Source organism: Malania oleifera, chromosome 2 (genome assembly GCF_029873635.1).
Source record: "Malania oleifera isolate guangnan ecotype guangnan chromosome 2, ASM2987363v1, whole genome shotgun sequence".
Classification (NCBI taxonomy): Eukaryota; Viridiplantae; Streptophyta; class Magnoliopsida; order Santalales; family Ximeniaceae; genus Malania; species Malania oleifera.
Window position 1 is genome coordinate 90,968,288 of NC_080418.1, and position 72,089 is coordinate 91,040,376.

The 72,089-nt window shown below is 33.3% G+C and overlaps 1 protein-coding gene across 3 annotated transcripts; it reads right to left on the minus strand.

Moving 5' to 3' along the window:
* Nucleotides 1–35,665: 35,665 nt before the first annotated feature.
* On the minus strand, nt 35,666–60,450 carry LOC131148969 (protein NPG1). Of its 3 annotated transcripts, none has more exons than XR_009135104.1 (6): nt 60,040–60,450; nt 55,353–55,605; nt 53,772–54,982; nt 52,914–53,061; nt 36,764–37,168; nt 35,666–35,958 (listed from the first exon to the last, which is right to left on the minus strand). XR_009135104.1 is itself a non-coding variant. In XM_058098961.1 (5 exons), the coding sequence occupies exons 1-5, from the start codon at nt 60,232–60,234 to the stop codon at nt 36,849–36,851; spliced, it is 2,127 nt and encodes a 708-aa protein (XP_057954944.1). In that variant the 5' UTR covers nt 60,235–60,450; the 3' UTR covers nt 35,706–36,848. The 3 variants fall into 3 exon arrangements, 1 of the variants encoding a protein (XP_057954944.1); XR_009135103.1 differs by having other exon boundaries at nt 35,666–35,971; XM_058098961.1 differs by having other exon boundaries at nt 35,706–37,168.
* Between the last annotated feature and the right edge of the window lie 11,639 nt (nt 60,451–72,089).

The window sequence follows — 72,089 nt, forward strand, 5'->3', positions numbered from 1 at the left end:
CTCATAAGATGGTATGCAATCACAAATAAATTTACATGATTCAAATAATATTTTACACAATATAAGCATCATGAATCATGGCATGAAATCTATAATAAAGTAGAAGGAGGATAAATATATACCTTTTCAATTTACTCTTTCTTAAACGTTTGAGCTTAGAGTGGTGACATTTTCTCTCTTATTTTTTCAAAATTTCTTATGATTCCCAAAATCCTTAGCACTTAGAAAAATATAAACTTGTAAAAACATTAGTGACTAAGGCACAATAAAAGTATGCATGGCACACACAATGATATGTGTTAAGAAACAGGTCATGCACATTCAAGTCATTTTCAGATTTGGGAAATTTTGCATTTTAAAAAAATGTTAATGGGATATGACTTCCCATACAAAGCAAATTCCAAAACCTCCAATCAATCGATTTTACAACAACATTTTCAATAACAAATAGTAAAATCTATACAATGAAAACAACGGAGGATTTGCAAAGTGATGACCCTCAAAATTGGGATACACTGAAAAGTTGAGTTGTTGCGATCTTTAGCATAAGCGGTTAAGCCTTTTGCAACGAGGCTCTAATACCAATTGTTGGAATTGGTGTGATCCCAAGAAGGGGGGTGAATTGGGGTATTAAAATTTTTTTAGCTAAATTAAACATTTACGCCGATTCACCATATATCATATCCCATTTTAATTATGGTCGTGTATGTAAAAACTGAATAAGCAATATGTGCAGACATACACATGTATCTCATTTAAAATAATGTGTGCATGCAATTTGTTATAACCAAAGCATAAACATGTTGAATTTAAAGTGCATAAATTAAATGAGATAAGGAGACAGCGACACACAATATTTGTTATTGATATTTGGCCAAACCAACCTACGTGCCTTGGGCATACCCTCCAAGGATTCCACTAACCCTGCTCACTTAAACAGGCATAGCAAAAGTCATTTACAACCTTTCCTTATGCGTCAAGGCAAACCCCAACTCAATTACCAAGTTGAGTCCAACTGGTCTTCTTTATAGGGCAGAGACACCCCAACTCAATTCACAGGCTGAGACACAACCAACACTCCTTGCAAGGCGGAGATACCTCAGCAACACTTTATGGGCGGTGCCAAAATCCAAATCAATTTTCAGGTTGAGCCCAACTGGCTTACAAGTACAAAATTTTTCGTACAAAATGAATGCTTCTTAAAATAAGCAGACATTGACTCTATGAGTCAAATCCTATTTTGATAACGACAAATCACTTGGTATTTGGCCTGTGCATTGAGATTGTGAGCAGGAACATTATTTAGCATGCACGAAAGGTGAGGAAGTCATGGAAGCCACAAGGATTAAAGCATATACAACTTGGCACAATCCATGGAACTAAAAAAGTAGAAGAATGAAGATGCAAGCATAAAGTTCAAGATCGTCATGGGAATGGGTATTTAGAATTGATTGTATTTGCATATTTTATATGATATAGCTATAAGCTCAAAATATACCCTAGACTGACCTTAGGACATATGCATCTCATGGAAATATTCGAGGGTTAAACATGGACTTAGAGACCTCATTTCAAAATTCAGAAAATGTTTTATAAGACATCAAAGCAAGGGAGCAAAAAGGATTTTGAAAACTAAAATGAAAATTCTGAAGTTGGTCGGCCCAAACGACTGAGGTGTACCCTCAAAAGTCTAAAGATGCACGCTCAGACATCTGAAGTATTTCTTCAGAAGAATTAGTTCAGTCTACTGAATATTTATTTGTTGAAACACAAAACAGACAAAACACTCTCAGAAGACTGAACCTTCAGTTCAGTTGTTTTTCCCTGTGTTCAGATTATAATTTTCAGTGCTTTAAGGAACATAAGAAGACTGAACCCGATAGCTCAGTCGACTGACCCTGCGGAGATTTTAAATTTTTCAAATTTAAATGTTATAAAAATGAGGGATATTCCAAGTATCTAGGGCAACAAGGAAACTCACTCTAAGAAAACTTTATAAACAAAAGCCCTAAACACTATAGCCTCACTTTTTCATTGATCTTGAGAGCGTTAAACGAAAATACACTTCTTGCCTACACTCCAACTTATACACATCAAGTTTTGGGCATTCTCATTCTAGATATTCAAGATTCAAAAGCATTCAATCATATCTTATTGCAGCGTATCATTCATCTTGAGGTTTGAGGTTTGGTAAAATTATTTTATATATTTAAAACTTTTTTTTTTCCCATACTCATTGGATTTTATATATATTTCTTGAAATAAAAAATAATAATCTGAATATTTTTATTCACTGATTGAATATACATACTTGAGAAAAAATGGTTTAAACTAAAATCTTTGAGATATTTTTTAATATATTTTCGTTCAAATATTTACTACTACAATAACTATTTGATTGCAAACTTTGAGAGTGTTTCAATATATATTTGTGAGAAATATTGTTTTGAAAAATATTACTTAAATCTTTGCAATATTTCAAGTCATATTTTTATTCAAAGATTTAGTCTTACAAATTACTTGATAGCTAGAACCTAGATCTGAGTGTTATTAAAGATTATTTTTACAAGGATCGTATTTTGATATTCTTACATCAAGTGGATTGTTTTAAAACCCTAAAATCTCCAAAGCATTTATTTATAAGAAATTATTTTTTCGGAAATATTAACTTGAAGGTAATTTTTTTAAGCATATCATTCATATAACGATTACATCGTTACAAACATACTGAACTTCAAGTTTTATCATATGAATATGTGTTAGGATTTTCTATTGTACTCACTAGCTTGGTTAGAAGCAATATTGAGTTTTGCAGAATTATAATTCTATATTGTAATTACGGTTTGGGCTGTGAACCGGGTTTGAGAAGAAAGTTGTATCTCTTGTAAGCAGTGGAGTAGGAGGAAGTTGTACCTTTTGTAAGCAACGAATTAAAAGGGAAGCTCCATCCCAGTTAAAGGAGTAAGGATTTAGTGGAATCCTTGAGTGGGTTGCTCAAGGTAAGGACGTAGGTCAGGTTGGTTGAACCTCATAAAATCGTGTTTGCTTCTCTCTTACCCTTAACTCCTTTTTAATTTTTGCATTGTATTTAAATTACTTGTGCATTGTGTATGTGTTGAACACTTGTTACATCCATGAGTAATTGGGTAAAAGTGTATGCTTGACAAAGACACATATTAGATTGATTAATTGTGAAACATTAATCCCGTTGTTAGGTAACTTGAAAGTTTGTAATTGAAGGTTTTTTGAAATTAGATCTTAAAGGTCATAATCTTTTTAAAATACCCAATTCACCCCTCCCCCCTCCCAATTTGGGATAACACCGTAATTCACATTTGGTATCAGAGAGAGCTTACATAGACTTAACCATTACTTTTGTAAAAAGATCACATGACACACATTGGTGTAACCAAATTCGGTGAGGGACACTTGTCCACTAGACCATCTATTTTTTGCAGTGTAAATTACACCTACTGGAAAAGGAAAATGAGTATATATATTTTAAATGTTGATTAGAAAGTGTGAAAAAATGTATCTAAAGGAAATCATGTTCCTATGAAAGTAGTTGACAAGGTAAATGTTCCTAAGACTGAAGATAAGTATACAGAGGAAGACTGGAAATCTATGCAAATAAATGCTACTGCAATGAACTTGCTATTTTGTGCACTAGATGTTAATGAGTTTAATAGGGTGATGGCATGTAACACTGCTAAAGAGATTTGGAAAAAATTAGAAGTCACATATGAAGGTACTAAGGAAGTAAAAGATAGTAGGATAGACATGCTTACTAGTGAATATGAGGCATTTAAAATGACTGCTGATGAATCTATTCAATCCATGTACACTAGATTCACACATATCACGAATTATTTAAATGCTCTTGGTAAAACTTACCCTACTTATGAGTTGATCAAGAAAATACTTAGGGAACTACCGCCAATTTGGGAAGCTAAGGCTACTGCAATAGCATAAGGAAGGAATCTGAAGGAGATGTCGGTTAATGAACTGATCGGATTACTCATTACTTATGAACTAGCAATAAATGAAAGGAAGAAATAGCAAAATAAAACAAAGAAAGTTATAACACTTAAGGCATCATCTAACAGCTCCAATGAAGGAAGTGATTCAGAATCGGATGATAACATGACTCTTCTCCACTAAGAAATTTGGAAATTTCATGAGAAAGAACAAGAAATACACCAGAAATTTCAAGGGCTCAGAAACAAAAAAGGGAGAGTCAAGCAAAAGGAAGCAAAAAAATGATCTTCCTACATGCTATAATTGTAGACAAGTTGGGCATATCAAGTCATATTGTCCGCAGCTGAAGAGAGAGTCTAAGAAGAAGAAGGCATTAAAAGTTGGTTGGGATACTCACAGTACCAGTAGTTTAGAATCTAAATCCAATGATGACGAGATTGCAAATCTGTGTCTGATGGCTAACGAAGACCACAAGGTATAATCTTTTTGTTCAGCTTCATCTTATTATTCCAATGATTCAGGAAATGAAAATAGCATGCTCTTTTATGATGAACTGCAGTAGGAATATTTGTATACACTTAAAATGCTTGAGAAAATGAATAAGAAAATTTCTAATTTGAAGTTAAAATTGAAGGAACTTTTAAAGTTCGTAAAAAGTCAAAATGAATCTCATGCATCCTTAATGAGAGACAAGGATTTGAAAATTGAGGAGTTAGAAAAGAATTTGAAAGATAAATCTAAGATTATTTGTAAATTTATAGAATGACAAACTAATTTTGAAAAACTCCTTGGAGCTCAAAGAAACTCCCTAGAAAAGGAAGGAATTGGTTTTAATGGAAAGGATAACCTAAAATAGAGACATCTTTATATGGGATATTTTGTAAGAGAGTCAAAATCTTATGTTCCAACAGAAGATTCTTATAGATATATTACATGTTTTAAATGTAAGAGGTCAGGTCACATAAAATTTGACTGTCATTTTAAGAACAAAGATGTTAAAATTAAAAAGGTCTGGAAAGTCAAAGGAGAATCTAGCACTAACCCCTATGGACCCAAGAAAATCTGGGTACCAAAAGTAGTTATTTGATTATGCTTTGCAAATGTGTTTGAGATTGTCCACTTCAAAGGACAAATGGTATATGGATAGCGGATGCTCGCGACATATGAAAGGAGATAAAGCTAAATTCGCATCTATCATATCCAAAGATGGAGGATTTGTTACTTTTGGGGATAACTCAAAAGGTAAAATCATTGGAGTTAATAAGGTTGGTAAGGAACCTTCCCTTGTCATTGATAACGTGTTATTAGTTGATGGATTAAAACATAATCTATTGAGTATAAGTCTACTGTGATCAAGGTTATAAAGTCTCATTTGAACATGAAAAATGCACTGTAGAGAACAAATCTAAAAACAAAATATTGTTTACTACTGATCGTCATGAAAATGTCTATACCATTAGTTTTAACAATCTTGCTTCTCAACACGTAACTTATTTTTCTGCTATGAATGAGATTAGTTGGATTTGGCATAGAAAACTAGGACACGCAAACATGGACTTAATATCTAAACTAGTTAAGGGAGACATAGTTAAGGGACTGCCTAAGGCAAAATTCATGAAAGATAAAATCTATGATGCATGTCAACTAGGAAAAAAAGCAAGATCTAGTTTTAAGAAGAAGAAAGTAATCTCTACTATTAGGTCACTTCAAATGCTACACTTAGATTTATTTGGTTCAAACCCAATTCAGAGTTTAGGAAGGAAATCATACACATTCGTTATAGTTGATGATTATTCCAAATATACATGGGTGTCATTTTTAGGTCACAAAGATGAAGCGTGTGAAAAATTCATTAAACTATGCAAGAAAATTCAAAATGCAAAAGGATATACAATCAAAAATATCCGAAGTGATAGAGGTAGAGAATTTAAAAATCAAGATATGGAAGAATATTGTGATTCATTAGGAATATCTCATAACTTTTCAGCTTCTAGAACACCTCAACAGAACGGTGTAGTTGAAAGAAAGAATAGGTCTATACAAGAAATGGCCAAAATTATGCTTAATGAACATAAGTTACCTAAGTACTTCTGGGTTGAGGCAATGAATACTCCCTACTATGTTCTAAATAGAGTTTTGATTAGACCATCTCTAAATAAGACTCCTTACAAATTGTGGAATGACCATAGATCAAACATCTCGCATTTTCATGTCTTTGACTGTAAATGCTTTGTGCTTAGAGACAATGAACATTTAGGAAAGTTTGATGTGAAATCAGATGAGGGTATTTTTCTAGGACATGCCTTAGACAGTAAAGCCTACTGGGTATATAATAAACAATTATTAACTATTGTAGAATCTATCCATGTAGTATTTGATGAATCAAATCTTTTCTCTAAAAAGACTAATGAGGATGAAATTGAGATAAATAAGGACTTTGAAAAATTGTCTATTGAAAATGATTCAAATAAGAGATGAAATTAAGGAACCATTTGCTGAAAATAATCAAATTGAGAATAAGGTTAATGATCTACCTAAAGAATGAAAGTACATAAAGAATCACCCCATTGATCAAATAATAGGTGAACCATCACGTGGAGTAGCCACACGATCCTCACTTAGAAATATGATTAGTCATTGTGCATTTCTATATCAAGAAGAACCTAAGAATGTGAGTGAAGCAATTGAGGATGAATCTTGGGTGATGTCCATGGAAGAAAAATTGAACCAATTTGAGAGAAATAAAGTATGGACATTAGTTCCTATACCTGAGGATAAGACAGTTATTGGAACAAAATGGATATATAAGAACAAGAAAGATGAACATGGGATAGTTGTTAGAAATAAGGCAAGACTAGTAGCTCAGGGATATAATTAGGAAGAAGGAATAGACTTTAAGGAAACCTTTTCACCTGTAGCTAGAATGGAAGCCATTCATATATTGTTAGCTTATGTTGTTTTTCAAGATTTCAAACTATATCAAATGGATGTCAAAATCACATTTTTAAATGGCTACATAAGTGAAGAGGTATATATAGAACAACCCCCAGGTATTGAAAACCACAAGTATCCAAAACATGTTTATAGACTAACTAAAGTCTTGTATTGTTTAAAGCAAACTCCTAGAGCTTGGTATGAAAGGCTAAGCAGTTTTCTACTAGATAATGAATTTATCAGAGGAAAGATAGACACAATACTATTCATAAAATTTAAGAATGATAACATGCTCCTAGTTCACGTATACGCAGATTATATCATTTTTGGAGCAACAAATGAAGAATTGTGAAATGAGTTTGCAAGTACTATGCAAAATGAATTTGAGATGAGCATGATGGGTGAACTCAATTTATTCCTAGGACTTCAAATCAAACAAGCAAAACATGGAATTCTTATAATCAATCGAAGTACATTAGAGACTTACTCAAAAGGTTTAATATGGAAGATGGAAAAATATTAGGGACACCTATAAGCTCTTCTTTGAAATTAGACAAAAATGAACAAGGTATACCAGTAGATGTTAAGCTTTATCGTAAGACGATTGGTAGCTTACTATATCTGACTGCCAGCAAACCTGATATAATGTTTAGTGTATGTTTGTGAGCAAGATTTCAGGCTGCACCTAAAGAGTCACATTTATTAGCTATCAAACAAATACTTAGATACCTTATAGGAACCGTTGAACTTGGATTATGGGAATGGGTATTTAGAATTGATTGTATTTGCATATTTTATATGATATAGCTAGAAGCTCAAAATATACCCTAAACTGATCTTAGGACACATACATCTCATGAAAATATTCTAGGGTTAAACATGGACTTAGAGACCTCATTTCAAAGCCCAGAAAATGTTTTATAAGACATCAAAGAGCAAAAAGGATTTTGAAAACCAAAATGAAAATTCTGAAGTTGGTCTACCTAGATGACTGAGGTGTACTCTCAGAAGTCTGAAGATACATGCTCAGACGACTGAAGTTTTACTTCGGATGTCTGAAGTATTTATTTTGAAGACCGAAGAATTAGTTCAGTCTACTGAATATTTATTTGTTGAAACACAGAATAGGAAGAACACCCTCAGAATACTGAACCTTCAGTTCAGTCGTCTGAGCTAGGACTTCAGAAGACCGAACCTACAGTTCAGTCGTCTGACCCTGTGTCTAGACTATAATTTTCAGTGCTTTAAGGAACATCAGAAGACTGAACCCGATAGCTCAGTTGACTGACCCTGCAGAGATTTTAAATTTTCCAAATTTAAATGTTATAAAAATGAGGGATATTCCAAGTATCTAGGGCAACAAGGAAACTCACTCTCACTTTTTGATTGATCTTGAGAGCGTTAAACAAAAATAAACTTCTTTCCTGCACTCCAACTTATACACATCAAGTTTTGGGTATTCTCATTCTAGATATTCAAGATTCAAGAGCATTCAATCATATCTTATTGCAACGTATCATTCATTTTGAGGTTTGAGGTTTGGTAAAATTATTTTACGCATTTAAATCTTATTTTTGTTTTCCCATACTCATTATATTTTATGTATATTTCTTAGGAACAAAAATAATAATCTGAATATTTTTATTCACTGATTGAATATACGTAGTTGAGAAAATTTTGTTTAAACTAAAATATTTGAGATATTTTTTAATATATTTTTGTTCAAATATTTACTACTACAATAACTATTTGATTGCAAACTTTAAGAGTGTTTCAATATATATTTGTGAGAAATATTGTTTTGAGAAATATTGCTTAAATCTTTGCAATATTTCAAGTCATGTTTTTATTTAAAGATTTAATCTTACAAATTACTTGATAGTTAGAACCTAGATCTGAGTGTTATTAAAGATTATTTTTACAAGGATCATATCTTGATGTTCTTGCATAAAGTGGATTGTTTTAAAACCCTAAAATCTCTAAAGCGTTTGTTTATAAGAAATTATTTTTTCGGAGATATTAACTTGAAGGTAATTTTTTGAAGCATGTCATTCATATAACGATTACATCGTTACATACATGCTGAACTTCAAGTTTTATCATATGAATATGTGTTAGGATTTTCTATTGTACTCACTAGCTTGATTAGAAGCAATATTGAGTTTTGCATAATTGTAATTCTAAATTGTAATCACAGTTCGGACTGTGAACCGGGTTTGAGGAGAAAGTTGTATCTCTTGTAAGCAGTGGATTGTAAGGGAAGCTCCATCCTGGTTAAAGGAGCAAAGATTTAGTGGAATCCTTGAGTGGGTTGCTCAAGGTAAGGATGTAGGACAGGTTGGTTGAATCTCGTAAAATCATGTTTGCTTTTCTCTTATTCTTAACTCCTTTTTAATTTTCGCATTGTATTTAAATTACTTGTACGTTGTGTATGTGTTGAACACTTGTTACATTTGTGAGTAATTGGGTAAAAGTGTATGCTTGACAAAGACAAGTATTAGATTGATTAATTGTGAAAAATTAGCCTCGTTGTTAGGTAACTTGAAAGTTTGTAATTGAAGATTTTTTGAAATTAGATATTAAAGGTCATAATCTTTTAAAAATACCCAATCACCCTCCTCTTGGGATAACACCGTAATTCACAGCAAAGATGTGCAAGTTGAAGATCTAAATGCACTCTCATATGATTTAAACATGAAGCTCAATAGAGTTATGATTTTTCTCTCAAAAATATTTTTCAATAAAACGTTAGAGTATGGAAAATGATTTTCTTTTTAAAATGACCTTTAAAAATAATCAACAAGCCTTCCGAGCAAAAATGTATATGATTAAATACATGCTCAAGGTTTTTCTCATGAACCTTTTCAAACCAATATATATCAATTAAATATATGCTCAAAATTTTTAAATAACCCAAGACGTTCTTCTCCAAAAATATTTTAAAATAAAAATAACAGAACTTGAGTTTTCTTTCTAAATGATTGACCTTAAAAAATAAGAAGATTTAAGAGCAAAATAAATATGAAATTTAAATATATGCTCAAGTCTTACTTGGATAAACAAAATATTTCCCCAAAAATAATTTTTACAAAGAACAGTATAGGAGAAATATTGTCTTTGAAAACCATACAAAGGCTATCAAGCAATATATATATAAACTTGAATATATATGCTCAAGCCTTTTAAAACAAAACCCAAAAATATTTTTCCCCAAAAAGATTTTCAAGAAGTGAGTGTAGGAGAATTTAATCTTTGAAAAACATTATAATAAAAGGCCTTCAAGCAATGTATTTATGAATGAAATAAAAGCTCAAGCCATTATCAATTAAAACCCCAAAAAATATTTTCTCCAAAAATGATTTTCAAATAAAAATGAGAAGGAGAAAAATCACCTTTGAAAAACTTCAAGAATAGAAAGGCTCTCAAAAAAATATATGAGTGGATATGAGCTCAAGCCTTTTTAAGAAACCCCAAAAAAAAATTTCCAAAAAAAGATCTTCAAGGAGTAGGAGAAAAGAGAATTTAAGCTCAAATGGGGTATGAAAAAATGGAGAGAATCACAAAGATATTTAACTAAGCTTTCAAGATGATTCTCTAACATTTTTCAAGTGTTTGGGGCTTGTATTATAAGTCAAACCCATTTCTAGCCATTTTATGGCCATTGGGGAAGAAAATATATTTTATTTTGAAAAACTAGCCATTTCCACCCATTGAGTGCTCTGACACCGTCCAAAACCGTCGAAGGTTTTTCTGGGCTCTCCAAAACCGTTGACTGTTTTTTCCCGAAAGTCTTCAACATGAAAAGAATTTTATGCTACGAACTCCTTCTGATATTTTGGTCATAACTTTTTCTATAGAATTTCAAATTGGATGTTTTTTATATCAATAGAAATTTAAGAAAAAATCTCACAACTTTCATGTTGAACACATTTTAATATGAGAACGGATTGGTTGAGAAAATCACTCATTTCTACTGTACGGTCGATTGAGGCCTTTGAAAAAATATAGTTTTGCCTTCATCTAAGTTCAAAAACCCTTAAAAAAACCTTTGGTAAGTTTAGTGTTTTAAATAAAAGATTTTTCATATTTCTTGGAGGTTCCTAAGGTCAATCTATGGTCATTTTGAGTTTCAATTTAATTCATATAATATTCATGCACATACAACCCTAAATTACTATTACAACTTACAAAATAATAAATAAAGTCTTCAAGTCTTCTACTCCTCTAATTGTCTATGGAATATGCCTTGGAATATGATCGTTGGTGTGCATTCAATGCTTCTATATTGCATCTCTCATTTGTGCCTTCTGCATTATAAATCTGTTCAAAGACTAAACGCACACATGAGATGTTGTGATTTGTCATAATCAAAACAGAGATCGGATTCAAAAAGTCAACACCTGCTATTACCTCCCACAGTAACTAACTCGCTCCTCGTCATTAGCACACTATGGGGTCTATGCTGCAAGTGTGCGAACCATTTGAGTCATCTCTCCCTTATCTTATCTTTTATATGAGCTACACCTAACTTATTGCAAATATGTTTATTCCTTAATTTATCTTTCAATGTTATACCACTCATAAATTTAAGCATTTTCATCTCAACAGCTTTTACATTTTGGATATTCCATTTCTTCGTCGCCCAACATTTTGATCCATATAGCATAACTGGTCTTACAGCCATCTCATAAAACTTACTTTTTAATATTAAGGGTATTTTACGATCACAAAACACACTTGAAGTACTTTTCCATTTTATCCAACTTGTTTTAACTTTATGCATCACATCATCTTCAATTTCTCTTTCAACTTATATAATAGATCCAAGGGATTGAAATCTACAAGTGTTATTTATGTGATGACCCAAAAATATATATATATGATTAAAACATATTAATAATAATAATAATAATAATAATAAAATAACAAAAATACTCATTAAGTTAATATTAATACAAAAGTGTTCTTTTGTAGGATCCTTGATTCCATGTTTGATACCTAAGAAAGACTTTGTCTTAGCAAGTGCTCAGAGACCATTGCGGTTCAGTCGCTCCCTAGAGGTCAGCCTGATCAAAATGGAATTTCATCGGATAAACAAGATAGATACTATTTGTACACGTAAATAAGTACATATACATAAAATAGTGTTTTGACAAACATAATTTATAGAAATACATAATAATAATAATAATAATAATAATAATAATAATAATAATAATAATAATAATAATAATATAGGTATCCTATGTGGGGCCCACATGAGTCCCAAAGTCATGTGGGGTACACATGAGTCCCGAAGCCATGTAGGGCTCATAAAATCGTATGAAGACTATTGGAGTTACGTAAGACCCACTTGGTTCTTGAAGTTGTGTGGGACCCATATGAGTTTTCAAAATTTGAATTTAATTCTTTTTAAAAAAAATACTACAACATAGCTTAATAATAATAATAATAATTATTATTATTATTATTATTATAATGATTTTAAAAATTTTTTAAAAATAAAATAATCAATTAATTAAATGAGAGTGGTGGCAAGCACTCTCACATGGCTTTCATCCCTATCTCATATCTAACCCATGCCTAATCCATCCCATGCCCATTCCTTAATTTTAAAAATTTATAATTTCACCCCTCTTCCCACACTTTTATAAATTCAATTTTCTTCCCCAAAATTTTCCTATAAATAGGAAGCTCTCAGCATTCATTTTTCACCAAAAAAAAAATTCAAAGGAAGAGAAGAATTAGTGAGTGAAGGAATTAGTGGTGGAGAGAGAATTTTTATTATAATTAAAATTCTCACTCACTCACTCTTTCCGATCTCATTTTTTTTTAAAAGATATTCGTTGTGATCGTAGCACAAGATTAAGTAAAAGGTAAGTAAATTTGATTATGTTATATTTTTATTTAAAATTCATACCCGAATTTATTTGAAAGTAAATTTTGATTATGTTAGTTAATTTCTATGTATGGCTCATAAAACCGTGTGAGGACTATTGAAGTTACGTAAGACCCACTTGGTTCTTGAAGTTGTGTAGGACCCATATAAGTTTTCAAAATTCGAATTTAATTCTTTTTAAAAAAAAATACTACAACATAGCTTAAAAATAATAATAATAATAATAATAATAATAATAATAATAATTATTATTATTATATAATGATTTTTAAAAATTAAAAAAAATAAAATAATCAATTAATAAATTAATTAATTAATTAAATGAGAGTGGGGGCAAGCACTCCCACATGGCCTTCATCCCTATCTCATATCTAACCCATGCCTAACTCATATCATGCTCATTCCTTAATTTTAAAAATTTATAATTTCACCGCTCTCCTCACACTTTTATAAATTCAATTTTTTTTTCCAAAATTTTCCTATAAATAGGAAGCTCTCAACATTCATTTTTCACAAAAAAAAAAATTTTAAAGGAAGAGAAGGATTAGTGAGTGAAAGAATTAATGGTGGAAAGAGAATTTTTGCTATAATTAAAATTTTCACTCACCCACTCTTTCCGATCTCATTTTTTAAAAGATATTCGCTATGATCGTAGCACAAGGTTAAGTAAGAAGTAAGTAAATTTGATTATGTTAGATTTTTATTTAAAATTCATACTCGAATTAATTTGTAAGTAAATTTTGGTTATGTTAGTTAATTTCATAAAATTCTCTTAAATTTATTTTTACGCATATTTAATTATACTAGTTTTATCTTTAATATACTTGCATTTATTTTTAAGTTAAGAAATATTCTAAACTCTTCGGGTGTTTTACACCATTAATTTCTATTTAACAAAATATTTTTATACAAAAATTGTGTGACATGAGTTTATTTATACTTTACATATTCACGAAAATATGAGTAAAGATTACATGAGTTGATTTTTTTTGCGTTGCGTATTTCACGAAAATATGAGTAAAAATAAGATTTTCATGATATTATTTTAATTGTACAAATTATATAATAAAAATATTTTTAAAACCCTTTACGGTAAAGAAAGTTTAAAGTTACAGATGTTTGGTACCGCAGCTTAAAGTTTAAACGAATCAAAGTGCACCCACACTGTTTATAGAATGATTTTATATGGTAGTGGATTTCTCTTGAGTGCACACCTAGGTCGAACCAAGGTTTAATAGGAAAAATCTCACTTAATGATGATGTACGTTGATTTAGTTTGACCGGTCAGCCAGTTAAGTCCAGTCTTCGGACCGCACAACTCAGTCAATGGGGTAAACATGACTTACGATTAACAGGCCTAAGAGTGATTTTTACAGTATATGTATATACATATTTAATTACATGTACAGAGTTATTGATGATTTGAAGGTAAAGTATAAGTTTATATGAACATGACCATTATTGTGCTAAATGATCTAAAGGAAACGTATAAGGAAAAGTATATATATATATATATTAAAAATTATAATTACAATTTTTAAAGTTAAAATTTTAATTTAACAGTTATAGTATATGATTATAAAATTTTACTATTATAGTTGATGGCAAAAGTTTTTATGCATAAATTTTTAAATTTACATTTATTTTAAAAGCATTTTTAAAATTATAGTATTATGAAAACTCATTTTAGCCACACACTAATAATAATCTTATTTACTTACTGAGCGTCGTCTCACCCCAATCATTATTTTACATTTCAGATCATTTCGAGGAGCTTACCGGAAATCTAAAGTAACAAGTGCATGGACGAGAGTAGAAAGAGTAGAGTAGAATAAAAATTTAGCATAATACAATTTAGGATACGTTTGTGTATTTTAGAATTTTATAATTTTGCATTTTAATAATTGAGACATATATTTGTAATAAAACTAATTAGTGTTCTAATAATAAAAATAATATTGATTTATTTGCGTCCGCTGAAAAATTTATATGTAGGAACGCACTCAGGTTCGGGTCCTTACAATTGGTATCATAGCATAGGATATATGTTCTGCATACTCTAGCCTATAGATTTTACTAGAGGTTAGGCATAAAACATGATTTGGGTAGGATTTGATAGTCTAGAATTTTTCCTTTAGTTTGATATATTATTATACGTTAATAATAGATTTATGATTTTAAAATAACATTTGATCATTGTTTAAGAATTGATCTTAAAGATAATAACATTTGAGGAAATGAGATTAACGTGAAGGCTCCCAAGGATAGGTAACAATTCTAAATTCTTTAAGAAAAATGGTAGTATTATTGAAAACATGTTAATTAAATTAAATTTGTTATTTATGCTTGTAGAAATACGTATCCATATTGATGATTCATGATTAATTGTCAGATGCATTAATAATTTAAAATTTTTATATATTTAAATATAATAATATAATAATATCTGAGATTTATTTATTTTCATTGTTATTATTTTTACTAAAAATATAAGAAATAACACATTAGACCCTACTGAGTTTAGAGGTGCTACACATACAAATAGATATGAACAAACGGTCCATTATGAAATCTAGATTTATCCAAAATTCTTTTGCATCTATAAGTTGGATATGAATATGTATTTTTGCATTGCATATTCATTTATCAACAAAACATTCAAACTTAATTTAGAAATATATATTTTGACAAAATCTTTAATTTTAAATTTGTATTAGTTTATAAGGAATTAAATATAATTTAAATGTTACTTATTATATTTAAAATCAAAAAAAAAATGATCCCTTAGCATGTGCAAGTTAAATATGAATATGTATTTTTTTTTTCATTACATAGTCTATTCCTATCAAGTATCCAAATTTGATTTAGGAGTACAAATTTTGACGAAATCTTTAATTTTGTATAAATTTATAAAAGTTAATACAACTTAAATTTTTCAATATTAAAAAAAAACTTTATATATTAAAATTTTCATTAATGAAAACAATATAAAAAATTAACTAATTTTCTTCAAATAATTAACCAATGTCAAATCATCGATCAGTCAAACATACCCAACATATATTTGATCTAATAATAATAATAATAATAATGAAATATATATAAGGGGTACTCTTGCAGTTAAAAAAAAAGCCTCATAGGTGGAAATCATCAGCTATAGCTCACTTACCCCTAAAGTAAGGTCTGGGCATGAGACCACTTGGGCATAGTGGGGACTCAAACCCGCGATCACATGGATGCACGACCGGTTCCTTACCACTAGACCACCCACCCAAGTGGTGACTTGAGTATGAAATTAATTATAGCCAAAACATTAATAAAGATGTAGAAAATAAATAGAACCATGAGTCAGCAAATTTTGTAATACGTGTCACTCGCTCGATTTTCGCAGCACGCATTCTCTCTCTTGATTTTCGCGACACACATCGCTCTCCCTCGATTTTTACAAAATGCGTCGCTTGATATTTGTGATACGAGTCGCTCTCTCTTGATTCTCATGGCACACGTTGCTCTCCCTCGATTTGTGCAAAACGCATGCTTGATATCCATGACACACGTCGCTCTCTATCGATTCTTACGGCACACGTTGCTCTCCCTCGATTACGCATGCTCGATATCCGTGACACTCGTCGCTCTCTTTCGATTCTCGTGGTATGCGTTGCTCTCCCTCGATTTGTGCAAAATGCGTCGCTTGATATCCATGACAGGCGTCACTCTCTCTCGATTCTCACGGCACACGTCACTCTCTCTCTATTTCCATAACACGCGGCCATTCCCCTATAAAAAGGGTCTGCCCTCCTCAAACTTTAAGCATCACAACTTTCTACCATCTTGAACAACCACATTTTGGTTTGCAGATATTAGCTCTTCCCAACTTTTCTCTTGATTGTCTCATTACTCGAAAATGTTGTCAAATCACCCAACTCCCCAAGTTGCTGAGAGCAGTACTAGATCTTCAATCCAAAGATAGAAACCCAGTAAGGCACAACTGGAGATTTTAGAGGAGGCCTTCCGCAGTAGTCAAGGGGAACTCCCTTCTGTGGAGCGAGCTATCTTGCTTGCAGCATGATTTCGACGGTATGGTCCAATCGAGTCGAGAAATGTACGTTTTTGGTTTGAGAACCATAGGCGTAAGCGGGGATCAGTTGAAGAAGCCACTATTTCAACTACTGTCCCACCAATTATCCATCTTACCTCCTCTACTACTACCGCCCCGAGCAGTGCCCCTGCCATTTTTCCAACCACTTGTACCTTCATCCCTATCAACAATATTCCGTTTATGAAACTTACAACTAATATCACACCAATGAGTCATACCCCTTACAATGGCAGCATAGCAGTCACCACACTAAGGATTTGTGATAATGCAGGCCTACTCCACCATTGCCAAGAGATCCAAAACGTGTTGAGACTCATGTACGGGCCACCGATGGCTCCTTATGAGCATCCCCACCAAAAGCCACAAGGAGAAGAGGGCGGCTCTTCCTCCCTCACCGAACAAACGGGCATTCTATCCCTTTTTTCGACCCAAGTCGGCGACATTACAAGAGGTCAACTCCGCCAAGAAAGAACCTAGGCAGTTAGCAGTGACACCGCTAGCACTTCGATAGATGTTGACGTTGAGCTAAGGCTCTAAAGGCCAGATTTAATTTCATTTTATTTTATATATATATATATATATATATAATTATCCTTTTCCACATCTTCTAAATTTCTTTTCCATTTCAACTTCTATTAGACCGACGATTCATACTTAAGTTCCCAAAATAAAATATTTCGTCAAATTGACCCTTAATCTATTCTAAGACTTAGTCAAATCGTTCATCAATAACTCTTTCAAATAGTGCAACCAATTATACAGTACTCATTTTAAATCAGTAAATTTCAGGGATGAAATTTTTATGAGGGGAGAATGTGATGACCCAAAAATATATATACGGTTAAAAATAATAATAATAATAATAATAATAATAATAATAACAATAACAAATATACTCATTAAGTTAATATCAATACAGAAGTGTTCTTTTGTAAGATCCTTGATTCCATGTTTGATGCCTAAGAAAGACCTTGTCTTAGCGAGTACTCAGAGACCATTGCGGCTCAGTCGCTTCCTAGAGGTTGACCTGGTCAAAATATGATTTCATAGGATAAATAAGATAGACACTGTTTGTACACGTAAATAAGTACATATACATAAAATAGTGTTTTGAGAGATATAATTTGTAGAAATACATGGTATGATAATAATAATAATAATAATAATAATATAAGTATCCTATGTGGCCACAAGATTATGCGAGCCCACATGAGTCCCGAAATCATGTGGAGTACACATGAGTCTCGAAACTATGTAGGGCTCATAAAATCATGTGAGGACTATTGGAGTTACGTAAGACTCACTTGGATCTCGAAATTGTGTGGAGCTCACAAGACCATGTGGGCCCACATGAGTTTTCAAATTTTGAATTTAATTCTTTTTAAAAAAAATACTACAATATGGCTTAAAAATAATAACAATGATAATAATAATAATAATAATAATAATAATAATAATAATTATTATTATTATTATTATTATTATTTAAAAAAATTTTAAAATAAAATAATCAATTAATTAATTAAGAATTAATTAAATGGGAGTGGTGACAAGCACTCCCACATGACCTCCATCTTTATCTCATACCTAATCCATGCCTAATTCATCTCATGTCCGTTCCTTATTTTTAAAAATTTATAATTTCACCCCTCTCCCCACACTTTTATAAATTCAATTTTCTTCCCTAAAATTTTCCTATAAATAGGGAGCTCTCAACATTCATTTTTCACAAAAAAAAAAAATTTCAAAGGAAAAGAAGGATTAGTGAGTGAAATAATTAGTAGTGGAGAGAGAATTTTTGTTATAATTAAAATTCTCACTCACTCACTCTTTCCGATCTCATTTTTTTAAAAGATATTCATTGTGATTGTAGCACAAGGTTAAGTAATAGGTAAGTAAATTTGATTATGTTATATTTTTATTTAAAATTCATACCCGAATTTATTTGTAAGTAAATTTTGATTACGTTAGTTAGTTTCATAAAATTCTCTTGAATTTATTTTTACGCATATTTAATTATACTAATTTTATCTTTAATATACTTGCATTTAGTTTTGAGTTAAGAAATGTTCTAAACCCATCGGGTGTTTTACATCATTAATTTTTATTTAACAAAATATTTTTAATACAAAAATTGTGTGGCATGAGTTTATTTATACGTTACATATTTTACGAAAATATGAGTAAAAATGAGATTTTCATGATATTATTTTAATTGTACAAATTATATAATAAAAATATTAAAACCTTATATGGCAAAGAAAGTTCAAAGTTACAGATGTTTGGTACCGCAGCTTAAAGTTTAAACAGATCATAGTGCACCCACACTGTTTACAGAGTGGTTTTATATGGTAGTGGATTTCTCCTGAATGCACACCTGAGTCGGACCAGGGTTTAATAGGAAAAATCTCACTTAATGATAATATACGTTGATTTAGTTTGGCCGGCCAACCAACTAAGTCCAGTCTTTGAACCACACAACCCAGTCATAAAGGTAAACATGACTTACGGTTAACAAACCTAAGAGTGATTTTTACAGTATATGTATATACATATTTCATTACGTGTACAGAATTATTGATGATTTGAAAGTAAAGTATAAGTTTATATGAACATGGTCATTATTGTACCTAAATGATGATCTAAAGGAAACGTACAAGACCAAGTGTGTGTATATATATATATAATTAAAAATTATAATTACAATTTTTAAAGTTAAAAGATTAATTTAACAGTTATAGTATATGATTATAAAATTTTATTGTTGTAGTTGATGGCAAAAGTTTTTATGCATAAATTTTTAAATTTATATTTATTTTAAAAGCATTTTTGAAGTTATAGTATTATAAAAGCTCATTTTGGCCACACACTAATAATAATTTTATTTACTTACTGAGCGTCATCTCACCCCAATCATTATTTTACATTTCAGATCATTTTGAGAAGTTTACCAGAAATCTGGAGTAGCAAGTGCATGGGCGGCAGTAGAAAGAGTATAGTAGAATATAAATTTAGCATAATACAATTTTGGATACGTTTGTATATTTTAGAATTTAGAATTTTGCATTTTAATAATTGAGACATATATTTGTAATAAAACTAATTAGTGCTCTGGTAATAAAAATAATTTAGATTTATTTGCGTCCGCTGAAAAATTTATATGTAGGAACCCACTCGGGTTCGGGTCCTTACAATTTATTTCTTCATCATCAAATTTAACTTTGTCTCCAATATTCCTCCGATCATTACTGAAATTGCATTTCATACATTTTGTCTTATTTCTACTTATCCTAAAGCTTCTAAATTCCAAAACTTATCTCCATAATTCTAACTTAATCTCTACTCCGCCTCTAATATCATCAATCAATACAATATCATATGCAAACAACTTACACCATGGAACCTCATTTTGAATGTTCTTAGTTGGTTCATCGCTAAAGCAAAAAGATAAGAGCTTAAAACAGATCCTTGATGTATGTCTGTGGTGATTGGAAATTCTCTAGTTTCTCCACCTATAGTCCTTACACTAGTCATTATTCCATCGTACATATCCTCAATGACATCAGTGTACTTACTACATGCACCTTTTTTTTTTTTCTAAAACCCGCCATAGAACTTTCCTAGGTACTCATATGCTCTCTCTAAGTCAATAAATATCATATGCAAGTCTCTCATCTTTTCCTTAAACTTTTCCATTAATCTTCTTAAAAGATATATAGCTTCTGTGGAAGATCTCCCAAGCATAAAAATCAAATTGATTTTCTGAGATCTTTGTTTTTAGGCTTAATTTTGTTTAACTACCATTTCCCACAAGTTTTTTTTTTTTTTTTTTCCCCTAAAGAAGGATGGCACCTCTATTTATTTATTAATATACCCTCACTTTTGGCGAAGGAATATCATGGTTACAATACAAGCACTAGGAGATTACAGATAAAAAAAAAAAATTTAAAGGCCTCCCAAAAACAACACCAACAACCAACCAAAAACAGGACTACAAATTCAAACAAAGATAAATAAAAAACAAATCTAAACAGACCTATCAAATAAAAATCGAGAGGTTGAACTAATGACAAAAGGAAGTGAGACCCAACCTATTCATCCAAATGATACCTTTCAAAGAACGTGGTAAAAATTTCCCACAGTTTCATCATATGATTCATAAGTTTAATTCCATGATAGTTATTACAATTTTCAATATCTCCTTTATTTTTGTATTTAGGTATTAAAAAAATTTTCCTCCATTCATTTGGCATTTTCTTAGTTTTATAGTTGTGTTAAATAAATAAATTAGTTAACTATATAATTCCGTTACACCTAAGCATTTCCAAACTTCAATTGGGATGTTATCCGGCCCTATACCTTTTCCATTTTTCATCATTTTTAGTGCAAAATTAACTTCATTAACTTTAATTTTGCTAATAAATCTCATATTTTTAGTTTTTTCCTCATTTGTCAATTCTAAGTTTAAGTCTTTCATTTGGTTTTCATTAAAACTTATTAAACTAACTTCGTTATCTATCTTTTATGTCTTCTTCCTTAACCAAGACAATATCATCCTCACTTTTTATACATTTTACATTTCCTAAGCCTTTACTCTTCCTTTCTTTAACTTTAGCAAGTTTAAATATTTCTTTTTTCCCCCTTCTTTTGTACCTAATCTATCATAAAAACTATTAAATTATCTGTATTTAACTTCAATAATGACCTTTTCTGCATTTTTTTTTTCCTCTTTATACTTTTCGAAGTTATCCATATTTCTACATTTTTGTCATGTTTTATACCAAATCTTTATGACTTTTTGGACATCTTTATCTCTCCACCAACTTTTTTTGTTATTCAAGAATCTTCCCCTTGATTTACCTAAAATCTCTTTTGCTATATTTTTAATAGAGTTAGCTAATCTACTCCAAAGAGTATTTGTATCTATCTCATCCTAGTCCGATCCCCATCTTGATCATTTTATCTTTGAATTTTATTATATTTTCTCCATTTAGGTTACACCACCAAGTTCTCTTACGCCGGTGTATTTTATCTTTTTTCTTCTATTTTTTAATATAAATATCTGACACTAAGACTTTATGTTGTGTGGTTAGGCTTTCACCTTGAATAACTTTACAATTCTTGAATGATAAACGATATGCCCTCTGTGACGATCTGCTTAATTTCCATATTTTTTTTATATAATAAAATCAATATCACAAATTCCCAACTCAGCAGACCATAATCCACCTAAACCTGTGGGTACCAGGGATACATCAGAAACACATCATGGAAGCTTATACAGCAGGAAACATAAATCACGAACACCTCATTATACCATACATCACAATACCGGAGTTACTACAATCACTATATACATATATACACAACACTCAACCTAAAAAGATGCCTTAGGGCCATTTCCACAAAATTCATCTGATCCTATCAAAATACTTACCCTTCTAAAAGGGCAGATCTACCGTACTAGATCAACAAGGCTTTACCCACTCTCCTATTAGGGGCTCCTAAAAAGTTTATAAAATTTTGGGGTGAGACACCTCTCAGTAAGGGAAATAAACTAATATCAGTGTGTGGCAACATGAGTATTCCGTGTTATACACATACCATACAAAATATATTTAGTAACTGTTTTGTCAAATCTGGGAAAACATATATATCATCAAAACATGGCAGAACATATTGCATTTTCATAAACATATTTCATCTCATATAATAATAATAAAAAAAAAACATTTTTAGTAGGTTAGCTGGCTGTTGTCAGGTATTACCCCCACATGACTATATTGTGTGGCCCGAAAGCGGGACCTGACAATGGTTGGTCGACCACTGCCAAGTCAAAAGTACAGTTTATAAGTCTGATGGGTCAGCTAGACCTGGTCCGTACACTAGGGGCGCTCACACACTTCTTAAAAACCACATCGACCATCCAATCTCACACCACTCCATAGAGTGGCGTTAACACAAATATCATGATCATGAAGACCATGGACACATAGCAACGGTATCGTGCAAGTGCTATCCTAGACCAAGCCAACCAAGTTCTGATATCATATATTATATACTGAAACTGTGATACATGGATATTTCATATCATTAATTATCAAATCAATCGTGTCATTTTTCATATATACGTATATCATGAAAATCATCGTCATGTACGCCGGTATTACACATTTTATCATAGCTCGGCCCGTACGCCGACAAATCATATCATAGCACAGCCCGTACGCTAGCAAATCAAATCCATAGCTCGGCCCGTACGCTGGCAAATCATATACGTAGCTCAGCTCGTACGCTGGCAAATCACATCCATAGCACGGCCCGTACACTGGCGAAATATAACCATAACTCAGCCCGTACGCTGGCAAATCATACACATAGCATGGCCCGTATGCCGGCAAAATATATAAAAATCTCAGCCTGTACGCCAGTTTTCCATTATAAAAATCTGTATCATTAATACATTCCCAAAAAACAGTATTTTATAACAATTTCTACTCATGCCACACAAATAGGTTTTTCGCATATTCAAAATACCATCATTTTCAACAGTATTTTCCCAAATATATAAATATATTTATTTTCTGAAATCGAATGCTATAACAATATACATATTTTTATAAAATACTAGCTTAGTTTATCCTCTTACCTGATTCCTAAAAAACCCCTAAGAAAATTTGTCCTGCACCCGCAAGGTTCCCCATTCAACACCCTGGAAATGAAAACTCTCAGTACTAAACTTTAGTATTTCTACGTGTATATCACTTTCTTCAACTGTCAAAAATCCAAATATTGAGTATAAAACCTTACCCTAGATTTGGGATGGTTTCCACCTCAGCCCCACCAACGATCCGCTCCGGCAGATTTGCAAAGAACTTTCCCGGGAGAGTCGTGGTGGCTTTAGATCCTCAACCCGCAGAAATCTGGCCCAAAATCGAAGAGAGAAGGGGGAAGGACCGAAGGGTAGGAGAGAGAGAGGTGTTGTGCAAGAAATTTCAGCCAAAAATGAGTTTTTGGCCTATTTAAACCGTGGCCTTCATCGACAAGCCACATCACCTCGTCAATGAGGTCAATACAAAATTCGTCGACGAAATTCAGAAAACCCAAAATCATCCCCTCGGTATTTCCTCGTCGACGAGCCACATCACCTCGTCGACGAACCCAATTATATTTTCTTCAACGAATCCCATCCTCATCGATGAGCTCCTGTTATACCCTCATCGACGAGTCCCTACATTCGTCAACGAGGAGCTGAAAAATTCCTGGGATTTATCCTTTCCAAAACGCAATGTCGTCGACGAAGTCGACTGCCTCCTTATGTTTCTGGTTTCCATTCCCCTTTCTTTTATTCTTTAAATACCATTATTCTTCGAGTTGTTACACCCTCCTAGTTAATAAATATATATATATATTTTTTTTTCTATTTTGTCCATTTTAAAGGTTATTAAGTGTTCTTCACTTTTTTTAAAGCAAGTATTCATTATAATAAAATCATATGACATAGAGAAGTCTAAGATCATCACCTTGGCTCATTTTCATCTCTATATACATATCCTCTATGTATCCTTTCATAACCTTTATTATCCCTTCCAACGTGTCAATTCAGATCTCCTCCTACGAATATTTTCTCAATCCCTAGTATGCTTTATATAATACTATCTATCTCTTGACCTATTACCATCTTGATTTTTATAATTATATCCCCTACCCTATTTACATCAACAATGCTATTTTTTTAAGTTTTTATCTATAATAATTCTTACTCTATTCTTTTATTTTTTTTCTTTTCAAGTGTACCAAAGTTTAAATCCTGATTTATCAATATCTCTAACTTTCTCCCCCACCCACTTAGTTTCTTGAAGGCAAATTATATTAATTTTTTTCTAATCATTATGCCCACAATTTGCATGGTTTTTTATCTGTACGTGTCCCTATATTCTAAATTGCTAATCTAATCCTAGTTAACTGAACTAACTTCTATATCTGCCCACATCCAGAATGATATAGGAACTCTCGCATATATTTGATACCGTACCCGCATGACGACACGGGGCATTGCTTTGGGGCGATGACCTGGCCCACCCTCGCCCACTTTTCACTACACCCGAGTGGTACAAGTGCACTGCGTCACTCATAGGAGACGCCCTAACAAAGATTCAGTAAGGATTCATATTAGTGATCTGTCAAATTTTAGTGTAGCTATCACCTACCTAACACAACGCTCCTCCTTTGGTCGGATTTGAGACTATTTGTGCGTGAAAAAATTAGGACATAAGTGCATCACGGACAGAGTTTATGATGGCAATTGTCACTCATATTTATTAACCCATCCATATCTATGTATAAAAAAACAGGTTAAGACAAGGGTCTAACATCATCATGAATTTTGATCTATTTAGATTCAAATATTAAATAAATAAAAATAGTTACATAAATATTGGAATCAAATTGTACATGATTATGCCTTATGTAATTGATTTACTTGGATCATCCAAACCAATTAATACATAAATGCATAACTATATAATTGTTTCAATTTAGAGATATACATTATTGCTTAATGAATACTATAATTTAGACATCTATATATTAGTCAGTGACTAGATGGTTTCAATAGGTACATAATTATTGTATGGACATTTCCTTTTTGAAACTAAATTACATAATTACATATTTATTTATGTAATTATAATTTGAAAATTTAGGTACATAATTATGTAATTACGAATCGCATTTTGAATATGTACGTAATTACGTAATTATATGTGGACACAATTTATTCAGTTTGGTTATTCAAACAAATTAATATGTGTGTATATAATTATATAATTAATTATTCATGTGAAAAAAAGTATGATGTTTGATAGTTAAGTATAGGGCTACTCATTTTTACTTTATCCCTTTTTTCCCTTTTATTGCTTTACAAACAAAGCGTGCATGCGGGTGATTAATTTGGTGCAGAGCTTGAATTATTCATGGAGGAGAGTCTATCAGTCTACTGAGCATTGATATTGAGGTGGGCCTGTATCCATCAAACACTTGCAAAGTGGGAAAATTATTGTTCTTCGGATAGCACCTCAATTGGTTCATATACCCCAAACTGGTTTTGATTCTTTTCCCTCATTCTTGTGTTCTCTTTTCACTATTAAAATTTTTATTTAATATTCTTAGAAGAAAGGAAAGGGTGTTAGTTAACCTACTCATCAACTAATATATATATATATATATATTCTTAGAAGAAAGGAAAGGGTGTTAGTTAACCTACTCATCAACTAATATATGTATATAATATATATGAAGAAAGAGAGAAATGTGAAATAGAAAAAGAAAGAAGAAGGAAAAGGGTGTTGGTTAAACTACTCATCAACTAATATATATATATATATATGCTTCTTTTGTAGTATCATTTCAAAAAAGAAAAAGGGAAATTGTAACAAAAGGACTCTTTCTTTTTAAACGAAAATAGAAAATAAAAAAAATCGATCATATTTCTTTTTCTTCTACAAAAAAAAAAAGTTAACTTGTTTTATTTCATTGAAACAGTCCAAATTGTTGGTCTAACATATATGTTGATATGCTAATTTCAAATTAAAATATGCATAATAGTAATAAATGGCTTGGGCCAATATGAATAATTGTTAGGTCATTCTACATATATATATATACATATATATGCCTTCTAATTATACTTGTAAAAGCAGCCATTGCATGCCATGCCCTACAATTATCTTGGATCCCTTTTCTTGTGTTCTCCTTCACGCATAGTAATGTTATGTCTGCTATCAAACTCTGTCGAAATTAATTTCTGAGAGATGCATGCATCTCCCAACCATGCATACTGGAATATTTGGACACTGCTTAATTCGCAGTAGCATATTGAATAAGAATAAAGAAGATGGTCCATAAGGAATAAGAATAAGAACTAAGAAGATGGTCATCCAATAGCTCCTACTGGTATTGAATCGACCATCACACACATGGTCATGGGTATACCCACCTGACGCCCTCTCCCTCCTGCACTTCGGCCACCACATTATACCAATGCTTTGTTCGGCTCAAGGCATTTCCATAGTTCATTCCACCCTTCTCATGAAGTTGCTTGCCCAAGATCACATGTCTTATTGCTCTTTTTATCTTTTCTAAATAGTTTTATGAATTTAATTATAGTATTAACTACATTGTTGATATATTTCATTACAACCTCAACATGTTTTTAGGTAATTTCTAATTTTTTTTTTTTTAAAAGAACATGAATCAATTAGTGATTTAATTAGTCTCTCTAATACTGTAAAAAAAAAAAAAAAAAAAAATTCTTCTTTTAGTGTCTTCTTTCAAAAATATCAAATTAATCCTCCTACATACCAATAATTATTCCAAAATACTTATTTAACCATCCACAACTATCGCAAAATAACCTTATGATTATGTCAAATTTATCCCTATAACTACTCATAATTATCTCAAAATACGTACGTAACTGTCTATAAATATCCCAAAAAACCTTTATACTATTTAATTTTTTGTTATTTTCTTTAGAATTTTTTAAATATTTTAAAAATCTAGAGAATCATAGAGCACGCACATGATGCATGATGATTCAAATTATTGTAAAACATGTATATTTATGTGGATAACTATCTAGATAATAGGTTACAACTTTTGGTATGCCCACATAATGGTTCATTATGTGGTTAACCTTTGGGATGTCAATGTATTTGTTTATATAAGGACATGCTTTACAACAAAATGTGATAATAAGATGATTACCAACAACTAGTTTTTTTTTTTTTTTTTTAACTAAAGAAGGGTGGCACCTCCAATTATTTATTGATATACCCTCACTTTTGGCGGAGGTAGCATCATCTAGTTCTCGAAGAACTAGATTGTTGAATTTCTATAACTCCGAACTTTTTGTATTCCTCTTTTTATTTCATTTACAACACGTTATCAACACGATCAAGTCACTAATAGTATAGCAAGTTTCGTTGGTATTATTCTAAGGTAAGAATCATGTTTCCTTTAATATTTGTTATCTATATAACTTTCGTTTTTTGTCAAACTATATTTATATGTTAATTATATCTTTTATCTTGAATACATGTTCTTAAATATTTTTATGATGGGATATATGTGAGAATAACATTTCCATTTAATATTTACCTAACTTTGAATTTTTATTTGTTTTCAAAGTGACTTTATGATGTCAAACCTCACGAAACTTGAATTCATTGCTCTTAATATTTCTGGAAGAAATTATCTACCATAAGTACTTGATGTTGAGATTCACCTTAATGCTATGAATCTTAGTAGTACAATTGAAGAAAGAAATCAAGCATCCCAGCAGGATCACGCAAAAGCAATGATTTTCCTTCGACACCATTTAAACGAAGAATTGAAAATTGAGTACATTACTATTAAGGACCCATTAGTCCTTTGGAACAACTTGAAGGAGAGATGTGAATACCAAAAAATGGTAATTCTTCCAAAAGCTCGATATGATTAGATACACTTGCGACTGAAATATTTTAAAACTGTAAGTGAATATAATTCAGCCTTGTTTAAAATTAGCTCTCAATTGAAGTTATGTGGAGAAAAAATTACTGATGATAATATGTTGGAAAAAACATATTTGATTTTTCATGCCTCGAATGTGATCGTGCAGCAGCAATATCGAGAGCGTAGATTTATAAATTATTTTAAGCTAATTTCTTGTTTACTTGTGGTTGAACAAAATAATGAGCTTTTGTTGAAAAATCATCAATTTCGTCCAACTGACTCAACACCATTCCCTAAAGTGAATGTGGCTTTTTCTCAAAGTCGTGGACGAGGTCGTGGTGGTAAAAGGGGTCGTGGTAGGAAAAATTGTTAGACTCGTGATGATCATCCTTCAAAGTTTGAAAGCAAAGGTGCTGAAAAGACTCAAAGGAAATGAGCAAAGAATAAAGAAAGCTCTGAATAAAATAATAAAGTCCAAAATAATGACAATATTTGCCTTAGGTGCGGAACAAAAGTTTATTGGTCTCGAATATGTCGCACTCCTAAACACCTAATTGATCTTTACAAGGTATCGTTAAAAGGAAAAGGGAAAAATGCTGAAGTGAATTTGTCTGAACCTATTGATGCTAAGTATGAGTCTCCTTTAGATGTTGATTTTGATGTTTTTGATTTTTTTTTTTTTTTTAGGATCTTAGTGGCAAAATTAATCATTTGATTGAGGATGGAAATGTCTGCTATTAAATTATCTTCATGTTTATGTTATTTTTAAAAAAATTAATTTCTGTAATTTTTAAAAGTTTTACATATAATATGCTTGGTAATATTTTTTATCTTTCTTAATTCTTAAATTTTATTTTTCATTTACTAAATTATATAAAATAAACTTGATAAAATGGAGGATGACATGTGTTTGGTGGACAGTGGCAGGACTAACACAATTCTTCGTGTTAAAAAATATTTTTTGCAATTAACATTAACTGAAATTAATGTTAATATAACATCTGACTCTGCAAATGCAATAGAGGGTTCTAGAAGAGTTCACATTATGTTTCCAAATGGAACAAAATTGTATATCGATGATATGTTGTATTCTAGTAGATCCCGAAGAAATCTACTATGTTTTAAAGATATACGTCGCAATGGATATCATGTTGAAACCAAAAATGAAGGAGATATGGAATATCTTTTTCTTACATCTACAATTTCAAACCAGAAGATCATATTAGAAAAATTTTCCGGTTTTTCATCTAGCCTATATTTCACAAAAATAAGGATAGTTGAATCAAATTTTATGCACCGGAAGTGCTCCGAGCCTAAAAGTTTTATACTTTGGCATAATTGTCTTGGCCATCCTGGTTCAACTATGATGCAATGAATCATTAAAAATACACATGGACATCTATTAAAGGATCAGAAAGTTCTTTTATCTAGTGATTATTTTTGTACTTCTTGTGTTCAATGAAAACTACTTGTTAGACCTTCTCCATCCAAATTATCTTTAGAGTCTCCATCTTTTCTGCAAAGAATACAAGGAGATATTTGTGGCCCAATCCATCCATCTTGTAGACCATTTCGATATTTCATGGTTTTAATTCATGTTTCCACTCAATGGTCACATGTTTGTCTACTTTCAATTCGTAATATTGCTTTTGCTAAATTTCTTGCTCAAATAATAAAGTTAAGATCAAGTTTTCCTGATCCTCCCATTTAGACTGTCCATTTAGATAATGTAGGTGAATTTTCTTCAAAAGCATTTTATGACTATTGCATGTAAATAGGAATAAGTGTTGAACATTCTATTGCACATATTCATACACAAAATGGTTTAGCGGAATCCTTTATCAAGCGTTTACAATTTATTGCTAGACCTATGCTTATGTGATCAAAGCTTCCAGCATCTGCTTGGGGTCATGCTATGGTGCATACTGCGTCTTTGATTAGAATTAAACCAACTGCATATCACAAGTTTTCACCTTCATAGCTTGCGTTTAACCACCAACCTAATATTTCTCATCTTAAAATTTTTGGTTGCGCTGTATATGTTCCTATTGCACTTGCATAACGAAGGAAGATGGGACCACAACATCGTCTTGGTATTTATGTTGGTTTTGATTCTCCTTCTATCATTAGCTATCTTGAACCACTAACAGGTGATCTTTTTAGAGAAAGATTTCTAGATTGTCAATTTGATGAATCAATTTTTCCGTCATTAGGAGAAGGAAAAGGTAAAGGATTAAAAACACAAGAAATTTTTTGGGACACACCAACTTTGTCTAATCTTGATACACGCACAAATCAATGTAAACTTGAAGTTTAAAGAATAATTCATTTGCAGAATGCTGCAAATCATTTGTCAGATGTTTTTACAAACACCAAAAGGGTCACTCAATCACATGTTTTGGCTACAAATATTCCTATCAGATTGATTGTTCCTGAAGAACACCCAATGGGAATAGCAGACAATGAATCTAAAGTGCTCCAGAAGCGTGGTAGACCAATTGGTGCAAAGGATACTGTTCCTCGAAAGAAAAAGGAAATGAATAAAAGTGACACTCCAAAAGAGTTCATTAACACTCAAGAAGAGGTTAAAAGAAATATAGATCAACAATCCCATATTTCCATAGAAGCAACACCAGAAGTGGTTCCAATACCAGAAAATTATGAGATCTCATTAAAATTTGGAAATATACGGAAAAGAAATGAAAGTTGTTGATGACAAAGTGTTTGCATATGCGATTGCTTCAGAAATTATTAATGATAATGAGTCTAAGCCTCAAACTGTAGAAGAATGTCAATATCGAAATGATTGGCCAAAATGGAAAGAAGCAATACAGGCTGAGCTAAACTCATTAGCCAAACGTAAGGTATTTGGACTAGTAGTCTAAACACCTAAGAATGTCAAGTCTATTGGGTGTAAATGGGTTTTTGTACGTAAAAGAAATGAAATGAATGAAATTATGAGATACAAGGAATGTCTTGCACAAGGTTTCTCCCAGAGGTTTGGTATAGATTATAATGAGACCTATTCCCCTATTATGGATGCAGTCACTTTCAGATTTTTTATTAGTTTAACAGTTTCTAAAGGACTCGACATACGCCTCATAGACATAGTAACAGCTTATTTGTATGGCTCATTGGATAATGACATATATATAAAAATCCCTGAAGGATTTAAAATTTCTGAAGCATATAATCCAAAACAACGGCAAATACATGCTGTTAAATTACAAAGATCTTTGTATGGATTGAAGCAATATGGACGAATATGGTACAATCGTCTAAGTGAATATTTGTTGAAAATTGGATATAAAAATAATCTTATTTGTCCTTGTGTTTTCATTAAGAAGATAAATTCTAGATTTGCTATAGTCGCAATTTATGTTGATGACATAAACATAGTAGGAACTCCAGAAGAGATCTCAATGACTGCTGACTACTTAATGAAAGAATTTGAGATAAAGGATCTCGGGAAGACAAAATTTTGCCTTGGTTTTTAAGTTGAACATTTAACAAGTGGAATTCTTATTCATCAATCATCTTATATAGAAAAAATCTTGAAACAATTTTATATGGATAAATCTTATCCATTAAGCTCCTCGATGGTTGTTCGTTTACTTGATGTGAAAACGGATCTTTTTCATCCTCGAGAAAATGATGAAGAAATTCTTGGTCCTGAAGTATCCTATCTTAATACAATAGGAGACTTCTTGTATCTTGCAAATTGCACTAGACCAGATATAGCTTTTGCGGTAAATTTGTCGGCAAGGTTTAGTTCTACACCAACTCAGACATTAGAATGGAGTAAAACATGTCTTTCGTTATCTCCGCGGCACATCTGATATTAGTTTGTTTTACCCAAAGGGAGTAAAGTCAAAGTTGAAAGGATATGCTGATGCTGGATATCTTTTTGACCCTCATAAAGTTCGATCACAAATAGGCTATATCTTTACATGTGATGATACTGCTATCTCATGGCGATCTGTAAAGCAAACAATCACTGCTACCTCTTCAAACCATTTAAAAATATTGGCAATTCACGAAGCAAGTCATGAATGTGTATGGTTAAGAACTATAATCCAACACATTAAAGGGACAAATGGATTATCACTGGAGAATGATACGCCAACAATATTGTACGAGGACAATGCAGCATGTATTGCACAAATCAAATATGGGTACATAAAAGGTGATAGAACTAAACATATTTCACCAAAGTTCTTTTGCACTAATGAACTTCTGAAAAAAGATGTTGACATTTGCAAAATTCATTCAAGTGACAACTCGGCAGATATATTCACAAAAGCATTGTCAACTTCAATTTTCAAGAAGCATGTACATAACATTGGAATACGACAACTTAAGGACATTTCTTAATTGATTGTATTTTTATAGGGGATGTATGGATATTGTACTCTTTTTTCTTTGTTAAGGTTTTGTCCCACAGGGTTTTCCTTAGCGAAGGTTTTAACGAGACATATTCATAGTGTATAGTCATTCAAGGGAAAGTGTTGTAAAACATGTATATTTATGTGGATGACTATCTAAATAATAGGTTACAACCTTTGGTATGCCCACATAATGATTCATTATGTGGTTAACCTTTGGGATGCCAATGTATTTGCCTATATAAAGACATATTTTACAACAAAATGTGATAATAAGATGATTAGCAATAGTTCCTAAAGAACTAGATTGTTAAATTTCTGTAACTTCAAACTTTTTGTATTCCTCTTTTTTATTTCATTTACAACACAAATAATATCGTTTATTAATTTAAATTATGGTTTTCTTCATTAAATGTAAATTTATTAAGAAATATCTGTTTAGTCTCTAAAGTTTCTATAAAAGCTTGCAATAATTTTAAATTTTAACTCCAAAATTTAGATGGTATTCAATTATAAACACAAGATAAATCAATCTAAAAGATAAAATTTCAAATTTCATTCTCAATTTTTACATATTCAATTTTAATAACTATATTTATTTTTATACTTAGGATTATGTAATTATACATTTTAATTTTAAAGTATACATTTTTAAATTCGTATATAGTACGAGGGTCTCTACTAAAAAATATATTTTTATGCCCTTAGGTCCTATTTTATTTCTTGTGATGGATCCAAAGCCTATACAAGAAGCCATTCCCGCACTACGAGAACTTAAATTATATATTATGTATTTTTTCTAAAGTTATATGAAGTTTTATTGAATACTTCATCTAGCATTTTATTAATACTTCTTGTATATACCAGTATACATGTATGTGAATAATAGTACGTAAAGCTTTAATAATTTTTTATAAATTTAGATATATCTCAAAATGAATTTATTATGATATATTGTCATAATATAGTTTATAAATATAAAGTGAGAATATTCATAGTTATTCATAATTTGTTAAAGTTTCCAAGGAAACATCTCAGGGGTCAAAACTTGAGACTAAAAATTGGGCTTGAGACTTGAACATAGAGTCTAAAAATTGGGCTTGAGACTTGCTCAATTAGATAATAAATGAGGCCGAACAGGTCCTTACAGAGCTGAACTCTCAAACTATTTGTGAGATATTCATGTTGAAGATCTCAAGTTCGAATCCTGAGAAGGGTAGGAAGAGATATGGAATGGAAGAAGGACTATCTCCCGCTGTGTAACCCAAATCTTAGGATTACAAATGAACCAAGTCGCTCACAAATAGTTTGAGAGTTCAGCTTTGTAAGGACCTATTCGGCCTCATTTATTATCTAAATGAGCAAGTCTCAAGCCCAATTTTTAGGCTCGATTTGTAAAGAGCCAAGTGAGAGCACAACCGGACTTGACTCGTTTCAACTCGCGAGTGGCTCGATAACTGGCTTGAATGGACTCGTTCATTAGGCTCATTAAGGAGCTCAATAGTAAGCGCAGTATTAGACTCATTAATTTGGCCCCAATCCCAATAGTCTTATATTAACTCAATCATTTAAGGAATAAGACACAAATTTCGACTCAAACAAAATAGGTGGATGAAACTATTATTATTAGGTCATTTATAAAATTTCAGTCTGAGCTCAAGCTTGATTGAGCCCAAGCCCGAGCTCAAGTTCAAGCCAATATTTTAGGTCTCGAGTTGAGATCAGGCCTAACTTTTCAAGCTCAAATCAAACCAAGCCCAAGCATGCTAAAGTTCAGCTTAGTTCGACTCGTTTGCAACTCTACCAAACCTAATATGGACTTCCAATTGACCAAAATAAAGAGTTATTCGTAAATTAGTATTTTATTTAAAAATTATAAACTAAAAATTTTGATATGATATACTATTATAGTACCATGTAAATATAGAAATTGAAAATATTTTAAAATATTTATAAAATATTATAGATAAAAAAAAAAAATAGTAGTAGATTATTCATTATTTTTATTTTATAAAAATCTCAAGATTTGGCTTCTTCCCATAATTAATAGCTTTTTTACAATTTATAAATTGTAATTCATTATCTAAAATCTTAATTATTGTTATTTTTAGTTTATTTAATTTTAAAATTTTAAGTAAAATTAAAATTTATTACTTGGAGGATACTTCTAAGTCTATATAAGTTTCATTCTAAAATTTATCTTTTAGAAATTATATTATTAATATGTTTTTAGTTAACTTCCAATTTTTTTACAAACAAATAAGGTAGTAATAAAAATTTTTAAAATGATTCAAATAATATTATTTATTAATTTAAATTATGTTTATTCATTGAATATAAATTTAATAAAAGATACCAATAAATCTCTAAGGTTTTTGTAAAATCTTGTGGTACTTTTAATTTTCAACTCCAAAATCTTAGATGATATTCAATTATAAACACTACAAAATAAAAATTTAAAGATAAATTTTCAAATTACATTGTTTCCATATTTTTACATCTTCAATTTTAAAAAATATATCCATTTTTATACTTAATATTATATAATTATACTTCAATTTTAAATTATAAATTTTTAAATTTATACATAATACAAGATCTTTGCTAGTAAATATATATATATATATATATATATATATATTTTATCCTCGAATCTTATTTTATTTCTTGTGACGAATCTAAAAAACTATACAAGTTAAATCTTCCTCTATGTTTGGAATCATGGAATTGAGACCTTGAATTTAGATTTGTGTGAATTTGACTTAAAGATATATAAAATTGTGTTGTACTTTTTTCAAATTCAGACAAATCCAAATCCAAACCCCAAAATTCATGCTCCAAGTAGACTCTTTATTTTTCTAAAGTTACATTAAGTTTTATCATATCCCCCAATATATAAAGCACACAAAAAAGCTCATACAATACGAATTCCTCGTATATCCTTGGCTAATAAAAGTACCATTTTAACAAGAATGAAATATGAAATCCATGACTGACTTAAAAGAATACAGAAAACAGAAAGCTTGTCGTTCTCAGGAGCATGATAGCATCTTCCTTGAATTTTATACGGCACTCTGAAGCACATGAACTTTGCATTGCGAGAAGGAAGCAGATTCTTCACAGCCATGGAAAAAAATTTTTGGGCACCAACATGCCTCAATCTCTTCCTGTGTAGGGGAGCTACCATGAACAAGAAATTGCTGTCCGTAACTTATTGGAGAAAATCCAATAGAGAATAATTAACTCTACTAAGAATGTGCTCTATAGAAATATTGTTTCTAGTTTGCACTCCAACAATAGTTTGCACCAAATCATCCACACGCTAGATTGTAAGACAAATAGGGAACACAAGAGTAGAAGAGAAAAATGTGAAATGGAGAGAGAAGGAAGAAATCTGGTAAAGTATTTAATCTAATGAGGCATTTGATTTCTTCTTTCTTTTGATAGTCACATGTTTTAGGTTTTATTTTGAAAAAATACAGCGATCAAATGCCGTCTTCCAAGCATTAAGCATTCCATACTTTGTTGGGAGGCTATTAGTTGTGCAAAAAGAACTAGCATCTAAGTTGTTTTAGACTTCGCAATTATATGATCAAGATGAATTGTACATCAGTGCTAATTTACGAAGGCGAGAAGACTATTATAACTGCAGGGAGTTCTAATGGTACATCAGGATCAAAATGATTACAAAATCTACTTCCGACAGGCAAATTTACAGTTTACTAAAACCAAGAATAAACATGGTTTGAAACCATCACATATGAGGTCACAACATTTCCTCAGCTCTACAATAAAATTTTGATATCTTGGAATCTGTTATCTTCCCTCTTTTATTTTCTTTCTCACCCTTAAAATTTATTCTTTATTTCATTTTCTTTATGACCAGGACAAGTATAAAACAAATCTCAAAACAGCAAATGATACAAAATCCTGAGCCTACCCTAGCATTCGATTCAATGGGAGGATGCTTACCAGCTACTAAGTGGGCCACAGAATTCACTTTTGGTGTTTGACTGCACGAAAGCAAAAACCGACATTTGATGCAGATGAGAACCAGTTACAGAATAGAACCAAAGCTTTCAACTGGATCGGATTCTTCAAGCATGCATGCTGCCTGGAAGCAGTCTGTAGCATCAGCCATGCGTCCATCATCCCTGTGCACCACCCCTAAATAGTACCAAGCCATACGGCTAGTAGGCTCAACCCTCAAAGCATCTGAAAGCAAGCTCCGTGCAACTGGCAATGCCTTTGAGCCCATCTTTGACAATACAGCACCAAGAAAGATTTTGCATGGTGCATAATCTGGCTCTAATAAAAGACCATTGATATAAGCAACCAAAGCATCTTCAGTTTGTCCACGTCCTTCAAACATTAGACCTGCTAGATTGAGTATTTTAATTATGAAAAAAAGTATACCATAAAACCAACCCCCCCCCCCCCCCCTTTTTAAAAATTACAAAATGACAATAAACTAACTGCACAGTTGATTGACTTCTTGACATGCCAAAACTGAACTATGACTAAATGATATCCTGTAAATATTTATGCAACTAAAATATTGGATGATGCTGCTAGCACACCACTTTGAGAATGCCATGCCCATTTCACAAGGACATATCATATTATAACATGGGAAGGAAGCACTTTTCTCATAAAAGTGGATTTGAATAATATCAATAGCCGTGATATCTAAAGGATATTTCCAAAATTACTACATACAATAATGTAGCCTTAAATGTATGAATATTGCTGCGCTTATCAAAAATATATGCTAAAGACTACTAAAACCACTAACAATCTCATTATTTCTAACAAATCCATCTACAAAGGGCAAAAGAGCCGCTTTATGTTCAACACTAGAATCAGGTCAGGAATGGAATCGCATTCCTGCATTTGATTTCAAGAATCGCAACCAGAATACAATTCCGCCCGAAATACTAATTCCATCATTTGGGGGAATTGTGATTCCTGCCAAATGACCTGGAATGATTTTTCATTCCATAGAATCAACCCATTTCCCATAATACCATCCCATTATTTTAAAGTTCACCCCTTCTTCACAATCCTAATAACCCCCCTTTCGTTCAAACACAGCTGGAGCTCCCCACCCCCCCAACCTTCCGTTCAAACACAGCAGACTCCCATAGCCACCGTGCTACTGCTAGCTCTGCGACTCCCACCACCACTGTTCTGCCCCCGGCTGGATCTCCTGCTCTCTCTCTCACAGCCGGTCAGCCACAATGCCATCACCATCTCTCCTCTATTGCCCACCTACCCCCACCGAAGTGCTCCACCACTGGCTTTGCGGTGCCCATTGCAGCAGCATTGCAGCCAGCTATGTGGCTCCCATTGCAGCGGCATTGCAGCTGGATTTCTCTGTCTGATTCTATTCTAGTAATCAAAGACACTTTTGATCTTAAAAGGGTATTTTTGGAAAACATCGTATCTTTCATTCCATTCCCATAGTAATTCTGTGTGGAGTATCCAAACCCAACAATAGTATTCAGACAATGATTCTATTCCAATCTCGATTCAATTCCAGTGTCGATTCCATTCTGACGTTCATTTCATTCCGCAAACCAAATGGGGGTAGTTTTTGTGATCTCTTGTATCTATCAATTCTTTTAAGTTCCCTGGTATCATGTTCTTTTGTTAATAAGAGATTAGAAATCTGCTTCATAAATATGAACTATTATATTGAACCACTTCTACTCAAAATAACACATGAACACTGTTGCTCCTTGACAATTGACAGCCATGGGAAAAAACAGCTTTGTCATCAAAAGGAAAAGATTTTCTTCTTGGGATAAGGAAGGACTTCTGATCATTACAGAACAATGCACTCAAAAAGGAATTCCTTAACATTTACTACTGATGAAGCAAAAATAGGTAGCACTGTAAGCATTTCTTTTTATACATAAAGTGATGTAGGATGAGAAGTGGGCAGTTGAATGGATCATTTTGACCCAATTTGAAGGCCAATTTCAAAGAATAAGATTAAAGGACTCCCAATGAGTTTAGTTTATTTGTAGTAGGGTAGACATATGTTTCCTTGGGGGTTCAGTTGTTAATATACTAGTAAAAAAACCCGCACTTCATGAAAGGATGGAATTCAAAAAGTGGAAAAAGAAAAAAGAAATAGACTTAGTAGATTTTATTGAAACATTTGAGGACAAACAAAATTAATCAATGATAATGAATAGCGAGTTATAAATGCAGGAAATAGCAACTTGATTAGTTTAAGAGTAAATAAGATCAACCCCATACAACTCATAGTTTATCTCTATCCCTACATACATAAATTTAGCAAGATACATGGAAAGAACATTGAAAAATTAAGAGTATGAGGAAAGGCATAAAAAACAACCATGTGAAAGTAAAACGTAGTTAACGGAGCAATTTTACTTTGTTCTTGACACAAATTCAACTGGGAACTTTGTTAATAAATTAAATAATTTGACAAATATTGTTACTTTATTACTATTTAATTATTAGAGAGAAAGAGAAAGAAAGTTGAAAGGAAAAGGGTGCAGAAGGTAAAAACAAGGAGGAAAAATCTCCAAATGACGCATGTTCTCGCTTTTATTATTTAATTATGTGGGGAGAGGGGGAGGGAAATTAGAAGGTAAAAGAAAGAAAAAAAAAATAAAAAATAAAAAAACCACTTTATTATTATTTATTAATTAGAGAGAGAGAGAGAGAGAGAGAGAGAGAGAGAGAGAGAGAGAGAGAGAGAGAGTTGAAAGGAAATAGAGGAAAAATGAAAAGTAAAAAAACAAAGTTCTAAGCAAAAGATGAAATAGAGCGAAACAGGGTCCTAAGGAGGTAAGGGTTTCTTGGGGACTTTTCTGCATTTTTTCTTGATTTTCCTGAATTTGTTTTTCGATTTTTCTACAATTTCATCCTTTTATAAAATAAAATAAAAATTGAACTCTTTGAATTTAGGACATTTGTTGACTTTTAAAATTTTTCCCTAACTTTTTTTTCTTTTCAGAACTTTCTTAGCATTTTTCTATTTTTTTGAATTTTCTATGATTTTTGGGAACTTCTAATGATTTTTTTCATCTTTATTTACTTTCATATTTTTTTGAAAAAATATTTATTTTTACAAAAAATTGAGAAATCTGGGTTTTAAAATTTTCCTCCTGATTTTATGAATTTTTTTGGAAGTTTTTACATGTTTTCCTGAAAATTTCTCTATTTTTTTTTATTTTAAAGTTTCTTTTTAATAATAATAATAATAATAATAAAGTTGGTGGGCCATGTGCCCTTGAAGAGGCACCAGCTGTGCCTTGCTGCGTTTGGGTGGAGTGGGGAGAAAGAGAGAAAAAAAGAAATAAAAAAACAAAGCCAAAATACCTGGTGCTGACACGTGTCCCTCCACTGCTTCAGGGTTCATATATATATATATATATAAACATATATACATATGTATGTATGCATAAATATGTGTGTTTTTAGTGGTCTGTTTCTAATTTCATGTATCTTTAGGAGTATATTTTTAATTTCTCGTATTTTAGGCTTTCGTATATGTAGAGCATGAAAGCCATGTAGGAGTTTAGTCCTGACATGTAATTTATTTTCCCCCACCTTTATCTTCCTCTTTCTTCTTTCTATTTCTCTTCCAATTTCTCTATTGGCAGTAATTTTTTCAAACAAGGGTGAGCAATCACTGCCTTCTATCACTAGAGAAATTCCACATAAAAGTACGATATGGATGCTGTATAATCCCAATATTGTTCAGGTTGGGGGAGCTTTCTGCACCAACTGAAAGGAAGGAAGATTATGTGAGGGGTGGGCCATCTACAACAAAGGAGTAGATGTCACACTCTGCTGCCAGAACTGCAGCTCAACTAATTTGGGACCTGAAGAGGATGATAAGGAATTTCCTTTGGTCTGAGAGCAAGGTGATAGCAAGTGAGACCATTTTATTAGTTGGGATGTTGTCAGGGACTCAGGAGACACAAGTCTAAGGGGGGTTGGGACTTGGGAATTTGGTGCCTAAAAGCATTTCTTTAGAGAAAAGTAACTGCGAAGGTTTTCCTAAGAGCAGGAAAATGCTGAGTGATGTGGGCCCGTGATAACACAGGCCCACATGGAGGGCATCAGTGGGTGCAGCAATGTGGCCCCATACTGCTGCACACACTGATGCCCTGCCATGTGGGCCCATGTCATCACAGGCCCCCGTCATATAGCATGACTCTAGAAACAAACTTCCTTTTTCATAATGTTATTAAGAGTAAGTTTGGCCTTTATCATAATGGGTGGGATATCAGAGGAAGTGTTTGTGCTACTCATGCGAGTTCCTAGAAGTTTCTCTTTCAGATACCTCACTTGTTTTACTCATTTTAAGGTCGGTAACATAATGTTGTCCATTTTTAGAAACCTTGGACTAGAGAAAAATTTTATTAGTGTTACTTGCCCAACTTTTTAGACCTTCTTCCATGCATAATGCTCCTATTGCTTTTTTTCACTCTGTGGGTGGCTCTCTTTCATGGGATCTCCATCTCTCCTAAATCTAAATGAAAGAGAATTGAGGAGCTAATCCATTTCATGTCATTATTGGGTTCTTTGGATTCTTTTGGTTCTTTTCTTCCTCACCTGAGGAGGGATACTGATGTTTGTCTTTGGGGATAGCAACAACAAATCTTAAGTCCCACTAAGTGGTGTCATCTATCTAGATCCTTTTTTGCCAATTCCCTCATCAAGGGCATTTTCTTCTACTAACTTAAGGGCTGTTAAATCCTTCCTCACTACCTCATTCCCAATTATTTTAAGTCTATCCTTCCCTCTTCTAGTACCATTACCAATAACTAGCTTGCTCCTTAGTGGTGCCCTACTTGGCCTGCATTTTTAAAAGTCCAAACCATCTAAGCTACCCCTCTTTTATCTTAGCTTCAACCGATGTTATGCCTAGCTCATTGCAAATATTTTCATTCCTTAATTTACACTTTAATGTTATACCACTCACCCACCTTAGCATGCACATTTTGGTCACTTTTACATTTTAAGTATGTTGTTTCTTAGACGTGCAGCATTCTGACCCATATAGCATGGTTGGTCTTGCAGTCATTCTATAGAACTTTCCTTTTAATTTTTGTTGTATTATACAGTCGCACCGTACACCCGACGCACACCATTTTAACCATCTTGCTTTTACTCTATGCACTACATCTTCTTGTATTTCTCCCTCCACTTGCATAATAGATACAAGATATCAAAACCTACTCGTATTGTTAATTTCTTGATTATCAAGTTTAGTCTTATCTTCAATATTCCTCCTTACCTGGCTGAAACTTTACATATATTCTAGCTTCTTTCTAATTATCTTAAAACCTTTAGACTCTAAAGTTGTTCTTCATAATTCCAACCTAGATTCTACCCTACTCCTACTTTTATCAATCAAAACAATATCATCTACAAACAACATACACCAATGGGACCTCGTTTTGGATATTCTTAATGAATTCATCAATCACTAAAGCAAACAGAAAAGGACTCAAAGTAAAACCTTGATGTACACCTATTGTGATTGGAAATTCTCCATACTCTCTTCTTGTAGACCTAATGCTAGTCATTATTCTATCATACATATCCTTGACAACATTAATATAATTTCACATACTCCTTTCTTTTCTGAATCCCACCAAAGAATTTCCCTAGGTACTCTCATATGTTTTTAAGTCAATAAAAACCATATGCAAGTCCCTTTCTTTTCGCTAAGCTTTTCCATTAATCTTTCCACTATATAGATAGCTTACGTCATCGATCTCCCCGTCATAAAACCAAATTGATTCTCTAAGACCCTTATTTCTATTCTTATTCATTGTTAAATTACTCTTTTCCACAAGTATTGAAATCTTCAAACCGTTACCCCTTTCCTCTGAAGAATGTAATTTGAATCCTAAAACTCTCTAAGATTAAAGCATTTACCTAGACTTCAGTTTGCATATAATAAATATAAATGACTTGATGCAAGTGGGGAGACCTAATATAAAGTATTATCCTATCTCTGCGTAATGTGCTTAGCTTCTAAAGAGACAAATAAGCACTTAATTATTGTTAAGGCCAATATTTTGAAAGTCGAAGGCATAATTCTAAGTGTTTTAACCCTAGTGAGACAAGGCATGAGTCCCAAGGCATTAAAAAGCATAAGTAAATACATATGTAGTGGGGAAAAAATAAGAAAATTACAATTAAACAATAACTTTACCTAAAAACTTAAGCTTTTAGGTTGTGGGCCAACAACATATATCAAGCCTCAACAAAACGAATAACCCCTTATTGGGAACAAAAAAATTTTTAATATACATTACATGCGGACAACAAGACTAGAACCTAGGATCTCCTGGCAAGCATGGTTTTGATACCATCTTAAACAACCACTTTACCTAAAAGTTTGAACTATTAGATTGTGAGCCAAGAATGTATATCAAGCCATAACAATTACAAACAAAATTTTGAAAAAAAAAAATTCAAATACAGTTCATAAACTACTTATTTGTCAATCTAAGCATACAAACTCAAATTCACTCAAGTAAACCATTACAAAATTTCAAGAGTCACTCTCAAATGACTAAATTTTGTAAAAAAAAAAAAAATTCAACAAAATTTTGTTGGCCCTAATTTTTAGTGACAAAAATTTAACTTAAATTCACAAACTCAAAATGCATAAGCCTCAAGCTAAAAAGCAACCAAGCACACAGTTTTGCATAAAAGTGTAAGATGTAATGTATTATGCACTTGCTTTTCAAGATTCTGGTATTTTTTAACAAGCTTTTGGTCATTTTAGGAACAGTTTTTCTCAAGGCAAGCCTTACAATAAGTCTCTATTGCGCCTCTTAAAACATTGATTAGGTGACTAAGCGGCTATAGACTAAGCTTTTCTCCTTTATATGTGGATGACTTTGTTGTTGAAGTTTTGGGGGTTCAAAAGAAGTATGATGGGAAAGTCTTGTCTCACTAACATCTTGTTATGCCATTTCCAAACCATATGGGCAGAGAGGAATGGCAGGATATTCAAAGATCAAGCAACGCCTACCATCCTGTCATGGGATAAAGTCCTTTTGGGATTTGTCTTGCGGGGCTTTTCAGGGTGCATCTTTGACTGACTAGTGAAGAGATTGTGGGACAGCTCTTTATAATTGTCATTGTTTTTTTAGTTGTTGGAGGACTTGTCGTCTCCTACAGTCCTAGTTCTTGTACTTGTTGTACTTTCTAAATATATTTCCATTTTTATCTCAAAAAAATATTAGCTTGTGAATATATGTCCCGCATTCCATTTCTATATTCTTCATGTCGCAGTTGACGATTCGCCAAGTTGTACTTTTAGTAATGATGATTGTTGTCATCACATTTCAGGAAACTTCAATTGCAGTGAATCTAATGATACAAAAAAGAAGCAAAGGCCAAGTCTGATTTAGTGGGGGGATTTTATCAGCATAAAAAACCAATTGCAAAATTTAGGAACACAGAAACCTCATGTACTCTATCTATTGAGTCCTGAAGGTCAAGGAAAGCCACATGGAGAAAATATTTTTGAGTCAAAATTCTGAGCCACAAAATAAAACTTAACTTGCATAAGGACAAACAAACACTTACAAGTATGATGCATGATTTCCGAAAAAACCAAAGGTTCCATTGGGCAATATGGGGAAAGAAATCAAATATAACACGGTCAAATTAGTGGTGAACAAACCACCAGTAAACAAAGGAAGCTGGGGTATCTAAGAGCATTCTTTTAACAACACCCTTATTGGAGAGTGGAATGGGCATTTCCTGGTAGAAAAGGATAACTCGAAGAGAAGAATTACCTAGGCCAAGGTTGGATGGGAGTGGGTGGACTTCAAAGAATGTGGAAAAAATGTTCGATGTAAAGGTGTGGAAGTAGATTAAGAGAGGGTGGGAAAACATAATGCAGCATGAGGATTTTGTAGTTGATAACAAGTGTTGGGGTTTCTTGTGGCATGATAGGTGGTGTGGGGAGAGCTCGCTGAATATTCTTTCCCAATACTTACAGCTGGCTAGTGATAAGGAGATACACATTGATTCTTGCATGCTAGACATGATAGAGGCTTTTGTGCACTATAAATTTCAATTGGCATGCTCAAGAATGAGAGTTAGAAGCCTTTTCCAGATCTTTAGAGCATCTGTACAAGTGTAGTGTGGATTTGCAGAGGATTGGGTTGAGTGGAGGTTCACACTAGAAGGCAGCTTTAAGGTGAATTCTTATCATAAAGATATCAGGGGAAAAAAAGGATATTGATCAGGATCAGTCCAATAACCCCAGGAAGGCATTTTTGAAAGCTGCCAGTCCTACTAAAGTTGGTTTCTGTACTGTTGATGACTTGTTTTTTGGATCATCCTCTCAAAACCAAATCCTATTACCATTACCTGGTTTGAATTAAGAAGAAAGGACAAACAAGCAACTTGGGAAGCAAATTTCCATGGAGTGGCATGAGAAACATTACCACTTCCTCTGTTATCCCATCCATTTTGATGAACGTCATACTTCTTTCTAATAACATAGTGCCATGCAAAATTAACCTCTAAGAGGAACCTCCATAACCATTTTACCAATTAAAGAGATGGTTTTAGGTACTGCATTGCCAAGCCCCAAACCCCTTTAGATTTAGGTCTCTTAACCATATCCCAACCAACAAAATGATCCCTCTTATTCTCCTACATACCAGACTAAAGGAAATCTCTCGTGAGCCTCCTCAAAACCCCCACCACATTCGTTGGAACTCTACATAGGGATAAAAAATATATGGGAATGTTAGAAAAAAGCATTAATGAGAGCAATACAACCTCTTAACAATAAGTAAGCCCTCTTCCACCCTTCCAATCTCTTGCCCACTCAAGCACTAGGTCCCAAAAAACAGTAAACATAAATAGGACAAAGACCAAGCCAAAGAAATCCAGCTAAAGCCTTGAATCCCTCAAAGTGACTATGATCCAAATTAATGCAAACCAGCCCACTTTTGGACATATTGATCTTCAACCCTGAAACCTTCTTGAAAGTTCTTAACCAAGTAATTCCTTTTGGAATTTCCCAACATTATCCTCCAAAGAAAATATGGTGTCATTGACTTATTGGAATTTCCTAGTAGGCCTTTTTTATCACACAAACCCATAGCATGTGACAGTGAAATCAATGTTCTTAACACATCAACTACTAGGGCAAACAAGAACAGAGACAAGGGATCCTCTTGCGTTAACCCTCAACAAGCACTGAATCACTTTCTAGGATGTCCATTCACAATAGACGTACTTGAACTCAAGCACCCTTTTATCCAGTTCCTCCACACTAACCCTAAATCCTTCTTAACCATGACTTCCCAGAAGGCCCCAATTCTACATGTCATGTGCTTTTTCCAAATCCAATTTGATAACCACTCCCCTCCTTGCCCCTCCTTTTCACATCCTCAACCACCTCATAATCCTCATAAGCCACAAATACTGTATGTAAAATTTTCCCATCATTAATAAAAGCATCTGGAGCCAAAGTCACCATATTCCCCACAGTCTGTTTGACAAGACCTTGGTTAAAACTTTGTAAAGACCTTGTAAAGACCACTCACCAGACAAATTAGCCTAAAATCCTCACGCTCCATGACCTCTCCTTCTTAGGAATTAACTATAAAGGTAGAATTCATGATATTCCCACCACTCATTACAAAAGGCTCATAATAACCTCCAACAAAACTTCCCAACTACTCTGAAAAATGCAATTGTAAAACCATCAAGACCTGGATTCCACTCGCTATCCATTTCAAACACCGCCTGCTTAACTTCATCTACTTCAAACTGCCTTTCCGACCAAACAGCGTTCATCCCAATGGGACTCCAAACAAGTCCCTAAAGCATCCTTCTATGTTGATAATCCTCTGTATGTAAAAGCTTGTAAAAGTTCATAGTCTAATCTCCGATCTGCTCATGATCCCTCACAATGCTCCTCTGTGTGACTCCAACTCCTCAAAAAAAATTTCCTCCTACTAGCCACACCATGAAAAAAACCAGAATAAAAAAATCACTGCCTTCGCCTGCCCCCGACTTTTGTCACCAACTCATCCTCCCTCAAAAAAGCACCTCCAAATCATTACAAAGATGAGCCCTTCTAGCTTCGTCCTCCTCAGCGTTTTAAAAGGCACAATCAAGGCTCGCCTTGAGGATCAATCTAAAATACCAAATTCCAAAAAGGCTAATGCATTACATGCCAAGGCTTATGCATTTTTACAAAAGGCCCACCTTTTGCGCCTTTTTAGTTGAGGCTTACGCATTTTGAGCGAGTGATTCTCGAGTTGGAATTGATAAAAAATTTTAACTACATGTTTTTATTAAAGGAATGTCCTAATATGAGTTGATTTCTAAAACTCTTGAACCTAAACCTTTCCTAAATAACTGAGAGTTGTATCTTAGATCATTAAATAGTTTGAACTTTGTAATAGTACAGCTATTTTTGGTCATGATTTATGTCATGAATTCAAGTTAGCAATTTTTGAATAGCCAAAAAAGTAGTTTGCAAAGTATATATAAATTTTCTTTTTCACATCATATTTCTCAATTTTTCTTTATTTTTAAAATAAATATAATTTATTTACATATTTTTATCTTAAAAAAAAATTCTCAAAAGGCTTACGCCCCAACGCCTTAAGGCTTACACCTCGCCTCTTAAGGATTAAAATGCCTCAAGTAAGCCTTTGCCTTTTAAAACATTGGTCCTCCTCAACCAACACAGTGTAAAATAACAACACCAAGATCTTCTTAGAAGAAACGATTGAAAAGATAACACAAAGTTTTATTACAACAATTTGTCCAACCATGCACTCATTAGATGAGCTTCAATGGCAAAAGGACAACAAATAGAAAAAATAGAAGACACAACTTGCAGCTAAGATGTGTAATATGCTCCGGTGGGGGGGTCTTATTTATAGCCTTTAGTCCATGGAAGAAACACATGGGCAGCTAACCTACCATAGCCGTCGTTCACACTGGTGGCCGTCATTCACCAACCGCGGCTTCCGTTCACACTGGTAGCCACCGCTCACCTACCGTGCCCACCGTTCACACTTGATAGGCCATACCGTCTCGCCGGGGCCTACCGGCAGTCCCCAAACCCTGCCATCTGGGGGGCGTTGCCCCGCATACCCCCCACCGGTGGCACTGCCCCTGAACCCCTGTGCCTCGATGGGGAACTTCTTCTGTCTTCATAGTACCATTGCAGTCTACCACTTCGACCTCATCTAAGCCATACGTCGGGTAAGTGTGTCAATCACCTCGTGGGAGGTGGGCATTGCACACATATATACCAACACAAAGCCCACAGTCTTAGAGCCCATTCAAGCCCTCAATCTGATAAAAGATACTATTTTCATTTTTTCTGCCATATTGCATTCATTCATCATCTGTTTTGATACAAACATGCCTCTGACAACCATCACATTTCCCTTATGAAGAATACCATTTATTTTATATTTTTGTGTTGCAAATAGGTTTTTGTTTTTCCATACACGGTAAATAAATTCATTCAAAATTTTATTATCAAGTGTTCCTTGTTCTTCTCTTTAGGGTACCAACAGCTTTTAGTTTTAGCGTGTTATGGCTTATTTTGCTCAACTCTATTATTTCAACCCCTGTAATCTTTATCTGGACTTGCCACTTTATGCAGTAGATGCATTGTTGAATCTCCTCAATCATTAAATATTTCTATACTATAGATGCATTGCTCCATCTCCTTTAACCATTGAACATTGTTCTGAGTACATTGTTTCAGTCCTGATGTTCTATTCACTTCTAATTTTTTGCAGTTAAGCATTACCTAGTTGAACACTTCATGAATCTCTCTTCTTTAATCATGAACATTGTTCTGCGTACATCTTTTATATTCCCTGTCCTATTTTCTTTTAATTTTTTACTATTAAATAGGGTCTAACTAAGCACTTTGTGAATGCCTTAATTAAGATGCTTCTTTATTATTAATTTTTGGGTCTTACATCAATGGTTACATACTTTCATATGCTTAAAAACTTGAAATATCCCAAAAATGACCCCCAAAAAAATAGGCCTAGCACACCACCACACAAACACAAACACACGGAGACATACACATATCACAACACTTATGACGGTGGAGATCTCCTCAATTGCGCCATGAGAAATTCTACTCTTAAAAAATAGAATATTTTGCCAACTAATGTGATATTCTTGATGTTGGCATTTAATACCACATTAATACAACCTTACTACCTGTCAACTTTTTATACTAAGACCATATTAGACTATCTGGGTGCATCCATTACATTACACTGACAACTAACTACTTAATTGATAAGGTCCTCAGTGACATAAAGAAAGCTCAAATTAGTTTGTTAAAGGATACGAGCATCTCTTTACCTCTAGGAAAATGACTAAAGCTGAATTCCTCAAAAAACAAAATCCAGCAGAATACACAAAATTCCTGCCAAAGTAAGTTCTAGCCAGGGTGGGCCAGATGTAAACAACCTTATCATCACATGCAGGAAAGCTGTTTCTGCAACTCAAAACCCTTGAGGCATAAATTGAAATGCAATATTCTTTAAATATATGATATATAATGTGAAATCTTTATGAAATAAAATACAAAAATAGCTTAATTAATATTATATTGTATACCCTAAAGGATCTCAAGTTTACTCAGTCCCACGAAACCTAAAATATTAATACTTGCAACTGTTAGACTTAAAAAGTGGAGAAGGGTGTGGGTGCTTACACACCACAGCCCCCTTCTCACCTTCTTTCTCCTCAATCTAGGAGTCAAGTCCCATAACACTGCACTTCCCCAGTTGATACAAACCCCACTTAATGAAGCGGAAGGGGCTTCCTTCCATAAATATTCCTCTATTGCCTCCTCCACCTCTTTCCCTTGACTTGTGTAGAATTATTAGATATCTGTCAGCCTTTATTAGAGGCTGATCTTTAGGAGATTTACAGCTAACAAATCAGTTGATTTGTTAGCTATTTTTGATTCCATGATCCTAGGGGATCTGGGTGGCATGTTACTCGATTCTGTAGATAGTCTTTCCTATTTTACTGCTTTCCATTTTAAATAGGATATTCTATTTTCAGTAAGTTGTAAATATCCCTAGTAATTAGATGAGAATTATCATCTATTTAAAGGGGATGTAATCTTTTTCATGTGATAGTGGAATATTCAGTTTTCTTTTCCACATTTCAACATGGTATCAGAGCATCCTCTGAACCCGCAGCAGTTCAGATAGCAGCCTCATGCCCATTACAGGACACAACTTAATGGGAATAACAATCTCCAACGGTCCCATTCCGTGATGATGTTTATATGCGGAAAGGGAAAGGATGATTATCTCTCAGGAGTTGCAGCTCAACCAAGCAAAGAGCAACTAAAATTATTGCAGAAAATGTTTAGTCAATCTTCAGCAGCCCCTACTACTGTGGTTAGTAAAAGTTCTTTGGCACACAAAGGTAATTTTTTAAGTGCTCTTAATGTTAGAAAGGAGAAGCTAGGTCCATGGGTTATAGACTCGGGCGCATCGGACCATATGACCGGAGATGGAAAAAATATTTCTACTTATAGTCCCTGTTATGAAAATTTAACAGTCTGGATAGCATATGGTTCACTCTCAAAGGTGGCTGGTACAGGTTCTGTTAAAATTTCAGAGAACCTAACACTCAACTCAGTTCTATTAGTGCCAAATTTGGACGACATCATTCTAACAGGAGATGGAAATAAGTAGTCTCAAAAGTCTTCTAGCTAAAGAATTCGAAATCAAGGACCTTGGGAATCTCAAATACTTCCTAGGCATGGAAGTGGCATGGTCAAGGAACGGAATCTTTGCCTCCCAATGGAAATATGTTCTAGATCTTTTGAAAGAGATTGGGATGCTCGGATGCAAGCTAGCAGATACTCCTATGGATTCAACAACCAAACTAGGAGCCAAGGAAGACAGTGCACCAGTGGATAAAGGCAAATATCAAAGACTAGTTGGAAAACTTATATATTTGTCTCACAATCAACCTGATATTGGCTTCTCTGTCAGTATGGTGAGTCAATTCATGAACAATACCAATGAAGAACATATGGCAGTTTATAGAATCCTACGATATCTAAAGCTAACACCAGGTAAAGGATTATTTTTTGAGAAGAATCAAAGAAGAGATATTGAAGTATTCAGTGATGCAGATTGGGCAGGATTAATACATGATCGAAGGTCAACTTCTAGGTACTGCACATACGTGTGGGGAAACCTAGTTACATGGCGAAGTAAGAAACAATCAGTTGTGTCAGGAAGCAGTGTAGAAGCTGAATTCAGGGCAATGGCACACGGCATCTGTGAAGGAATATTGCTAAGAAGGCTTCTAAAGGAATTAAAGATTTCAGGTGAAGAACCTATGAAGATGTTCTGTGACAATCAGTCAGCCATCAACATTGCAAAGAACCCAGTGCATCATGATAGAACTAAACACGTGGAGATTGATCAACATTTCATAAAAGAAAAAAATAGAGGAAGGAATAATCAAGATGTTGTATGTGCCTACATGTCTCCAAACAGCTAATATCCTTACCAAGGCTATGCCAAGAAAGAATTTTGATGATCTGAGTTCCAAGCTGGGCCTAATCAATATTTACAGCGCAACTTGAGGGGAAGTGTAGAATTATTAGTATCTGTCAGCCTTTATTAGAGGCTGATCTTTAGGAGATTTACAGCTAACAAATCAGTTGATTTGTTAGCTATTTTTGGTTCCACAATCCTAGGCGGTTTGGGTAGCATGTTACCTGATTCTGTAGATAGTCTTTCCTATTTTACTGCTTTCCATTTTAAATAGGATATTCTATTTTCAGTAGGTTGTAAATATCCCTAGTGATTAGATGAGAATTATCATCTATTTAAAGGGGATGTAATCTTTTTCATGTGATAGTGGAATATTCAGTTTTCTTTTCCACATTTCAACAACTTGCTTTGAGCATACCATAGGCATGCTATGTGTTCATGTTAGTTGAATGTCCCCACTTTGGGAATTTTTTTGGGAAGCCAGAAGGCTCAAATCAGGAAGCCTGAAAACTAAGAGAGTGAACCAGTCTGCTGCTGAGGATCCAAGGGATAGAGAAAGATAGAGAGATTTATACAGGGAGGGGGGGAGACTGAACAAACCCAAACCAAATTCTTCAATTCAATTTAATTCAGTTCCTCTGATGTTTGGTTCAGTTTCAGATTTATTGTCTAAAATAGAAAAGGGGAGGGGGGGAGGAGTTCAGTTTGGTTCGAATTTTGAGGGATATGGATCCAAACCACTTTGAACTGAATATGCCCATAATTGCAACTAATTTATCTACCATTTCATGCAAAATGAAAAATTCTGGACCTGATTCTCTTTATTTTCCACCCATGTTAATTTGCAGTCAAGTATATATGAAGGAAGCTTCTTAGAGATGCAAAACTAGTCATAATCTACATAAATTTCACCACAGAAAATGACTGGTTTTCCCATCACAATTTTTTAGCAATTACTTTAACTTTAAGACATGTCTACCCACCTCGTGGCTCAGTTGAACCACTCAAAAGTATGAACAATGGCTAACACATGATGAACCTTTTCTTTCACTAGGATGATTTGTGCTAATGCAAGATCATCTCTCATAAACTGCTCCTCACCCCAATTACATGGGGTCAACAACTTAAATCACAATATGCTAATAAAGGCCAATCAGTATGGTTAAAAAATCCACAGGAAAATAGTCTGAGAAGTTTTTTTCACCAGGCTAGGCCATTAACAAGATAGAAAATGCAGAAATTAAAAAAACATTAAAAAGTGCATTTAAAAAAAAAATGAGTTCTACATATCTATCAGAGTAACCTTCAACTCATCCCTTGTCAAAGTTTCCAAGTTTTAAAACGATCATTATGCTCCTCTTCCTAGAGGATGCCCTCTGTGTGAAGCCAGCCCCTCAAAACAAGCTGACCAAGTTAAGAATGTAAATAATTCTACATAATTAGATGAAGAAAACCTACGTAGATAGGACTACAAAAGCTGTTGTCTTTGTCATTTTCCAAATTCCATGCACTTTTAGAAATTTTGTTCTTAAATTAAATAAAGTTTGAGGGCTTGCCTTCGGCATGCAGTGTTTCTGCAGAGAACTGTTTCAATGCTCTAGCTTTTTCTAAGCATATTTCTGCATCCCTCCAGTGCGACAGGCTAGAGTATATATTCACTAAACTCTGCCAAACTTCAAACTCATCGACTATATGTTCCTCAACCTATAATTAAAACAAACGATTAAAGATGAATTTAGAAGCAAAATCTCATCAAGCAGAAAACTTCTCAACATACTTCAGTTTCTTATCAAGACTCAAATCTGAAATAAACAAAAAATTTAACTGTGCCACACCTAAAAGATAAAATTCTGCATTCAAATCAAAAGAATACATCAAAACAGGGTCTAAAATGACAGTAAATTGTAGAAGCAACAAATCACCGGATATAGCTACCTGCAGCAATCCACGCTAGAAAAATTGCAGAAATTTTCTCATTTAACCAATTAGATCAAGCAAATTCACCTTCATTATTCCAAGGAGACAATTTCCTAATTTTCCATCTTTTTGCTTCCAAGAGGATCCCTCATAAACCCGCTTACTTGTACGTTAATTTTTGTAAAATCTAGATTAGTTATTCAAAAGTAAAAAAATTTCAGAGTACATCCTATATGCAATAGAAGCTATTGAAGACTCAAAAATCAGTGACATTAAGCAACTCTTAACATCCAGTTATATCCATTTATACATTAGGAGTCTCTATTTTTCCAAACTATCATTATATTTATTATTTAGAATCCTAAAGCATTAAAAAGGCTTAAGTAGTAGCACCTTCCACTTGTCTCTCAGCAAGTGCTGTGGCTGGATGGCATTCAAAATCACATATTTCCTCCATAAATCCAGCAAATTGATGTAAAGAATATGCATATTCTAACCTGAGTGATACTCCTTGAAGGACCAAATGATTTTCTTTGGGCTTGGACCAATGCAAGGAGGAATCTACAAGTTTCAATTGCATCCATTGGTAACGATTGAGAGATTTTAAGCTTTGCTTTCATCCTCAGCAACTGGCCTTGCTCCCATTTGGCAGTCTCATCCAAAGCAGCATCAATTACCACCTCAGCCTCTGAAAATCTTTGTTGGGCCGACAAAACCAGAGCAAGCAATCTCCAACCTTTCAACATTGACCCACCTGTTGCATCAATAAATTGCTTAGCATAGCGCAAAGCAGCATTCAAATTCCGGTGTTCTGCATATTGAACTCCCAAGTCAAAAATAAGATCTGAATTGCTGCCCTCAAAAGCAATTGCCTCATCTAATGATTTCAAGGCTTCAGATTGAAGATGAGACCTCTCAAAATCTGAGGAAGAAACTTTAGCTTGCTTTCCTAAACAAAGACCCAATGTCTGAAGGCCAACGCCCTTGAAATGCATGTCTTTTCCTTGAGCATTAACAATTGCCCTCTGCGCATAGCCCACACCCTCAGCTGCAAGAAGGGAATCCTCAGAGCAGATCCTAGCAGCAAGCAACAATGCAATGAGATCATCTGGTTTTTCATGTTTATGTAGGGACTTCCTTAATAAATTCAAGGCAACTTTATTTTGTCCAGCTCCACTATAACAAAGAGCCAACGCTTTCCAGCGGTCAGCACGATGAAATACACCAGGCATGGCCTCCTCGAGTTGCCCAGCCAAAACAGAAGTTTGGGCACAAATGGATAATGCAAAAGTAAGATGTTCCATTACTGAGGGATCCCATTTGGCCTTACCAAGGTAATATTTTCTCAAAAGAATCATTAGCAATAAAATTGACTCTTCCAGATTGTTTCTAGGTATATATGAACCATCAATCTGAACAGCCAAACTGGGTGGGGCAGATTCCACTCCACCATATAGCAAGAACACTGCAAATGCTTTCTGAATCCTCGCACAGCACTCATTGTCAAGATTCCATTGACTAAGCAGGGCACGTCTATAGGCAGACATTGCTTCATGATAGCAACCAGCCTGTTTCCAAAGCTCTGGAAGAAGCTCTACAGCTTGACTCACTGTTACTTGCAACCTCTTCTCAACTTGAAAATCTGGTATACCAAGATGGAATATCTTCTCAATGGCATCTAGCACACTTTTACATTCATGAGCAGCCTCTGAAAAATCACAGCAAAACAAGCTATTGTACATACTCCTATACTAAAATAAAGAAAGAAAAAAAAAATAGTCATTGCATAAGGCTCTCTTGCATCTGAGGTCTCAGGGAGGGTACAATGTTCATAGATAGATGCATTAGGAAAGGCTGTTTCTTAATTGAAAAAATGACCTCCAAGTTTGGTGACTTTTGCTGTTGGGCGTGTCCTATTAAGATTAATTTTTTTTTTGGGGGGGCAGAGGGTGGGGGGGGGACCCTCCAGATTATCTTATTAATTACTGGAACAGCTCCATACCAGTCAATCTCCCAAGCTTTTGACGTAGATTAAATTTTTTTGTTTGGGGGGGGGGAAGGTTGGAACAGCTCCATACCAGTCAATCTCCCAAGCTTTTGAAGAGACTTGGCTTTTAAGTATATGGCTTCAAGCACTAGGCTAGCAGCATGCTGAGGAACCACATGCCCTGATTCTGGGCGAGATCGGCCCCTTCTAGAAGAAGGCTTTTCAGCTTGTGAGGGCTGCAACCGCTGTATAGCAGCTTGAAGGTCAATACCATCAAACACGCGAAGAGCACTCTCCACATTGCCTCTCTGGTACTCCAACCTACCAAGAAGAGCTCTTGCTTCCTGTAAATTTAGAACAAAAAAAAAAGGGCAAAAATAATAATAAAATGAAGCATCACATCTAATGCATGTTCAGAGCCCTAACATTGATGGCAGCACCAAAAAAATTCCTAAACGAGGCATTAGACCAAATGAAGATTATGAGGTGGAGGTTCCCAAAGATTTCCATTCATATTCAAACCTGACAAAGATGTGGGATTTCAAATATAAATAATAACAGCACATAATCGTAGCAGTAGAAATTTTGTTCAGCAACACCCATTAAGTCCAAGTATCAGTTGAAATCTTTGGCATTCAAAATAGATATCCAAAACAATCTGAAAAGTCAACATTTGAAATCTTAAGAATCAAGCCTCAAAAAACTATTAAAACGAGTTAAAGTGCCTCTCAGGCTCATGCTGTCGAACATTCTTGTAGGCTTATATCCAACCTAAGCATTTAAAATATTTTAAGAAACTAAAAGTTACCATCTCACCATCTTACAATCCTCACAAGTTCAACCCTAAAAGATATAGAGAATTCATCTACATGTCAAAGTAAACAAAGAGGGCAAGCTTCAGCTGATCAATTCCAGCTTCAATTCAGGACCATGGATAGTATAGCTACCATAGTTTATGTAACTAAAATGATGTATGTTGTTTTGAAAACAGTTTTTTACTGAAGGGTTTAGTTGTTACTTGTTACCAAGCTACTTTGTTTAAGATGGTTCCAAAACAACCAACCAGGTAATTTTTTCTTCAATGAAAAGATTTGCACCAACTTAAATTCCTTTAGTATTACACGAAAATTGTATTTGAGTGAGTGCCTTTACGGTTCTTTAGTATTACATTACAACAACAACAACAAATCAAGCCTTAAGTCCCACTAGGCGGGTTCGACTACATGAATCCTTTTCCACCAAGTTATTTTAGGTCTACCCCTACCCCTTCCACTACCCTCACAATAACTAGCTCACTCCTTAGTGGTGCACTATATAGCATATGTTGCACATGCCCAAATCATTTGAGCTGGCCCACCCTTTTCATATCTTCTACAGGAGCTATACAAAACTTCCTAAAATATTTTCATTCCTTAATTTATCTTTTAACATTATACCATTCGTCCACCTTAACATTCTCATCTTAGAAATTTTTATTTTTTGGATATATTGTTTCTAAGTTGCCCCAACATTCTGACCTGTATGGTATAGTAGAACATAAATCTAACATATAAATTATTATGATCTATGTTTAGCTTCACTAATGGTCTTTTTTGCATCTTTTATCGCCTCTTTATACTCTTCAAAGTTTTCCGTCTTTCTACGTTTTTCCATGTTTTATAACATATTTTTTTTGTCTTTACTCCTTTTTGGACATCTTGATCCTACCCCAATTTATTTACTATCCAAGAATCTTGCTCTTGATTCACCTAAAATCTTTTTGCTATTTTTTAATAAAGTTATCTATCCTACTTTGAAGAGTGTTTGTGTCTACACATAATGTCTAAACACAATCTTTGATAATTTTATCTTTAAATTTTATTATATTCTCTCCGTTTAGGTTCCACTGCCTAGTTCTCTTGCATTGATTTTATACCCTTTCTTTTCCATTTTTTAATACATATAGCCAACACTAATACTCTATATTGCATAGTCAATCTTTCACCTAGGATAACTTTACAATCCTTACATGATAAACAATGTACCCTCTTAGTTAAGAAAAAATCTATTTGGCTTTTATTTTTTCCACTCTTGAAGGTTATTAAGTGTTCTTCTCTATTCCTAAAACAAGTATTCATTGTACTAAGATCATATGACATGCAAAGTCTAAGATCATATCGCCAAACTCATTTTTATCTCAATGTCCTCCATGTATCCTCTCGTAACCTTTATTATCCCTCCCAATGTGTCCATCCAAATCAGCTTCTATAAATACTTCTCAATCCTTGATATCCCTCGTATAATACATTAGTATTATTCTTATCTTCTCATAATTGTCCCTTAAGGTTTTCTGCTAAGCCTATTTAAGGAGCATCAGCACTAATGACATTTATTATCTCTTGGCCTAAGACCATCTTAATTTTTATGATTCTATCCCCTACTCTTTCGACATGTACAACACAATCTTTAAGCCTTTGACTACAATGATTCCTAACCCATTCTTATGTTTTTCTTTTCCAATATACCAAATTTTGAATCTTGATTCTTCAATTTATCTAACTTTCTCACCTACCCACTTAGTTTCTTGAAGGCAAATTACATTAGTTTTTTTTTTTTTTTCTAATCATTGTGTCCACTACTTCTATGCTTTTTCCCGTAATTGTTTCTATATTCCAAGTTGCTAATCCAATCTTAGTTTCCAGAACAAACTTCTTTACCTATCACATCCAAAATGATGCAAGAACCCTTGCATATTTGACACCAAGCCTAAGCGCCATAATGCATCACTTTTGGGCGACGACACAGCCCACCCCTGCCCATTTTTCAATACAAACATAAGTGGAATGCATCACTCGTAGGGGGCACCCCAACGAATAATCGATAAGAAATCATATCACAGAGATTTTAAGGATTCATATCACAGATATTTGAACAAGTTTACATTGACTATCAACTGCCTAACACAACCCTCCTCTTTTACCTAGGCTTGGGATTGACTATGTGTGAAAAGGTTATGACATTGAGTGCATCACAGGCGGAGTAGAAAGAAAAAAAAATGATAGCAAAAGGAAAATTTTCATTAATGGATTACGAGTATACAAAAAGGAGAATAAGACATCTACCTATAGAAAATCTGGGGATAGGACAACCAGGAAAAAAAAAAAAACAGCATGAGAAAGAAAAAGAAACAAAGAAAAAAACCACAGCTCGCATAATCAAGCCATTAGATATCTCCAGTCTCGTCGAACATCCAAGAAGCTCTCATTTGAAATGCTCATAACCAACACACCACAGCGACGCCAGCTAATTAATCTTTTCACAAACCAGCCGAAATGATACATGCATTACATTTCCATAATGCATTCCTGTCTTTTCTCCTTCCAAAAACCACAAATGAGATAGCCAAAAATTCCTCCACCAAATCTGGGCAAACCTAGCTCTCCCCCAATAAACCAAATAACTTATTCCAACTCTCCAGGAAAACTCACAACGCAGAAGAAGATAAGATGCTGTTTCTGATCTATTATGACAAAGCACAAAAACATTTGGAGAAAGTGCCTTCAATTGTCTCCTAATCTGTAATAAGTTATTGGTATTGACTCTATCAAGCACAACCAACCATATAAAAGCCTTGATTTTTTAGAGGATTAGAAAGGAAAAAATTAATCAAACTTTTATGTAAATAAAGATAAGTACACCATACTAAACCTGCATGTAACACATTGAAAAATGCGTATGCAAGACATTGGAACTTTTTAGTGCTCCACACTTCATAAGGAACACCTCTTGTTATAAGAGAACTTTGGAGAGACATCTGAATTGAGACTTCCTCACACATAAAGTTCTTATTCTCATCGAGGCCAACCTTACAATTAGGATCAAAGGCACTTGCTATTTGAATGTATGGAGCAAATCACCCTTCAAATAAAGCAATGAATTGGCTACTGAACAACTTTAAAGGCAATGATGTTTTTAATAAGGTGATAAAAATAGTATCTCCAGCACATTCAGGCACACTCTACAGGCTGAAGAAACCAATGAAAGTTCTAGAAATTCTTTTTGTGCATGAGAAGGGATTGAACAAATTTTAAGAAACCTAAGCCAAATTTCCAACGAGAAGGACAAAACTAGATACTTCATAAAGGGGTTTAAGCAGGGGGAAACAAAATTTCCTCTTCTAATGGTTTGTAAATAAACAGTCTGGAAGAAGTAGGAATTACTACTGATGCTAACATAGAGCAGTGCATTGTCAGCGAGCTTTCTCTGTCCCCAGTAGGTTGGTAAAGCACCTATTTAGGCACCTTATTCAACTTTCTAGCAGGTTTCAGCTATGTAAATTCAAATTTGCATACAAAGTATTTAAAAAAAAAAAAACAAATGCTGATTTTTTTGTAAGTCATTGCATTATTATACTGCATTAATTGATCTTGACCCATTATGATCTTCCAAGCTACGGAATTGGTCACCAGGGACTTTAGCTAGAGGATGTCCATACTATGCACAGTTCTTAACATCATTTTCCATTTGCACGAATAATAAATAAAGCAATACTCCCAAATAATCAGAAAACACTTAGCATTCGACTGAATCCTTCACCAAAAAATAAAAATAAAAATCAATCTTTAAATAGGGAGGACAATGTGCAGCAATTGGAACTTTTATATGTCGATGGATTACATGATGTTTTGTGCATAGCAACAGCAAAATAATTAGAAGAATCAGATAAAGTTATGGAGGACTACAGACAGATCATACAGCTAGATAGATCGATAATGAAGTTTAGATTGGAAGAAAGGGACCTCAAAATTGAGAGAGAGGCCTTCGCGCAAGGAAGACTCGGCATCCAGAATGTTACCATCGTCGAGCTTTGCTTCGACCTCCGCGGCGCGAATGCAGACGCCATTGGCGCAGAGCTCGCGCACGCTTACGACGTCGTCGTCGTCGTCGCTATTGTCGGCGGTCTCGTGGCGCTCGCTGGATCGACTTCCCACCATATGTGCCTGCGCTCACCTCCCTTCTTCTTCTTCTTCATACATAAACAGATCAATTCCAGTTTCGATCTCCTTGAATTAAAATAACAATAATACAATATTAGGCTCTCTTAACGGCATCGGTTTGAAAGCAAAATAAATAAATAAACAAACAAATGTATTCCCTATTCAGACACCAACAAAAACGAAGTCTATATAAAATGGGGAAAAGGATTGAATATGAAGTGTTTTTAGTTTTGACCTTTTAAAATCGAATCGAACCGGATTTAAACCGGAACCCTGTTGGGTTTCCAGTTCTCCGGTTCAACCGCTTTGACCCGATACATGTATGACACGCAAATATTTATGAAGTTATTTTTTGTACAAAGTGCAATATGCATGTTTTGTAATTTTATCAAAAAAATAATATTGTAAAAAAAAATTATGTTTTAAAAAATAAAAAATATAAGTAAACTTATTTTTTTCTTCTATCTCTTATTCTATTTCAAAACATATTTTTTTCTTCTATCTCTTATTCTATTTCAACACCTACTTGTTCAATTCAACTCAATTTTATGAATATATTAACAAAAAAAATTATCAAAATGTGTTCACTTCTTGAGTCTGATTCCTATTTTGATGCTAACAAAAGACAAATCTCTTATGTGTGTGTTTTAGTATGCGAACAGGTATAATTCAAGTCACACATAAAATCAAGAGAACATGGAAGTCAAGACAAGATTTAAAACTCAAATCTTGTGTATTCCATGATGTCAAAGAGTAAAGGAGAAGAAGAAGACATAATATTTATTTTGTAATTGCATTTATTTTAATATTTTAGTCTATAATAATGCATGCATCCGCATAATATGTCTAAATGCTCAGATTGATCGTAGATAGACCTTAAAGCACATAAAGTTTAACCAAAAATCATTTTCATAAAAACTAAAATCAAACAAAAGTTTTGAAACAGTCTTAGGTAACTTCGGTCGATCGACGTTGGATTTTTGGGCTTAAGTTAAAAGTCCGGTCGACCGAATTCGTGACAATATAAATACCTCAGTCGACCGAATCCTTGGCAATATAAATGCCTCGGTCGACCGAACAGGTCAGAAGTCAACATATTGACTTCATATCGGTCGACCATCCTGTTTTGAACACATCTTTCACACTCGATCAAATTAATACGTGTCTGAACCCCAACTACTTGGTCGACCGAACTTATAGTTCATTTTGGCCACGGTTGATCGAACATTATGAGCGGTCAACCGAACCTAAGCCACAGTCGATTGAACCTACGAAGGGTTCAAAATTGCCCTAAGACGGTCGATTAAATCTGTAGTTCAAAATTGACACGGTCGACTGAACCTATTAGTATGGTCGACCGAACCTTGAATATGATCTACTGAACCTCTCGGGTAGGAAATTGTTTAAAGGGCTAAAACGTCATTAACTTTTAATTAAACTTTTTTAAAATACCGAGTGTATCCCTAACGATCATAATTTTTGAAAAATCTATAAATACCCCCTCATAACTCCATATTAACAACTTTGATTAACTCCAAATTCTCTTTAAACCCTTTGTTAATCAAAGTTCCCCCAAACCAAGTTTTGTTGATAAAACCATTTCTTTGGGGCATGTTTTTTATCAAATCTCTTCCACTATCTTTCTATTTATTTATTTCAAAATTTATTTGAAGGAGAGCATATTTATTTTGGGTATTTATTTTATATTCATTTATATTTACTCTCATTTGCATCTTCATTTATTAAAATCATTTGTGAGAGTAGTCTTAAGATTTCTTCCGGTTAATTTTCTTGATAAACATTTTTGGAAGAAATCCTTTATTGCACAAATAATTTTCTTAAGCTTAAATTTCAAATTTTCCAAACATTTTTATTAGCAAAAATCTTTGTTGGAAAACATAATAATCATTTTGATATTTTAATATGCTTTATTTGTGTATTAATTATTTAGATAAGCATCATTTACTCTACTGAACTTAACTCATATCTTATTAGAGCGCATGTATTGAGTTGTAATATTGTACACATCTGCTTGTATTAGAAGCATATTTTGTTGTACAAAATATTTTATTTGATTATCTGTTGTATTCCCGACGTGTCGGTAGGAAGAGGGAGACTAGCCCTGTGAATAGTTTCGGACTTGCTCAGACCCGGTTAAAAGAGCACCAAATTGGCTCAGAATTAGGAGATGCACCCTCCTGGGAAAGTGTACAAGGTGTTGGCTCCATTCGGTAAGTGAGTTGGGGAATGTCTGCCCCGGAAGGATATTGTAAATGGTTTCTACTCCACCCATAAGTGAGCAAGGTTAGTGGAATCCTTAGGGGATATGCTTAAGGCGAGGATGTAGGCTGGTTTGGCCGAATCTCGATAACAATTATCATATGTCTCTCTCTTTCTATCTCATTTAATTACTGTACTTTAATTTCCGCACGTGTATGCTTGTTTATTCATAGTTCTAATTATTTGCATGCACACCTTTATTTAAATGAAATACGATGCACTTGTATGTTCACACTTATAGCTTAATTATTTTACATACACGACCATAATTAAAATGGGACATGATATGTGGTGAATCAGCGAAATGTTTAAATTAGCCAAAAAGTTTTAAAATTCAATTCACCCCCTCTTGAAATCACATCAATTCCAACAAAATGTTAACTAGTAACTATACATTGGATGTATAAGATTATGTGAGAAATAAAAATTAAATTACCAAAATAGGATAATTTATAAACAAACATGTTATGTCAATCTGTCCATTTAATGAATATAGAGACAATAAATATGGATCTTAAATTGTGTGGACTATTAGAAATGATATTACTTATTTCTTTAATGGTTCAAAAAGATGATGATTTAATGCATGGGTATAACTTCAAATTTATATCTTAAATAAAAGCATTAAATTAAAAAATTATAAAAACACAAAATTTAATTTCGCATGTTAACTCACAAAATTTAAACATATAATTAGGTATAAGTTTCAATATTTTGGTAACATTTTCATATATTTCAAATATTTTATTAGACTCAAAGTGTAATCTTTTAAGTGTTTGGCTATTGCTTTTAAAATTATTTTTAATAATTAAAAAATAAAAAAAAGTTTTATAATTTACGAAATATTTTCAAATTAAATCATAAATAAATTATTAACATAAATTTATGATTTATGATAAAATATTTGAAAATATGACATAAATTTTTAATTTGACTTCTGTGATAACCAGTGATACTTAAATTGAAATTTTATATAATTGCAAATAAAAATTGAATTGAAAAAAAATTAAACAACCCACGTGAGGGGAACGGTGTGATCCCAAGAGGGGGGTGAATTGGGTTTTAAAACTTTTGCAAATAATTTAAACCGATTCACCGAAACATATCCCAATTAAAATAAAAGGCATGCATGCAAAATAATCACAACTGTAAATGATAGGTGTTGGAATTGATGTGGTCCCAAGAGAGGGGGTGAGTTGGTTTTTAAAAAATTTTTGGCTAATTTAAACATTTCGCCGATTCACCACAAACCATATCTCATTAAATATACACGCGTGTATGTAAAATAATTAAACTATGAGTTCAAGCATACACGTGTGCAGTAAATCTCATTTAATTTAAATGTGTGCATGCAAATAATTGTAACCGTGAATAAACAAACGTACACATTCAAAAATTTAAGTGCGAAAATATAAATGAGATAGAGAGAGAGTGATACACAATATTTGTTATCGAGGTTCGGCCAAACTATCCTACGTCTCCGCATTGGGCATACCCCTCAAAGATTATATTATCCCTACTCACTTAAACAGGCAGAGCAAAAGTCGTTACAACCTCTCCTTATGAGGCGAGGTAAACCTCAACTCAATTATAAGGCTGAGCCCAACTTGTCTCCCTTACGGGGCGGAGACTCTCCAGTTCAATTTACAGGCTGAACCCAACTGGTCTCACTTACAAGGCTGAGACTCCCCAGTTCAATTCCGGACTGAACTCAACCGATACAATAAAAATATTTTTCGTATATAAAACATGCTTATGAAAATATAAGCAGAGATGTACACATTAAGCTCAAAGATATGTACTCTAATATGATATGAGTTATGCTCAGTAGAAAAATGGTGCTTAAATAGATTTAAACCTTAATAAGAAATTTTCTCCAACAATACATCTCAATAAAAATATAGAAGAATTAGGGTTTTGCTTTTCAAATAATTTTTGCAATAATAAAAGATATGAACATATATAAATGAGAAATATGTTCTCCAACAAAGATTTTTGCTAATGAAAAATATTTGGAGAATTTGGAATTTTAAGCTCAAGAATATTTGTGTAATAAATACAATCAAAAACAAATGTCCAAACAAAATACTCTCTTTAAAAATATTTCGAAGAATGTAACAAAGAGAGTTGGAAAGTATTAAAAATTCAACCCCAAAATGAATTTTGAAATAAAAGAGTATGTGGGGGAACTTTGATTAAGTAAAAAATTTGAGAGAAAATGTTTGTTAATCAAAGTTGCTAATCTAGAGTAATGAAGGGGTGTTTATACAGTTTACGAAAAATATGACAGTTGGGGATACGTTCATCATTTTTTTAAAAAAAATAAGTGAAAAATTAATGAGGATTAGTGGATAAAAAATAAGTCAACTCGAGAGGTTCAGTCGACCAAGGAAAAGGTTCGGTCGACCACTTTTATAAGTTCGGTCGATCGAAGCAGTTTTAAACTACAGGTTTGGTCGACCATCTCAAGGCGATTCTTAACCCTTCGTAGGTTTGGTTGACCATAGCTTAGGTTCAGCTGATCATCTTTAAGGTTCGGTCGACCGAGGCTATTTTGAACTACAAGGTTTGGTTGACCAAGTAGTTGGGGTATCGGACACTTTATGATTCGATCGACTAAGGACGGTGCGTTCAATAATGGGTTGGTTGACCGAGACAAGTCAAATATTTGACTTGCACCCATTTGGTCAACCAACGCATTTATAATGCAAATCGGTCGGTCGACCAAGGCTTAGTCAAATTTTTGACTTTCTGTCCTACGGTCTGTTCGATTGACTGAGCTAATTTGGGCATGATGGGTTCGATTGACTGAGGCTTCACAGCACATGCCTCATGTGGTAGGTTCGATCGACCGAATCATTTAGTACATAAGGGTTCGGTCGACCGAGGCTTTTTAACTAAGCCAAAAATCCAACATTGATCGACCTGACCCAAATTTGACCCTAAATTGTTTCTAAACCTTTTGTATGATTTTAGTCTTTTAGAAAAAGGTTTTTCTTAGAAATGTTAAGTGTCCTAAAGTCATTTGGTTCCTTAAGGTCAAACTACGGTCATCTGAGCATTCAAATCATATCATGCAAGATGTATGCATTATTACAGACCATATATGAAAATTAAAATGCATTTAAAATTACAATTAAATGTCTTATTTATCTTCTTCTTTGCTCTTTTGACTTCATGGAATGCGCCTGATCGTATAGGCTTTAAGTCCTGCAAACTTCCATCTTTATTTCTTTATGTGTGTGTTAATTTAATGAACCTGTGCACATGCTAAAAACACACATAAGAGACATGTGCTTTGTCAGCATCAAAATAGGGATCAGATTCAAAAAGTCAACAATAGGCATACACGTGCAGAAATTAAAGTGCTGAAAAATAAATAGAGATAAGGGGGGGAGAGATCAAACACAACAATTTTAACGAGGTTCGACAAATCCAACCTACATCCTTGCCTTGGGCAAACCCCCAAGGATTTCACTAACCCTGCTCACTTAACTGGGTGGAGCAGAAACCGTTTACACTCCTTACAGGGTGGAGTCCTCCTAACTCCCTTAATCGGGCGAAGTCAAGTCGTTACACACTCCTTACAAGGTGGAGCCCTCCTAGCTCCCTTAACCAGGCGGAGTCAAATGGTTGCACACTTCTTACTGGATTGAGCCCCCTTAACTCTCTTAATTGGGCAGAGCCAAACCTCTCCAAGTGATGTACCCTCACTTGGCCCACGGTTCACAGCCCGAACTGGGAATGGCTGTTTCAAAAAACATTTTTTGTACAATTTAAAATGTTTTTCAAATAAGCAGATTTATACACATTGAAAATCTAAATGCACTTTCATTTCATTTATAAATAAAGCTCAGTAGACTATGGGTTTTCTCTCTAAAATATTTTCCACGTTAAAACTGAGAGAGCGGAAAATGATTTTCTTCAAGTAAATACCGAAAGTATGGAAAATGCTTTTTCTTTTCAAAAATGACCTTTTAAAAATTTAATTAAAATAAAGCTTTCAAGCAAAGTATATAATTGTTAATCAATGCTCTAGCCTTTTCTCAAGATGTTTTTCAAGCCAATATTTATCAATGAAAATATGCTCATAGCAATCTTGATTAAACCAAAGTTTTCTCCGAAAAATATTTTCAAATAAAGGAATAGGAAAAACAATGGTTTTATTTAAAATGATTGACCTTATAAAATATAAAAAATAAAAAGGCTCTCAAGCTTTATATATGAAGTGAGATATAAGCTCAAGCCATACTTGTATAACTAAAGAATATTTCTCCAAAAATAATTTTCACAAAGTAGAGTATGAGAGAAATATTATCTTTGAAAATCATGAAACTAAAAAGGCTATCAAGCAATATATATGAGTTATGATGTAAGATCAAGCCTTCAAGACAAATTTAAAAGAAATTTCTCCAAAGAAATATTATATATATATATATATATATATATATATAAACTTGAATATATATGCTCAAGCCTTTTAAAACAAAACCCCCAAAATATTTTTCTCAAAAAAAAAAAATTTCAAGAAGAGTGGGAGAAGATAAGAATTTAAAAACAAAAGGGGTATAAAAAATGGGGAAAGAATCAAAGAATGATAAGAAATAATTTTTATATGATTCTCTGACTTTTTCCAAGTGTTTTGGACTTGTATTTATAGGTCAAATGGATATAGTTGTTATATAATTCGTTGGGGGGGGGGGGGAGGGCTTAAAATATTATTATATCTTGAAAACTAGCCGTTTTTCGGCCGTTGGGACAGTTTCCCGAGAGGTCCAGTTGATTGGGGCTTCAAATACGCGAGGTCTGATCGACTGGAGTGAAGATCTAATCGGTTGGACTCAGGTTTTCAACGTGGATACCTTTTAGTATTTTAGACATAACTTTTTCTGTACTACTCCAAATTAGACGTTCTTGGTATCAACGAAAAGTTAAGAGAAAATCTCACAACTTTTATGTTAAATACATTTTATAATAAGAGGTAATAGATTAAGAAAATCGCTCATCATAGAGGCGACAGAAACATGAAGGGAATTTTCAACTGCAGACACCTTTCAATATTTTGGGCAATACTTTTTTCTAAAAAAACTCTAAATGAGACTTTCTTGATATCAAAAGAAAGCTAAGAAAACATCCCACAACTTTCATGTTGAACATTTTTTAAGATGAGAACGAATTGATTGAGAAAAGTGTTAATCAATTCGGTGGAAGAAATATGAGAGGGATTTTGAAAAACTTGTTTTGGAGTTTTTTATTCAAAAAATGATTTTTTGCCTTGTTTTGATTTCAAAACAAATTTAAATCTTTTGGTATAAGTTTAACTTTTTGAATAAAAGGTTTTTGTGAAAAACTTGGGATCCTAAGGTCAATCTAGGGTCGGTGTTGAGCTTTAATTTAAATCATGAGATCATGCATGCACAATTAAACCTAATTACTATTACAACTGAAAAATGACAAAGTCTTCACGCTTTGCTCATTTGAATTTCCATAGAATACGCCCAGGTATGCTCGTTTAGGAACTTTCATAACTTTCATTATGCATCTGTGACTTGTATTTACAAAATTATAAATATGTTCATACAATAAGTACACAAGTGAGATGTTGTGATTTTTCATTATCAAAACAGGGATCGGACTCAAAAAGTCAACACCATGCAAGTTGATTTCTACCATTCTTATTATATATTTTTTTTATTTTTTGACTATAAAATAACTTTATTCATAATTAGTATTCTGAAATTGCCCCAATATAAAATAATTAATATTTTGAAACCACCTTATAAATTTGTAATTTAATTTATCTAACATCTATTCATAATTGAATTAAATTTGTGTAACCTTATTATTAGCAGACATCTCGTGCATATGTAGGGGTATGATTTCAAAAGCAACTATCAAAAATAAAATTATTGAGATATAAGATTACAAATAGTATGAAATATCAATTTTGTATATTCTATTACAAAATTAACCATGTAATTAGATATACGTCTCAAAATTTTTATATATTTTTATATATTTCAAACATTTTCCTTAACACTGAGTTTGATAGAAATGGTAAGTGTTGAGTTATTTATCAATCTTTTGAAATTTAAAATAAATTTTAAATTTAAAAAAATTAATGATAACAAATATTAATAGTTGAATGTATTAAAATTTTCTTCAATTGTTAATCATATATTTTAATTAAAAAAATTTGTTGACTTTGCTGTAATCTCAAGAGGGGAGTGAATTGGAAATTTAAAAACTTTGCCTAAGTAAAACCAGATGATAGCAGTATTTCACAACCTATGGTTTTTCTATGCAATCATAATCACACTAATAATTAACTGAGCAAATATTTAAACAATTATAGCAATCTTAGTATTTCCTAAGGTTTCACAGAAATTGAAGTATAAACAATTAAATATGAAAATTAAATAGTGCAGGGAAAGAGAATGACACATGATATGTTATCGGGGTTCGGCCAACTGTGCCTACGTCCCTGCCTCGACTCGCAAGCCTGAGAATTAACACTAATGCTCACTTAACAGGTGTAACGACATCATATACAACATCAGGTCAAATTATCAAGGATGACCTCAATCTTTATAACCAATCCTTACGGGCTAGATTAACACCCCCTCAAGCCATACCTGGAATACAACAAATAATCAATACAACTTTGTGTACAATTTTAATGCCTCTAAAACAAGCAGATTTGTACCAATACGCACAGTATGATCAATGCACTCAAGTATGATAGGGAAATAATGCTCAAGTGAAATTTGTTCTAAACATTGTATCTACTTACAACAAGATATGTATCTAAGTATACGTGTGAGTGAGTAAGGTCTTTGATTCTAGAACATGTATTCACAGTGTAAGCAATCACAGAATCTAAACAACCTTAAGCAAATACCTCAATAATATTTTTCAGCAATAAAATCAGGAGATATTCAAGATTAGCTTCTCAAAAGTATTTTGCAATAAGCACAAAATCTAGCCTTTGAATCTTACAACAAAGATGCAAAGATCCTCAAGTTGAAATGAATTATCCCAAGATAATATTTATCAATGAAATAATCTGGGACCAACTCAAGCCAACTCTCCAAAAAGAATTTCAACAATAATGAATGAGAGAGTATACTAACTTTAAGATTGTTGGAATTGGTGTATTCCCAAGAGGGGGGTGAATTGGAAATTTAAACTTTCTTCCTAAGTTTAACCATATATCAGTAATACACAACCTAGGGTTTTTCTAATCAAATACCAATTGTGCAGATAATGATATGAAGAAATTAAATCATTCGCAGCATTTACAATATATTAAATATAACATACATGTGTAGGAATATAAAGGGCTAGAAATTAAAGTATACACACGATATGTTATCGGGGTTTGGCCAATACTGCCTACCTCCACGCCTTAAGCCACAATTCAAGGATTCCACTAGTTGCTCACTTCACGGGTGGAGCGATATTATTTACAACACCTTACCAGGATGGTGCACCTAGTTCTCTTAATTGAGTCTGAACCAGTCCGACACTATTCACAGGGTTAGTCTCCCTCTTCCGTACAATAGATAATCAATATTTTTGTGTACAAGGAAATGCTTCTACTATAAGTAGAAGTGCACAACAATAAGCATAAATACACTCACGTATGATATGCAAATAAGCTCAATGTGAGAATGTGACTTTCAAAAAAAAAATCTTTGAATAAAGATGTGTATAATGAGTGCTCAAAGATTTTATGCCCAAATAAGAATTTCTCCAAAAATATTTTTCTCAATAAGGTGCTGGAGAATCTAGGGTTTATGACTCAAAAATATTTTCGCAAGCATAAGCAAATGAGCCTTTGAATCTTGTAATAGATGTGCAAGATTCACAAGCAAATAATATTAACTCCTAAGAATATTTATCAAATGAAATATGTGGGAGAAACCAAAGTAATACTCTCAAAATAAGATATGAAAATTATATACAAGATGAGAGTAAAAACGATTTAGATTTGCAAAAACAAATGCCCAAAGGATGTTTAAAACTATTCTCTCTTGAATGATTTATCAAGGAAATAATAAAAAGAGAGTAAAAATTGAGTATAAAATTTGAGAGAGTTTTTGGGCTAATCAACTAACTAATCAGGAGGTATGAGGGGGTATATATAGAGTTGGGTGAAAATACGATCGTTGGGGACACGCTGGGTATTTTTGAAAATGTCTAATCATGTTTAATGAAAAATAACCTTATTTAACCGTGGTAAAAATTGGACAACCCGAGAGTTTTTGGTCGACCATAACACTAAGTTCGGTCGATCGTGGCATTTTTGAACAAAGGTTTTGGTTGACTGTATTAAGGTGATTTTGAACCCTCCGAGGTTCGGTCGACTAGGGCTGAGGTTCGGTTGACCATTCATGAGGTTCGGCCAACCGTGGCCACTTTGAACTATGAGTTCGGTCGATCAAGTTGTTGGGGGTCAGACACGTGTGAGTTCGGTCAACCGTGGAAGACACGTTCATTTCAAAACAATCGATTGAGCAAAGTCAACATGTTGACTTCTAGTCAACACGGTCGACTGGGGCTTTTGTACTGCTTAGGGTTCGGTCGACCGAAGCTTTGACTTTGGTCAACTTTCTTAGTTTTATCGATCGAGGTCAAATGACCTTGCAATTGTTGGTCGACCGAGGCAAGTGAAATTCCAATTTTGCCCCTAAGGTCAGCTATGGTCCTTGTCTGGTTCCCTACGGTCGAAGCTTTTGAATTAAGCCAAAAAATCTGGCGTCGGTCGACTGAAACATTTGTAAACTTCGTTTTTGCCCTAATTTTTACCCTAACCAATTAGTTATTTAAGAAAAGAGTTTCTGTGAAAAGTGCTGGTCCCTAGGGTCAGTCTACGGCCATCCTAAGCATATCATCCCTATCATGCATGCAATGCATTATATTACAGACCAAATATAAAAACTAAAATTCATTTACAATCAGAATAAATATCTTCTTCTTTGCTCTCCTGTCTTCCGTGGAAAACGCCAGTGGATGTGAGCTTTAAGGTCTTTTGGCTTCCACTATTCTTTTCCTCATGTGTGGGCTAACATATTAAGTCTGCTAAAATACTGGATACACACATAAAAAACTTACGGTTTGTCATTAATAAAACTAGGGATCAGACTCAAAAAGTCAACAAAGATAATGTATGAAGTACACAAATATATTCACTCTTCAAGTTGCAACAATAATGCAAATGAAGGGAATGCAATAAACACTCTCTTATCAAAGATAGTTTTTGCAAATAAAGTTTGAGAGAGTATGAATAATATTTGCTTGAAAAATTATGGAGTATGAGCAAATAGGAGTGTAAAAATTTGAGAGAACTTTTTGCTAATCTATTTGCTAATCTTATTGCTAATCAAAGCAAATGAATAAATATTTATAGGTACTGTTAGCTTTTTGAGTCTGATATCTATTTTGATGCTGACAAACCACCAGTATTTTATGTGTGCATTCAGTACGTGAACAGGTTTCCAATTCAGCATGAGCATAAGATATTGATAAATGGATGCCAGAAGAACTTGAAGAGCGATATTATCTGGCAT

Coding starts and splice junctions, on each gene's coding strand:
- LOC131148969 (XM_058098961.1), bottom strand. CDS start 60,234: ATGGTGGGAAGTCGATCCAGCGAGCGCCACGAGACCGCCGACAATAGC. Junction 55,606..60,039: donor GCCTCTCTCTCAATTTTGAG/GTCCCTTTCTTC, acceptor CTAAATTTACAG/GAAGCAAGAGCTCTTCTTGG. Junction 37,169..52,913: donor AGAAACACTGCATGCCGAAG/GCAAGCCCTCAA, acceptor TCAATCTAGCAG/GTCTAATGTTTGAAGGACGT.